General features: G+C 38.7%; 4 protein-coding genes across 4 annotated transcripts in view; 1 reads left to right on the top strand and 3 right to left on the bottom strand.

Annotated features, from left to right (window-relative positions):
* Positions 1-7,117, bottom strand: part of spin (Protein spinster) — a 30,290-nt gene extending 23,173 nt beyond the window's left edge. The window contains exon 1 of the mRNA XM_071593308.1: positions 6,562-7,117. Coding sequence (XP_071449409.1) covers positions 6,562-6,826 — 265 coding nt within the window. The 5' untranslated portion in view covers positions 6,827-7,117. The remainder of the gene's footprint in view (positions 1-6,561) is intronic.
* Positions 7,054-16,293, top strand: LOC139694786 (phytanoyl-CoA dioxygenase, peroxisomal-like). Its single transcript, XM_071593309.1, has 9 exons — positions 7,054-7,167; positions 7,317-7,388; positions 7,467-7,633; positions 7,716-7,881; positions 9,144-9,257; positions 9,543-9,692; positions 11,959-12,093; positions 14,527-14,664; positions 15,817-16,293. Exons 2-9 carry the CDS (start codon positions 7,317-7,319, stop codon positions 15,868-15,870), a joined length of 996 nt encoding a protein of 331 aa, XP_071449410.1. The 5' UTR covers positions 7,054-7,167; the 3' UTR covers positions 15,871-16,293.
* Positions 16,294-25,672: 9,379 nt separating this feature from the next.
* Positions 25,673-40,793, bottom strand: LOC139694789 (uncharacterized). Its single transcript, XM_071593312.1, has 4 exons — positions 38,506-40,793; positions 29,905-29,991; positions 29,732-29,827; positions 25,673-25,739 (listed from the first exon to the last, which is right to left on the bottom strand). Exons 1-4 carry the CDS (start codon positions 40,789-40,791, stop codon positions 25,692-25,694), a joined length of 2,517 nt encoding a protein of 838 aa, XP_071449413.1. The 5' UTR covers positions 40,792-40,793; the 3' UTR covers positions 25,673-25,691.
* A 113-nt stretch (positions 40,794-40,906) lies between these two features.
* LOC139694795 (uncharacterized) lies at positions 40,907-45,351 on the bottom strand. Its single transcript, XM_071593318.1, has 2 exons — positions 40,999-45,351; positions 40,907-40,918 (listed from the first exon to the last, which is right to left on the bottom strand). The coding sequence occupies exons 1-2, from the start codon at positions 45,349-45,351 to the stop codon at positions 40,907-40,909; spliced, it is 4,365 nt and encodes a 1,454-aa protein (XP_071449419.1).
* Positions 45,352-72,089: the final 26,738 nt, after the last annotated feature.

Here is a 72,089-nt window from a genome sequence, read left to right as displayed (position 1 = left end):
ATTACCACTTCAAGGATGTATGCATCATTCATATTTTACATTAAATAGCACAGAAGCACAAAGAAAGTTTTATGCAAAGCAAGTAATAAGTCTGCTTATGCTCTTTGTTTTTTGCCATCCATCTAGGAGACAATCAGATCAAGGAATTTTAACTCATGAATGAGCAAAAAAATAACAGTCCGCATTGGTGGATACCCATAACAGCAGACAAGAATGACAAACAATAGTTCACATTCAGCACATCTTTGAAACGAACAAGTGTACAGTAAAAGCATTAAGTAGTTTTGAGCGACAACAGGAAGATTTCCAAATAAATTTACTGAAGGGCATTTCTACGCAATTGAAAGAATGTTAATATTTAAGAAGTAGGATGGCCGGTGAAGGACTAGACAAACTTCTTTGAGCGGCTAAGCTCCCATGACTGGTCGAATGTTTACAGCGATTACTGTTTTGACGACAACTTTCTCTACTTCTATTCTACTTACCTTGAATACTTCAATTTCTGTTTTCCCATTGGGCCAATTAGGTTCAAAACCTCAGTTTTATATCATAATAAGAAACCCTGGGTTACCGATGAAATTCGTAATCTTGCAAGGTACATGAAAGATTTAGCAGCATATTTTAGAAATAAAACTGACTCCTTCAGTCAACACGAATACTCCACTATGAAAAAGGAATACAGGACTATTCTTTACAATGCCAAACGATCATATAACAATTCCCGAATTACTAATGCCTCTAACAAATCTAGGGAAGCCTGGAAAATTATTAATGAATCCAAATCTATCTCAAATGTCAACTCTGACATTGTACTTCGTAATACTTCTGGAAAGCTCAATCAAAATACTATACAGATGGCATCCTCCCTCAATGAACATTACCTATCTCAGATAACTCCTACAAATCAGTGTAACAGTGGCAAATATCCCCTTATTTCCAACTCTTGTAACTCGCTATTCTTATATCCCTGTTCGGAACATGAATTAACTAAGGCAATGTCCAAAATTAGTAATAAATACTCTGCAGGTCTTGATGGAATACCAGCCACTATTTTTAAGAAATCTTACGAGGCAATTAAGCATCCATTATTATTTTTAATTAACAAATCTCTAAAGGTAGGGAAATTCCCTGCCACCTTGAAAGTAGCGAAAGTCTTGCCCCTTTACAAGGGCAAAGGACCTAAAGATGATATGAATTCTTATCGGCCCATTTCATTGCTCAACCAATTCGGTAAAATATTCGAATTGATTTTTTACAATCGCTTAATATTATTTCTGGAATCCCATAACTTACTTTCTCCCAACCAACATGGTTTCAGGAAACTCAGGTCTACATCTACAGCTATATATCAAGCAGTTAACAAAATAACTTCTGATCTTGACAATAGATCTGAATCTCTTGCCTTATTTTTCGATTTTTCGAAGGCGTTTGATGCTGTCAATCACAACCTCTTACTTCGAAAAATTGAATGCCTGGGAATAAGAGGGACTTCCCTAGACTGGGTTAGATCCTATCTCCTGGACAGAAAACAATGTGTAGCCTTAAGTAAACAAGGAAGAGAGTTCCTTTCTCCAGTAAAAAGTGTTCTATGTGGTGTACCCCAGGGATCTGTCCTGGGCCCAATCTTGTTCCTTATGTACGTAAATGATCTACCAACATTACTGAACTCTGTACCAGGCGTGCTGCCTGTCGTCTATGCTGATGACACAAATGTCCTCGTGTCTGCCTCCTCTGTAGACACACTAATATTAACCTCTGTTTCCGTTACCCAGCTGTTACATGAGTGGTGTCTCCTCAATTCCCTCCTCCTCAATGTTAGTAAATCTTCTTTAATTTACTTTGCTAATAAGAATAAATCAGCTGCTTGCATAACTGTAAATATTGATAACAAACTTATTGTACAAAAAAGTAAATCATGTTTTCTAGGCATCTCTGTTGACAGTCGTCTGTCTTGGGATGACCATATTCTCAAACTTCGTAATAAGTTGAGTTCACTCTGTCATCTTATCAGATTCATTAGGCATACCGTCAATACTGAGGTCTTATTGTCTCTTTATTTTAGTGAATTTTACTCTCATGTTGTTTATAGTATTCTTTTATGGGGCCCTACACCTAATGCAAATATTATATTTAAAATTCAAAAACGGATCATCCGACTTATTTGCTTTGCTACTCATGCAGCATCCTGTCGTCCCCTCTTTAAAAAATTGAAAATTTTACCCATCCCCTGCGTGTATATGTATTGCGCATCTTTGTATGTCAAAAGCAACTTCTCTAGTTATCTTTCCAATGCCAACGTCCACAATTATAACACAAGGCATTCTGCTGACCTCCACCAAAACTTTGTCAGAACCTGTACCACCGCCCATGGACCTAAACATATGGGCCTCAAGATTTTTAATAAACTTCCTAAAGAACTGAAAGCACAACATAAGCTGCCTATATTTAAGCTCAACCTTCAGAAATATTTACTCTGTAAAATGTTTTATTCTATTAATGAACTTCTTGTCCCATGAGTTTCTTTGTATTTAAACATGTACTTAGTATTTATCATTCGTCGTATTATCGTCGGGGGTACCTCAGGGCGTCGGGGGTACCTCAGGGAAGTGTGATCGGGCCGTTACTTTTCTTGATTTTTGTTAACGATTTGAACCGCGAAGTGAAAAGTAACATTAGGATGTTTGCGGATGACACGGTGATCTATCGGGAGATATCTGGGGATGAGGATCGTTTTATTCTAGCGCAGGATTTAGATTGCATTACTAAATGGTGTCCTAACTGGGGATTGACTCTAAATTATAATAAATGTTCAGTGGTAAATTTCTTTAAAAGATCAACGGGATTTGCTTACAAATTAGCTGGAGGTGACCTAGCAGTAGTTGATACGGTAAAATACCTAGGTGTCACATTCACTAAAGACTTAACTTGGGGGACTCACATACGTAAAGTCTGCGGTCAAGCAAATAAAAAATTGGGATTCATTAGACGCATTGTCGGCAAAAGTGACTCAAAGGTCAAGGAACGTTGTTACCACGCTCTTGTAAGGCCTCATTTAGAATACGCATGCAGCGTGTGGGACCCGAGTGAAAAAGGTCTCATTCGGGAAATTGAGAAGGTTCAACGCCGGGCAGCCCGTTTTGTAAAAAATTCCTACGATAAAACGCAAAGCGTTACCGAAATGCTCATGGATTTGGGGTGGGAATCATTAGAAGAGAGACGATTCAATGCAAGACTGAAATTATTAAATAAATTCAGATCCGCATGTTTCAGCACCGAGGTCTCGCAGATTATTCGTACTCCTACATACATTGGTCGCTTGGATCATGCATATAAAATTCGGGAAATAGATGCCAGGACTAGCCGACTCAAGGACTCCTTCTTCCCACGGACAATACGGGATAGCAACTGTAGGATTATAGATAGTAAAAATTCCACTTGCCACCCTCAGTGTCTAAAAAATAATTAGTTCTACTTAAATGCATGCTCCTCCACTAACCTTATGTGTTTTGTTATAATAACCCATTCTTTCCGCATGACATCATTCGTGTTCTGTTCATCTGTTTTTAAGTTTCCCTTTCAGTCCCTCTTCCCTCCCGGCGGGGGGAAATTCCTGCTACCTGCAACGTTGGGTCGAATTCCCTTCCTTTTACTGTCTCTTTGGGGGGTAGAGTGTTTTGTGGTGCATTTTCATGTGGTAGTGATGTTTCACATTCTTGCTTGTTGTGTCCTGGCTTGCGTGTTTTAGGATGGCTTTGGTGCTGTATCCTGGGGTGCAGTTTTTTGTTGTTTTGCGGTGTATGTGTTTGCATGAGTATTGGATGGAGGGAGTTTTGCATGAGTGTGTGCGCTGCTGGGGTGTAATTTTCCGTGTTGTTTTTTGCATGTGGTATTTTTCGTTTTTACGGTTGGTGACCTAACACCCCCCGCCACACGCCCTTGCGGCGGCTTGCGGGGTATTATGTAGATGTAGATGTAGATTTCTTTATAACATTGACGTGTCCTATATCTGTGCTTGTTTTTTACAATTGTACAAATCTGCTGGGCAAATAAAATTACTTACTTACTTACTTACTTAATCAATAAGAGAATAATAAATATAATAACCCAGAAATAGAAAGCTGAGCAGCTTCCAACATCAAATACATTGTCTAGGCTGAGAGTCTGTTTCGTAAAATACAGTTATTTCTTCAGTTTCCGTTGCATGTGGACAATGGGAGTGCCACAGGAAATTACGTATATTACAAGTCTCAGATTTATGGAGCTAAAAAAGATTAAATGAAATGGGCACACAAAGTACCTAATCAAGTGTTTTATAGTAACCAAAAAAAGAAGTCTATGGACGGCGGTAAACGATAAGGATGTGAAAATTAAATAAACCCATTCAGAGGAATTTCAGTTGACTGAAGACCACCATAAATGAATGGAAATTCCTCATTAACAATTACGACCCCATATCCTGCGTCCTTAACTCCTACATTCTCGCACCTTCCTTCAAGATCATGCATCACGCCACTTTCAATACTCTTATCAGTTTCTTTTCGGTATAATATATGCAAAGCCTCAGCGAACAGTTCTCTCGATTTTCTCTACGCGTCATGGAGGCCGCATGTCCCGGGAAATAGCCGCGTAATCCTCAGAAGATTTGATTTACAAGGACACAGGTATTGCTTAATGTTGCCGCAGAGCTGGTAACAATATGAACAAAAAGAATATATTGCCACATCGCATTATTTGCGTCTGCCTGCCCCCACTCCCACAATCTCTTTACCACGAGATCATTCATTGCCACGAGATCTCATCAAAGCGGGTGGGGGGCTAAACCCTTCCTTCTTAATATTATTGCACGACTAAAAGACTTGTCTCCTGATGTAATTCATTCGAGCATTTGTATCTACACCATGTATTGATTACCCACTCTACGAACGGATGCCACGGCATCGTTCAATGAACTTACCAACTAGTAATCAACTTCTGCCCACGACTTAGCATGAAAACTTTGTCAGACACCGGAACAGACGCATTTATAAATAAGTTTAGGGAAAAATCGCGAGTGTTTAATGAAATCTCACGCATAACACAGTGGCAACAAATTTTCCATACATCCTAGACAGAATTCAGGGAATTTATAGGGGGCAACCAACAATACGACCTTCGTTGCCACTAGCGAATAGACACAACCTAAGTACGCACGAGAGAAACAACGGACGCAGTTCCACCGACGCCTAAGTAACCCCTTGACAATTTATACCATAATCTATCGTCTTGGAGTAAATTTATGATGGCTCCTGACACTCACTGTATCTTAAACCCCGACTAACATGACACCAAAATATCTTGAAACCCCATACAATGAATATAGTATTGCAATAGCTCACTCTGCATTATTACAATTACTCAATACTCGGCACACTTTCTAATCCAAACAAATAAGTCTCCGAGGCATACAAAGGTCCATGTTTAAGTTTTCCTTAGCATCCTTATATAAGGTTCCAGTTATTTGCCCCGCATCTTTGTAAAACTTTTCTTCTTGGCCTTCCTATTTCTCGAGTGATAAGGAGGGTAACATCCTGGAAATACTAAGCACAAAGCATTGGACAGCTCATTGGAAATAATAATTCAGTTTAAAATGAGATGAGAAAAAAACAACCATAGCCTTGAATGGATTTGAATAATTATTGATGACTGTAATTCCTAGCCACAGAAAAATAATTACGGCCATCACACAGACTAACGCGCTTACGGCTTAGAGAAGGAAATGAAAATAGAATATTATTGGTGGCAGTAATATTCCTGACAAGGTAATTTATAATCGAATCATCCCGTGAAATAACTCCTTTCACCCATTTGAAGACAACATTTAGAGGAAATTGGCCTAACTAGCCGGTGTCTTAGAATATTGGCTAGGTAAGTAATGAGCTCGAATATTAGGAAGGGAAGACAGGCACCAAAAGGTAACACATGGAAAAGAGAAATAATAAATCGTGCCACGTTCGCAAAATGTCAGAATTTTCACACCAAAGCTTTAATAACAAGGAGCATTCATTCGTATCGTGATAAAAAAGGTACCACACCGGATACTTCTAAGATTACTTCAACAACTTTGAATAATAAGATACAAAAAATTAAATCAAGAGCAGCATCCACTGTCTTCTCATTGAATTGCGAGGACATTTGGAACAATAAATAGATCATATCGCATATATTCCAAGATATGCCACGGCACGATTTGAATTCACGCGATGCAGGCAGACAGCGCTCATTGGTTGTGAGGAATCGTACGATGTAGGTCAACGTCACGGGTGTACGAATTGGGAATTTTCATTACCAAATATTCATACAATGTATACTCCAAATCGTGTACAACGATACAACAGCACATAACAAATAAATAAATACACAGATCGAAAACTCAACGTTTCAGAGTTAGGAAACTATGAATTTTCACAAGAAATAATGACCCCAGATTTCCTGCCGGCCCGGGAAGATTCACAACTTAAGCAATAGCAAATTAGAATTACAACTCCTAATATGTACTCCGCTAGAGTAAGAAAAATTATTTACCTGCAACTGTAAACCGGTCCATGTAGTTGATTAAATTAACATAGCACAAAATAATCACAGTTATCCAATGCAGCTTTGTCATTCCTGAAGTCCTGGCACGCATTGTAATAGAGTCACCCGACTCGTCTACACTGTTACAGTCACTATTTCTCACAAGTTGATGATGAGACTCATTGGGATGAATACCAACGCTTCCAACGGTCGCTGTTTCCATATTGAGGATTTTGAAGGTGTGCCTATCTGATAAAATATTTTGAGCAGGCATTGGCAAAAAACTGTGAGATCAGTGATACCAGAAATTCGAGATAACGATCACTTATTAACTGTCCTCGGTAACGCCCACTAATCCCCTGAACGCCTTTATGACGTGCATCTGGATCACTGATCCACGCACTTCTCCTACAATTCATGCATTTTCAGCAGTTGAATGAAAAGCCGTAGAGGTCTCCACTGTTCCCTTAAATAAATTGAAAGCGATCACATGACCAAAACATATGCGATTGCGGTGTTTGCAATCACTTGTGGATATCAACAAGGAAGACTTATCAGTTCACGTTGAATGCTGAAGCACCTATTATCTCGTTGCTGTGGATTGGATTCCCTAAGGTAAGTTTAGCAGTGTGAATAAACTTAAAACGCAGTAGAGTTAGTTACTCAGACCATTAAGTATGTATAATTGAGAAATGTGGAATAGCACAGTCGTATTATGTGGAATATATCTAATAATGTTTTTTTTTATCATTCTCATACAACAGATGAACATGACGTCAGAGAGATTAAAAACTTTGCATCGCCATTTAAGCTGTAGGCAACCCATCATAACTGCTGTATCCTTACTATTTAATATGCATGAAAAATAATAGTGACATTTCATACAGCTGTGCATACTCCTTGACCTATTCTAGTACCCAAATCAGGTTTCTGCTGCCACATATCCTACGTACACATCAAACGAATTTCGCTACACATTTAACAACAATAAACTGACTAGGAGCCAGAGACAGTTTTATGAAGACAACGGTTACCTGGTCATACCAGGCATAGTAGATGATGGCCTCATTGAAGAATGCAGGTTATATATTGTCCCATGAAATGATTCTTTTGTTAAAATTCCTGTTTTTATTGTTAAAATAATGCCCTTTGTTTGTGCGAAGGTTGCGATTTCTGGATTACTGTGATGGACGAGTGCCGAAAGGAAATGTCACCGTAATGAAGGACATTTCCCTTTTAAAAACTAATGCCAAAGGAGAGTATTTAATAAATAAATTGCAAAATATCGTTTGGGATGAAGTGTTCGCAAAATACTTCCTTTTAGATAAGGTAAGGATTTATCTTTTTTTTACCCGAGTTCTTGAAATCCCAGTAGAGAATATATTTTGTGCAATGTGATGGGAAAGGTCTGGAATGTAACCACTTCTCGGATTGTGAAATTTAAAGTACTGCCTCTAAAGGTTTCTCTTCAGTAATTGCGTGTGTACTTAACTAATTATGACATTCTCTCATCCTGCTCTTTCCTTTTCAATTAAACACAGCTGTGGCATTTTTCCAACTTTTTGGTACATTTCTTTTAAGCAAAATATACATGTACTAATATTTTATAGTATTCGTAATGTGTAAGTAAGATATCAAAACTATTTTTGTTTTTCGTTTGTTTTTTGGCAATTCATAACAAATTCAAAGAAATGATGTCACAATTACTTGAGCGGTCACATCCCACTAATATGCTAATATCCAAACATGGATATTCGCATATTGGTGGGGTGACTTGAGATTGTGTACATTAGGACAGATGTTACTCTTTGCTTTTCAACTCATTTTTAATGTAGTTTGTTCCTCATTATTTATTTTTCTTTGTGAAAACCATAAATAAACATTAGTTGCAAATTTGTTGTCAAATACGGTTTGATCTTTTTTTTAATGCATCCTAAAGTGTTGCCAGTTACCCTGAATTATTTCAATTCCATACGAAGATCCATTTCAGGCTGTGTAAATGAGTATGAAAAAATATTCAAGAGCCATACAATAAAGCTACTGAGGTGTCCTCTTAAACTCTGAAATTTTCGGGGCTGTCTTAAACTTTGTGAATGATTTTTACTCTTTGTTTCATTGTGATGTGCATTAGCAGATGACTCTGTTAAAAGTTACTGTAGCGGCATCTCCTTCAGTTTACTTCAATTTATCAAAAGAGTGTGACACATTAGTGTTTAAAACGTTGGCCTTAACATGATGGACCATGGTGCAATGCACACGACTGAAAATAATGACATGATAATGTATGCACAAAATTGTACAACCTTGATCCTTAAAAGCCCATACAATTTCTTAGCGTAAGAGGAAGCCTCAGGAGCTTTACTGGCCAAAGCACTTTCGCCAGTAAAGTTTGACCTGACATCAAAGGGATCCTATAAAAGGCAAATAAGTTTTACTCTCGGAAATTGTTGTGTTTCAAAGCATATCAGCAGACTACTCTATTAATTAAAGTTGCTGTCACAGCATTTCCGGCAGTTTCTTTGGATTATGAAATATGAATACTTAAATTTTTTAAATCAGTTGGTGATAATGCAACTCATTTATTTATTCAGATGCTGGATTATGTGGAATGTTTTACTGGGCCCAATATCATGGCAATGCACACCATGCTGATAAACAAGCCTCCGGACTCGGGAAAGGAGACTTCCCAGCATCCTCCTCACCAGGTAGGTCTATCTCTGTCGCCAAATTCATTCCTCTGGTTTTGATCATTTTTTTGCTCAAGAAAAGTTACTCGTACATGGTGTGATGTGCAATTATTCTTCCATTTAAGGCCTTTTTGAGAAGGTTTCATTCCTCTGAATCGTGACTATCTAACCATATGGTCACTCTAGGCCACTGTTGGAAGAGATGATTTGTCTTTGACCACACTTGAAATTATGCAAGCACTAGCAGTAGCTAAAGATCAAAAATGGGCTCTTCCATAATAGTGTTTCTTTCTCTGACATCAGGATTTACATTACTTCCCATTCCGCCCTGCGGACAGAATAGTGGCATCATGGACTGCGATGGAAAAGGTCACCAAAGATAATGGGTGTTTATTTGTTGTGCCAGGGAGCCACAAAGGGGTCTTATTGAAGCACGAATATCCAAAGTTGAAGGTATGAAATTTAATACTCTGTAATGCATAATCATGCTCAGAATTTTTGTCTCTAGGAAGTGTACGAGTGCTAAATATGCATGCTAGGCTCTAATTATACTAGTATTGTATATTATGATTATATAATATCAATTCTGTTTGTGCCATTATAATTTTTCGAACTGTAAAAGCAATTCCAAAGAAACTGCGGGAGATGCCGCAACAGTAACTTTTAACGGAGTCATCCGCTAATGTGCATTTTAATGCAACAATTTCAGAGCGTAAAAATCATTCGCCTTGACTGGGACTCGAACCCAGATCCCTCAATATCCGGTCGAGTGCTTTAGCCACTTAAGCTACCGAGGCGTCCTCTTAAACTCTGAAATTTTGGGGCTTTTAAAGGAACTAGATGTTATGACGAAATACCGTACATACAATGTCACATGCATTCGTAGTCGTGCGCGAGGCGCCACTGTCCACGAGGTTAAAAGCCAACTTTAAACACGTATGGTGTTCATAACATCTAGTTCCTTTAAAAGCCCCAAAATTTCAGAGTTTAAGAGGACGCCTCGGTAGCTTAAGTGGCTAAAGCACTCGACCGGATATTGAGGGATCTGGGTTCGAGTCCCAGTCAAGGCGAATGATTTTTACGCTCTGAAATTGTTGCATTAAAATGCACATTAGCGGATGACTCCGTTAAAAGTTACTGTTGCGGCATCTCCCGCAGTTTCTTTGGAATTTGTCAAAGGGAAAACACCATACGTGTTTAAAGTTGGCTTTTAACCTCGTGGACAGTGGCGCCTCGCGCACGACTACGAATGCATGTGACATTGTATGTACGGTATTTCGTCATAACATCTAGTTCCTTTAAAAGCCCCAAAATTTCAGAGTTTAAGAGGACGCCTCGGATATTGAGGGATCTGGGTTCGAGTCCCAGTCAAGGCGAATGATTTTTACGCTCTGAAATTGTTGCATTGTAAAAGCAATGTTTAAGAAAGAAAAGGGCATTTTTATGAGTCTCATTGCTAGCAATTTATTGGATTGTCCTTGCCTTACAGTTGCACTTCACCTGTTTGCTTGAATTGTTTTTCATTCCATATGCTTCAAAATTTTGGATTTTGTATTTGGACGACTCTATTAATGTGGTTATTATTGAGTTTCTAAGTTCAAGGCTTTAAATGGTTATTCTGGCAAATGAGGATCCATAATCGTCTTTGCAATTTTTCCAAGTTCACTATATTAATACCATATGTCTGAATGGTGATTATTTAGCAAAGTTAATTATCATGCTCACTAAATCTACTTATTAAATAAACCAAAAAAATGCATTGGCAGATGGATGTGTTGGTAGGTTGGTACCAGACTTTCAGTTGTACCACAGTGAGGCCTGGGGGTCGCCAGAAATATGTCATTGATTACGCTCCCATTCACTTGTAAGAAATTGGATGTAGTCAAGAATAGACTGTGACAATAGTATGGTTTTAAGAAAGATTCATGTTAATTTGGTTAGAAATGATACCTCAGATTTTTTTTCAATTGCTTAAAATCAACTTATTCTCTTAAGTGCACCTTGAGTTATTAAGAATTATGATGTAATTCTTTGACTGAATAAGAAATGCATTGTAGCTATTGCTTGCTGCATCCTTTCCCAGATAAGGTTTTACCAGCCACTGCATTTCGACTGCACCAGCAAGCAACCATTTGTTGGATGGCTGATTTAGACTGACAAATGATCTCGTGCCGCTCTCACTGGAGTGTGGAATCACGCCTTCCTGGAAGGCAGGGAGATCTAAGATGCCTGCTTGCATTACTGCTTCGCATATCTTAGATACTTACAAGTAGTCTTCTGTTTGGAAGTCCACCAGCCATCGCTCTGTCACCTATGGTGCATTGGACCATTGAAAAAAAGAAAATGCAGCCAAACTATTGGCATGGTGCCAATGATTAAGGCACCAGGGAAATTCAAAGTCAGGCAATGCCTTAAGATGTGCTCAGCCTGAATTGCTTCGCTGTGGTTCAGAATTAAAGCATGAATATTCTCAAGGGGGGAGATAAATAAATCCTCATGCTCTGAATGTAGAACTCACCTTCACTGCAAACCCTTTGGTTTTGGCACAGGCTGTGCCAAATTAAGGGCAGGGAAAGTTTGTGAGTCCTAATCAAGACACTCCTCATGCATAATTGAGAGAAAATATATTTTTCATTGAAATTTGAAGGAATGGTTGTGGTGGGGGAAGTATTATTTTCAGTTCTCCATCCCTTAATGTTTCCTCTCGCAAATCCTTTAGTATGGTGTGAACAAGGCGTACCACGGAATACAAGGACATGAAAATGTGAAGAGATTGGAGCTGCCAATGGAAAAGGGTGACACTGTGTTTTTTCATCCAATTCTCATCCATGGCTCTGGCATCAATAGAACAAAGGTATGATAATGGTTAAGATACCCTCTTTAGACAACTTGTGCCACTCAAATACTGTGGAACGGCTTAAGGCAGTGTCCCCATAAGCCTGCTTGATCATGTCGAGGGTCTCAGTTGCCGTCTTCCCGAGTTTCGCACAAAACTTCATACCGTTGAATAACGTTGCTCTAAATTCAGATTCATTTTGTTTTTCGATGCGGACAAAAAACTTGCTTCACTAAAAATGGTGTCCTCACTCAACGACAGCCCGCAGGCGACTGAGGTTGGTGTCGGTCTGTTGCTAAGAGCCCCCTCCACCTTAACCTGCCAGGCAGACCCCCCTCCACCGCTCCGTTCGTGGCAGAGAAAATCAGTCCTACCACTTTTGGGTGCGACCCTGTACTCTGTATCAAAGAGGCAAAATAAATGCTTTGATGAGTATTATGATCTATACATTTATCGATTAATCACGTGGGTGTGCATTTAGCTCCGTGATTGGTTTTGTGTCCTCTTTGGAGTTTGATGGGATCTAATTATCCTCAGCTTTTTTTAGTTCTAAGTTGTGCTCATGAAAGAAATAAGCAGTTTTTTATGGAAGGATAGGGTTAGGCTTGATGAGTAAAATTGGGAAAGTGATGTAGCAGTTTAGATTTAGAAAAGGATGAATGTGAGCTGGATACGGTGATGAATGAGGAAGAATTTTAAAGTGAAGTTCAATGACATGGAGAGTAAAAATTAGTGAATGGTGATGGATAATATTTGAGACTAAAGTTTGTCAAAATTCAAGAAAAGGGTGGATGAGTTATAGTCATCATCATCAATGTTTCAATTCCAAGATTGCTTTGCCGCAGCCTTCCACTCTTCTCCTTTCATTGTCAATGCCCTCACCTAGTATGAATGTATGTCAAGTGGGGAGAAGTTACCCTGGTAGCCTCTCTGTTTTACATCCTCCTCAATTTGTCCCCTAAACTCGTCTCTTGGTCTTCCTTTTTGAGGTCTTCCCTCACATTATGTTTCTAACTACCCATTGTGCCTCAAGGTCTATTTCCAATCCATCCTGTTCCTGTCTTTGCCATTGAGTTCTCCCCGTGCCGTCCTTTCCTCTTCTGCAGCAGCAGTTTACCCTCGCAAAGTGATTTGAGGCATCAATCCGTGGTGAAATGTTGCAATCCATGACTCTCCATTTTTTATATTGGCTGGTGGTTGAAAAAATACCAAGGAATTCATCGTTGTTAATGCATTTTTGTTATATGATAACATGTGTATTGTTATTAAGAGTTCGTAAACTGAAATGAAAGAGTTTTACAGTTAGTGGTTTACATCAAATTTCATGTTGATTTTAGGTATGTAGTTCAAAAGTTATGGAATTCAGTGCAATTATGCACATAAAACCCTTATCTGTTCAAAAATGGGTTAGCTGCCATGTTACTGCTACACAACATAGGAAAGTCACTATTTTAACTATGACATAAGAAGGAGCACTATTAGTATACCTCATATTTATTCAACTGTAACTCATAGGTATGGCTAATTATGGGCAATTGTGGACAGCTTGTCATCGAATTATGTGGCTCAGGGAGACATACGTAGGTATTTATAAACAGCAACAAAGTGGAGCACTCTGATTTTAAAATGTTTCATGGACTGTTATGATCTAATACAACATTTCAGATAGTGAATAACACTGTGTAAATAGTTGTTCTGGAACCATAGTGTTTCAGTTCCAGGTCTACCTGTAATGCCACGTGGTTGGCGGCCACGACATCATTGGTTGGAGCGTTGCACAGAATGAGAGAGTCATATTCGCTTTATGAGTCTTTATTTAACCCTTTTTAAACAAAGGGGTTCAGGCACTGGGGAGTAGGGATGAGCAAGCAGGGCAAGGTTGGGCATCGTTGGTGTGGTCTTAGGCTCGACCAACGGACTCAGAGGCAGGGTATCAGGGTAGGAATGGGTCACTGCTCCCGGATCATCTCACTTTATCAGTCATCGAGATAGCACGGCCATCGCTCCATTCGGGGGGAAGGCGGACGACTTCATGGTAGCAAAAAGGGGGGGGGAACTCAGTAGTGGACGTTGTCTTGTTTGCTGAGTGGTACTCCTCCTTGGGAGAGATGATCGTTAGCGGGGATTTCTGAGAAACCCATGCTACACCAATATCAAGAACCAGTGGCACTAGGGCCAAAGAAACAAATTGGCCCATCACTGCTATCAAGTAAGGGTTTGAATGTCACAGCAGGGAATAAAACGCGAGTGTGAAACATGTAAAACCCCTTTGCTTAATTCCTGTCCCATAAACAAATTGCCAATTCCCTGTTATGATAAATATGATATTTCGATGAGAGATTATGAAATGTTCCTTGGAGTTAAGCTCTTGTTACTTATTTCATTTGCTCCGATTCTGACATCAGGGCATATTTTGAGAAACCAAATAATCCTTTTAATAATTCTTCACAGGGATTTAGAAAGGCCATATCTTGTCACTATGCAGCTTCTGAATGCGAGTACATTGATGTCCATGGGACTATACAGGAAGAGGTGGCAATGGAAATTGAAGGCATGGCAAAGAAGATGGGCCTCGTCATGGATTTCCAGGTAATGAACATTTGCAGCAATTTTCGTCACTTTGTCCTTAAGCAATAGATGATTTCAATTAATTGTGAAACTGCCCCTGAAAATTGCTTTATCATCATTAATTTTAAATGTCAAAAGTGATCTTTAGTATTTTTATAAAATACATTGTTTTACTGGAAAAGAAAAATATAATCAAATGCAGCTTTTGGGATAGTGAAGAATTTTTTTTCTCATTTGTTGGGCTAATCTTTTGCCAATAGAAATGAGAGAAAATTTTTCAAAAGACCAATTTTTAATGTACACAATGTGACTTTAAATGAATTCCATATCTCGTGATAAGCTTTTGGTTACGTTGGTCAAACACATTAGGAAGTGTTGTTTTACTGGTAATTAATGTTTCTTTCGAGACGAAGCCGAGTTTAAGTTGATCAAAGAAATGGAATGAGATTGAATAGGTACATCTTTGATAGCCAATACCTGCCTACTTGATTTCACTCACTCAATGTGTTCCCATTCAGATTAATGCGATTGGCTGAATTTCATAGCTTTTCAAGGCCAGGAATGGCAGACTTTTTGACAGTTGCATGACAGTAATGTTCCTTTGCTAATGGTTGTCGACAGTTCAACTTCTCCCCTTTGAATCATCACACCATAATGACCATTGCTCTTCCGGAATGTTCAATTTCATTAACCAAGTATCCTCTTAATTTTAATCTAGCTCTGTGTTTCATATTTGTATTGCACTAGATTGGTGCGCATGCAAGTCAACAAATATTAAAGCATCAGAATCACTTCACCCATAAGGATCAAAGAATACAAATAAATAAAGCAAATATTTTTTTCTGTATTCGACATCAATGTGTCTCCATTCTCTTTAATTGGAAATTTCATTACATAGTCATTTTGAAGTCTGCATTATTTGAAAGAAAAACAATCTTGCTTATGATAGCTGATGTCTACAATGAGTGCGAATATGACCCAGCTCTTGGGAAGGAATGTGTTCTACTAACTTTAGTTTGCACCACCCTTTGGGTGTATACTATAAGCGAGTGTATTATAATGTCAAGTGTGCCATTAACATCAATCTTACAAGTATAACTTAATGCAAATTTTGTAATGAGTAAATATTCGGTGAAATAGTTGTTTATATAAAATTGTGGTATCTTTTTTCAGGATGTTTGGAAGTACAGAAGCAGATTAGTTCGAGGTCAAGCAATTAATTTGTGATCTCTTATTTTCTTGCCAAAGGTCAGAGTTTTAAGACTTTGAAAAATGACATATATGTATTGTTGACCTGGGAAATATTTTATGACTTGTTATGTGTGGTCTCAGTTGGTATGACCTACTTTGTGATATTTGCGGGACTTATCACTGATAATTGTGGCTTGCATTAGTGAGAAGGAGGTAAAACACTCCAAATGGATGGACGGTTCTCTATTCCTTATTGAAACTGTAACACATCAAGCATGCATGAGTACCTTGAAATAAAAACTTTTTATTGTATGTAATATGCATATCATCATATCGCATGGATTGATAAATTTTGTACAAATAATTAGCAGTTAAAAGTCTATTTTTCTAAAAAAACACTTGTTATATTGAGTGATTGACCACTTTAATTATTAATTGTAACGTGGAGAAAAAAATAATAAAAAAACTTCCAAAAAAATCCTAATCGTATGATTTTTCCTGCAAATTGCTGTTGTATGTGCCAGCCGCTGATATGCCGTGGGTCACATGTCAGATAAGACCTCTGTAAATGATGAGTCTGTCCAGAAGAGGTTAGTTTGGGAATAAGTAATGATCCTGAGGAGGAGGAGTCAGGTGCTGATGAGTGGGTGATGTTAGATAGGGTCTTTGACCCTCATGGGTCAAAATAAATGAGGAGATGAAGGGAGGTGGATTGTCTGGGGAAGGGGACGCTTCTGAGGGACACAGCTGGGGGCTGTGAGCCTCGGTGAACCCAAAGGTTATTTGACATAAACGAATTTCAAATAAGACTGGCATCCTCATTTATTTGGCCAACCCCTCACTTAGGAAGATGTACGTTCTTTGTCGCCAATAGCTTTTTTGAAGAAAAGCAAGATATGACAATGCTTTCTTGCCAACCTACACTAAACAAAAATAATAGAAGAAATATCAATCAGCTTTTTTCAATTGCCTTGATTCTAGGCTCTCACTTTTATTGAATACAATTTGTGAATTGGACTTAGGTTTTATATTATAATACAGTTTTGACTCGTGCATAATTTTCAGAAAACTTAGGTCATAAAATTTTGCAGTGACTTGATGATGCTGAGATTACTTGAAAGATTGACCCAACATTGTGTGGCAAGAAGTTTCAAAAACCATCAAAATTCTTCAGATATAAATTGTCAGTATTTTGGAATAACCATGTGCATAGTTAATTCAGTAAATGACCACAAATTTCATGAATGGCTTAGGACTCTTTCCTCTTGAATCTGAGGTTACAATACATTATTGCTAAACTATGGTCAGAGTGCATGTCTGCTCCCTAGAAACTGTGCAAATTAATCACCCTTCCTAAATCTGTGCCTAGCCATATGATGGACCGTAGTCCACTGTCATTGCATTCCAATACCCCATCACCAAGTTCCCCTCCAGAAACACCAGCAATTATATTATTTGACAGATTTTATACCCTATCGACTTCTTCCTCCCTATGATTTCCTGTCGGCATGTATAGGTAAACAATGACCAAGTTTATTGGTTCCATGATTAGCTCTCAACTTTTTTATCCTCTTGAATCTGACATTAATATTAATTTCTAATAAGTTATGATCAGTCTCTGCAACTGTTCCCTGGAAACTGTGACCAAGTTTAATTAAAAATTGGCAATGTTCCACAAAATAAAGATTTATTAGGTTTCAATGTAACTACATCATCATCAGATGTAACCGGACCGATCGTAATAAATCTTATTCCGTGGAAAATTTCCAATTTTTAATTAATCATGATATTCCACCATTTCGCACCTGAAACGTCTTCTTTTATTCTAAACCAAGTGTTGCTGATGGTTAACTCCTGTAGAACTCAATTGCTTTCTCCACAAAGTCATTTCTTGTTCCCAAACCTTAGCCCTCACCACAATCTCTTCCCTCACCTACTCCAACCTTGTATTCCAATCCCCCATCACTATCAAACGTTTCCCACCAGGAAAATTCACAATTGCGTCCTCTTCAACTGATCATAAACCCCGTCATCTTCCCATGATTGCTCGGTGCTATGTAGATCTGAACAATGACTAATTTGTTATTTGGTTCAGCTTTTACTTCTACTAATAATACTCTATCAATCACCTGCTCTCTCTCCATTACGCTTCTTCCTACATTTTTATTCAATATTATTGCCATCTCTCGCAGACTCTCTTCCCCTCCGCTCAATAACTATCACTCTAGTAATCCCCACTATCCTTTCATCTCAACTTGCTCAGCCCTAAAATATCTCCTTTCCCCATCTCCCACTTCATATTATCTAATTACCAATCCTCAACATTGTCCTGACATTCAAAGTTGCCAGCCCATGCACATGGCCCATTGGGCTGGGCTCTATGGTTGCCAGGACTCATTTCTATTCATGTCCAACAAATTCATGGGATAAAAAGTCAAAGTTTTTCCCCATTGCCTTCCTCAATGTTGTTTTCAATGAAATACCTCCCCTCAATTGCTGGAGTCAAATGCCTTTGCAATTGCCTCACTTAGGAATTTTGGTCTGATTGAGGTCAATTTGTTAAATTTCATGTTACAATAATATATTTATTAAAAAAAAAATTAATGGCAAATTATATAAATGGTGAAATTAAAACATGAGTGCTTTATAATATGTGTGTTAACTTTAAATGATAATCCTGCACGACAATGCTATCTCTTAAGATATCATGAGTTTATAATTATTTTAACTTTTAATGCAACGCTTAGTTTCTGTTATTATTTTGATATAATCAATATTTGTATGAAAACCATTTTCTATGCTGTAACAACACTCTCATACTATTTGTAAGTTGAATGCCTGTATACTCTTTGAGTTTATCAGGAGAGACGCAATGTATGCAGATCAGTTTTAGCAGAGGGGTGACCTCCCTGTTAGCCTAATGCATAATGTTTTGTGGCAACACCCCATGTGAGATGGCATTAAATGTGCTGCATTGTATAAATTCTAAGATTCATTTGGGAATATTTTTAGGAATTACATTCTACCACGTATTAAAACTCTAGTTGTCTACTACTGACTCAAAACAATGGTATTATCAAAATTTGTTATCAATTTTTAATACCAGATGCAATAAAAAATACTTAATAGTAAGTATTTTTCCATTGAATCAGCTGGTGCTTATCTATTGAAGTTATACAACTATTCCCTTAGCCCAAAAGATTCTCTTAGCCCGACTGATTGTAGAGCACATTTTGGAGTAAACAAGTTGCCAAGAAATATGACATTCAGTTTAAAAATACATGAATTCATTTTACTTTTTTGTTATATATATACATATATATATATATATATATATATAGTATATACTCATATATACAGAATCAGATATAAGGAAAAGGGATAGGAACACATATAAAGGACGAACACAATAAAGGTGGGGAAGGCGGAATCGAACGGATCACAAGAGTAAAAATATTTCCTTGACCGGGACTCGAACCTCGGATCTTTCCACTTGCCGGGCGGATGCTCTTTACCACTTGAGCTATCGAGGAAACGTAATTTACCCTGAGATCCGTGGGTCTAATATGTCGCCAAGCGCCCCGATTCTTTAGCCAAGAGATAGCGTCAGGGGGCTGTTTCACCCACCGTTCGATTCCACCTTCCCCACCTCTATTGTGTTCGTCCTTTATGTGTGTTCCTATCCCTTTTCCTTATATCTGATTCTGTATATATGAGTATTTATTCGCCGTTTGGCGGGATTTCGTGTTTGAATGTGTATTTGGCCTATGTGGCTCATCTCTTTCTTCTGGCTATGCGTGCCACGAAACGCACTGTTCCTTTCCTGTATGATGTTGTATGAATTCTAACCCACTGCTTTTCCTCTTGTGTGTGGTGTATTTCTCCTTTGGTGGGTGAAACAGCCCCCTGATGCCATCTCTTGGCTAAAGAATCGGGGTGCTTGGCGACATATTAGACCCACGGATCTCAGGGTAAATTACGTTTCCTCGATAGCTCAAGTGGTTAAGAGCATCCGCCCGGCAAGTGGAAAGATCCGAGGTTCGAGTCCCGGTCAAGGAAATATTTTTACTCTTGTGATCCGTTCGATTCCGCCTTCCCCACCTCTATTGTGTTCGTCCTTTATGTGTGTTCCTATCCCTTTTCCTTATATCTGATTCTGTATATATGAGTATTTATTTGCCGTTTGGCGGGATTTCGTGTTTGAATGTGTGTGTATATATATATATTTTTTAAAAGCCATTTTTGCCTTATTTCTGGTACCTTGATCAAATTACTGAAACAGACAAGGAGAAAATAACCAGCTGTAATAACACAAAGTTAGTGGCATGTAAGAGAGGGCATCATAAAATTTATTTTTTTTGAAGTATTACTAAAAAATAATCCAGATAGAAAATTAATTTTAATTTGTTATTCTTAAAACATATCCACGTAATCACCATGCAGAGTTATGCATTTCTTCCAGCATTTCTTGACCTTTCAAACGTCATTATTGTAGAACTTTGCAGATTGCATGGAAAAAATTGTTCCATCTCATCTGTGCTCTGAAATTTCCAATGCCACAATGGGTTTTTGAGTTCTGGGGATAAGAAAAAACTCATTTGGGGTGAGATCAGGAGATTTGGGTGCCTGGGCCAAAATTTCAAAACCACATTGCTTTCATTCTTCAACTGCACCTCGAGATAAGTGAGTAGGTGCATTGTCACCAAGAAGACGGATTCCTTTGGTGATCATTCTATGCAGTTTGTTTCCAATTTTTTCAGCAGTGTACAGTAATAGGCACCAGTGATGGTCTGACCCCAAGATGTTAAGATGACTCGACGACAGTACCCAAAAGGACAGCATGACCTTCCCTGCAGACTTCTGCACCTTAGCTTTCTTGGGAGGAAGTGAGTCGCTTTGATTCCACCCCTTGCTCATTTCCTTGATCTCTGGATCATATTGATAGATCCAAGATCCATTCATTATTACCAGGAAACCAAAAAAACCTCATCTTGCTCTAAAAGATTCAGCATCTCCCTCGACTGGTCGTGCTGTGTTTGCTTCTATAAAGGAGTCAGCAGTTGTGGAAACCAGCAGACTGATACCCTTGGAATGTCTAGTTCTTCGTGAATAATTTTCCACCCACAGCTGAGGCTAAGATCAGCCACATTCATGATCATTTGGGTGGTTTCTCTTTGTTCCAATGGGATAAAGACCTCCCACTTTCTACAGTTTGGCAGCATCATCTGTGAGTGATGGTCTTCCACTTCTTGGATCATCTGTGAGGAGCTTGTGGCCAGTTTGAAAGTTACTTTTCCACCACTATCAATTTTTTTAAATTCCAAACTTGTGAAGGTTGCCTCAATCCATGTTAAGTTCTTTGAAGCTTACAAACTTTTCCCTTAATGCCAAATTTTCTATTTCACGTTGATAAATGCACACAGCATCCTTCCAATCTCCACTGAGTTAAGCAGTAGCTACATTCCAATGATTAATATTCCACTTGTTCTGAACTGATGAAGTAAAGAGAATTCTTCTGGCTGAACCTTGTTTCAAATGAATTTCCAAGAAAAACATGGGAGAAATAGTTCCATAATATAGACTCCATACTTTTGAGAGATTCCCTTAGCAACTAGTCTGGCTTTATGATGTTGTAACTTAACTTTTAAGTTTAACTACTCATTCACATGCAACAATTCTAGCATCAGCAGGTCTATCAACTAATTCCCAGACATATTTTAAGTGACATGATCTCCTCTCCTCTATGAATGACTATTTCCCACCATTTCCAAACAGCTAGGTGCATAGCATCCTTAAGACAAAGAGGATCATCATCACAACTCAGTTTGACACTATGTAATCCTCCAGCCACATGAGTAGATGACCTTCTCTCCTGGGTCTCTCAGCAACAACCCTTGCCTGCAGCATTTCTTGAGATCCTTCCTGTGGCTGATATAGTATCTCTGCCTCTTGATTTGGCTTCTCTTCCTCTGGCAAGATAAGATTCTTGTTATCTGTAAATCTCAGATTCATCTTTAACTAAATAAGGAGAAAAAAAACAAGCATTTGCATTTTGCTGTTTGGATCACTGGAATTTTCTTCTAAATGACTTTTTAAGAAACACATCATGTGATCTGATAATTCTTTTCACACTCTTAGGGTCAATTAGACAAACTTTTTGATTTTTCACAATGACCTTAAACATTCTGTATTGATTTTGGATCTCACTTTTTGCATAGTTCTTCAGATATACAAAGGTGGGGCAAACATTTAGAGACCTTGAAATGGCTGATGTGAGCCCTCTGCCCCATACATCACTCTTCTGGGATCACTCAAACTGTACAATGGAGCACATCGGAAAGTCAGTGGGTATGGGGTGTGAAGAAATGTAAATGAAAGAAAATTTGTGGTTTGTAATAAAGAGAAAAACTAAGTTAAACATTAAAATAGGAGTAGTAATAGATTTAGGGGAGGCAACTGACATCTGAGGCCATTTGCATTTAAATAGGATTTCATAAGCTTGAGCAAGGAACAGTTTACTTATCTTGGAAGTTTTTTGGATCAAAATGGTCAAGGTAGAATGGACATTAGGACAACAATTGCATTAGGGAAAGAAGCTTCCCCAAAGAGGAGAGAATCGATGAAAGGGACATTGAGTAAGGATGTTAAGAAAAGTTTTTAACATAATAATTTTAGGCTTAACTTTGTGGAATTCCTTCATAATGAGGATAGAAAAAAAACTTTGCACTTCCACATAAATATTTAATACTTCACACGACCATGGTTTCGATGCTGTGCATTGTCATCAGGTGACATACATGAAAAATTTTTCAACTTATATAGCCTGGCTCCAAGAGGGGAGGGGGAGGAAGGGAGAGGGGGTAAGTTGTGTACTGGTGCAGCAACCTATTAGTTGGTTTGGGGAGGGTGGGGGTGTGTGTCTGCAATGGTTTCACCCTAATTAAAGGACGGTCGATGGTCATCACTACCTTGGTGAGGAAAGATTTAGGAGTCTTTAAAGAAATTTAGGAGGGGAGAACGGGAGAGGTATATTGTTTCATTGACCACCTCAAGTCTGTCTGACTGAAGGGATTGCCAAATTTCCAGCTTCACCAAAGCATTCAACCTACGGTCTTTCTTTCCTGGGTGAAGAATGTCCCGTGTGAAGTTACTGGTATGATTCTTTTCCAAGAGGTGTTCGGCAAATTGAGATCTGTTGTCTTTCTTTGTGAAGCTTGATCAGTGTTATTTAATCCTAATATCAGATGTAGATACTTGACTATACGATATTATTTATGCAAGAACTCAATTACCATAATTAATCGCAAAAAGTGAAAGAATCACAGACAAATTGTGTGAAATCTTAGTCGCAATAATAGACAACACATGCGATGAGGCAATGTTGGACTTGAAAGGCGTAGAACACTGTCACAAACCAATCCGGAGGTCTCCCTGTCTGTCCAATGTAGATGGCGTTGCAGTCCGTGCAATTGAGTTTATAAACCCTGCTTTGTTGCATTGTCAATTTTGTCTTTGGGCGAACCCATTATGTTTTTTGAAGTGTGTGTTGTAAAATGCTGTCTTGATTTTGTTCTTGGAGAGTATTTATTGTATCTAGAGTGAAATGTGGCCAAGAAATGGAATTCTTTGCTATTGGTGTTCGTCAAGTTTAGATGTGTGGTATATAGCTTTCTGGGCTATCTCTGCTTGTCTTCTGTTGTCAATTATTATTTCCCTGTACCCATTGTTGACAGCAATATTTTTTGTAATACGGAGTTCTCCTCATTTGTGATATGGTGACATTGGGATATTGCATACCCTGTGTAACATGGCATGAAAGGCTGCACCTTTTTGTGAATGGTGATGCATGGATGTGGCGAGGATAATTAGGTCAGAGTAACACTTTTTTCTGTACATGAGAAGTTCGAACCTCTGATTAATTATTTCCACAGTCAAATCCAGGAGATTCAAGTCACCGTTTTTCTGCTATTCTCTCAAAGAACAGTGTAAGGATAAATTGTGTTCTTCATTTAATTCACATGAACTTCTACAAAGTTGAGCCAGAAACCATCTAATACATAACCTCTCTCCCCTAGCCCACTAATAAGCTGCTGCACCAGTACTCAACTTACCCCCTCTCCCTCACTCTGCATACCTTCCTCCCCTCTTGGAGCCGGGCTATATAAGTTCATGTATGTCACCTAATGATAAAGTGCAACATCGGAACCATGGTTGTGTGAAGTATTACATATTTATGTGGAAGTGCAAAGTCTCTTTCCCTAACCCCATCAAGAAAAGTTTTGTTAAAATTTCCTTATGGAGCTTATACAGCATGGAAACATGGTCATTGAAGCAGGATGATAGGCATGAATTGGAGGCTTTTGAAATGTGGGTGTGGAGAAGGATAAATGGACAGAAAGGAAAACAAATTAGGAAATGCTTGGTATGGTAGGGCAGGAGGGGGGATTGTTGGAAGAAATCCTAAGCAGACAGGAAAAATGAATGCATAGCATTTAGATTGGCAATGGGAGACTGAATACCGTGATAGAAGGGAGAATGTTAGGCAAAAGAGGGAAGGTGCAGAAAGGAAGGAAGTACACAGAGATTAAGAGGGGCTTGTTGCTGAGGATGTTGGGTTGTGTTTTGTTAGGAGAGGCAAGTAGTTGTACCATTGTACAATTGTATAGGCTGTATGCATCGAAAACCTACCTTATACAGGTAGAATACCAATAATGATGGGAGTGATGGGCCAGTGAGAGAGTTCATGACCACCAGGCCTCAGTCCCCCAATTGCGAAACCAAAGCAATCATACCACAGGTGGGAGAGGTCAAAAATGAATTAAAACCACTTCATTATGTTTATGGATCTGGCATATGCATGATCAATTTGTTTTACTTTTTCAATGAGGAAAGTTAGTCCCACAGAGGGCTATTTACACAAACGTATGATTACAGTCATGTAAAAATTGGTCAACACATCATAACATTTACAGTAGGTAAAAATGCAATTCGCTATCACATCCAATAAAAAATATTAATACTGCCTTCATGGGAAAAATTAAAATGATACTGTACATAATACAGTAACAAAAATCGAGTGGACTAAAGGGCACGAGTTTCACATGTCCTCAGGAAAAAACTGATTTAAGTAGTAGTAGTTTTTATGGGAGGCAACCAATAGCCCAAGTCATTTGCGCCATTAGGGGTGGATGGGAGAGGAAGGGTGGAGGGAAATCTGGCATCGGCATTAACCTACTCTTGCCGCAAGGCGCCAATGGGTCTACAGTTTTAACGTCCCATTTGATGGATGTCACACTCACTCTAAGTGCTCTCCACAAAGCACCTCAAGTAGGGATCGGGATACCACTGATAAAAATTCAGGATTCAAACCCGGGCCCTCACGGAGGGAAGCCTGTATGTTAGCCACGGCACCATACCGATCCCCAACTAGACATTAGAGCATTGTATTTTTTATATTACGAACTACTATTAAATCACGATAATATAGAAATTCGGACTCTTGATAGAGAATTGCATCATTTTTATTAACAACTAAGCATGTACAAAAATATCTTAAGTTATGAGTACTCAATATAGCTTTGGTGCCCGTAAAGAGTCACAAACTTGAGAATAAATAACAAGTAGATACCAAATATGGCATCAAAAAATATTTACAATCATTCTTCTTGACTGAACAATTTCAAAGGCAAGTAATATGCCCTAAAATGAGACAAAGTTAACTTTCTGAACACTGAAACTATACAACAAACATTTCTTCAATTACTTTTGTAAATATTACAAATAGTATCACAAAGTAGAAAATAAAATACATGAAAAATTCAGGTACAAAGAAATAAATGTGCTCTTCTCAAATCTTCTTAAACTGGATCCCTGCATTCAAATTTATGCTTTCTCCAATCTTTCGTCTGTTAGGAAGAGGAAAATCATATGAAATCAAAAAAAGATTGACAAATGTGAAGGAAATACATATACATTTTCAAATAACCCAAAATGCGCAGTTTTGAAATTTTGGAACAAGGGAAGCGGGAAACAGGACATAAAACTACAATATAGAGGGTTAAGTACTGACTACGGCAAATCAAGTTAAATTTTTGGGGATAGTTGTAAAACCACGCCTTTCGTGGGGAGCACACATCAGGACAATAGGCGGATTCGGCTTCATTAAACGGGTAGTGGGGAAATGTAATGAAAAAATTAAAGAGAGGTGTTATTTTGCTCTAGTTAGACCTCATTTGGAATATGCCGCAAGTATTTGGGATCCTTGGGAGAAAATTTGGCAAAAAGAATTGATAAAGTCCAGAGAAAATTCGCTAGATTCGTTAAAAATTGTTATGATAAGAACACAAGTGTGACAGATCTCTTAGGGGATTTAGGCTGGGAACCACTTGAAGTGCGGAGAGAACAAGCGAGACTTAGACTTTTAGAAAGGTTCAGAACAAACGAGTTTAACTATGACACTGAAGGAATTATAATGGCCCCACACTACTTAGGTAGATCAGACCACAAAGATAAACTAAGGGAGATAGATACCAGTACAGATAGATACAAATACCCATTCTTTTCCCGAACAATCAGGAATCAGAAATAGTAAGAAACCGAAGTCACTTTAGAAATATTACAAACATTTAATTTACAAGTCGGAACAAAATTAGACATTGCAAAGATGTTGGGTATACTTTCTGGTGCATGTGTATGTTACTTAGTGGTTTGGGGGTTTGCATGTGTGTGTGGGGTCTAAGGGTTCTTGCATGGGTATGCCATGTTTTGTTTGCGGATGGTATAAATTTGTGGCTTTTGCATGCGGTTCTCTTTTCTTCCTTAATTACGGGTGGTGTCTTAACATCTACATCTACATAATACCCCGCAAGCCGCCGCAAGGGCGTGTGGCGGGGGACCCCCCCATCACACGCTCTTGCGGCAGCTTGCAGGGTATTAAGTAGATGCAGATGAAAACACACTTAGAATGAGCCATTGTGGGTGAAACATAACATTAGACAAGAGTGATTGCAAGGTGCAAGCTAAGCCAATCTATGCCAATGATAACAAAATAAAATCAAGTAATGTAAATGATTTGGTCAATGGGTATTTCACAAATACGAGGCTTACTAGAAAAGTGAGGGCCGTTTTCTAGTATCCAAATATTGGTGGTTCAGGACAAAGTTATACCCATGCAGTGCCATCTCATGATTTTTTCCAGAGCCAGAGAATGATATCGTTCAGATTCAGTAGTTGTTTGCCTGTTAGTAAAACCGGTAAACAATGTCCACAAAAGTCACTGCTCCTGCCAGTTGTGAAGTGTGTGTTGTGTTACGATTTTTGGGTGCAGAAGGATCATAAGCTGCCCAAATTTATAAGGTGTTGTGCCTAGTTTATGGACCAACAGTAATGAGTAAAGAAAAGGTTAGACAATGGTGTCGAGACTTCCAATTTGTCACAGAAGTTTGCATGATGAAGAGCAGAGTGGTGTGGTCAGTGTCCAGACCGATGAAATCATTCAACAAAGGGACTAAGAACTTCGATCAGATTAGCCATGAGCCGTTCATGGACCTTATGGGTGTCAAGTGATGTGAGGGAGTGAGGACGATGTCTTCTATCTTTTAATATTGGTTTAATGATTTCAATGACAAGATGATTTATCATACGGGGAGTGTAAATATTACTTCTTGACAATACACCATGCCAACATCATTAGAGCTATTGAACATGAAGTTAATTCTCCTCCCAACAAACTTGCAGCTCCTAGATAAAGGCATTATACAGTCTTCCAAATTTCAGGGTTGGAAGCAAGTTCCCTGGTCCATGGTAGCGAGAACAGTGAGCACCAAGAGGGTCATGGCATATCATGTTACATGGGTCATTCAATAATTCCCTGTGAAATCCAACTGTAGCAGCAGAAAATGTTTGCATATTTCCCAAGAGTGCTATTAAAATTTCAGTAATGCTAATCACATGCACCAATTTTCATAGTTGACTGAAACAACAAACATTTTTTTATTTAAAAAAATACGGAAAAAAAATCTGTTTTGTGTGGTGATTAACACTTAAAAAGGCTCGACACGGAAAGAGTTCAAAGCCGAGTTGGAGGAGGTTTATGGGCCATCTGCTCCAACACTTACGACTGTTTTTACGATGAGGCAAATATGTTTAATAGGTTGCCATACCTCCACAAACGATGAACACCTTTTGGGATGTCCAGTGGAAGTGACTCCCTCTGAAACAATTAACAAAGTACACCATGTGGTTTTAAGTGACCTACGAAAAAGTTTGTGATATAGTTGAGGCCACAAGCATATAGAAGGTACAGAGTTTTCAATTATGCATGAAATATTTGATGAGAAAAAATCATGGCAAGATGGGTCTCAGTGGAGAATAAATGCAATCGTGAGGTTGCTTTGGAGGCTGGTTGGGTGCTTTCCTGTCATAATCAAGATGAGTGTCTGCATCGATACATACATATCTGTATCTGTGAACAAAACATGGATACACTACCACTCTCCAGAGACAAAGGAACTGGGTTTCTAAAGGCAATCTGGCTCCGAAGAAGGTGAAGATAAAAGGTGATGACCATGGCTTTTTATAATGCATGCGAAATCATCCACGGTCATCAAATGCAAGACGGACATATGACAAATGGTGAGTATAATGCATCATTACACTAGTTTAGAGAAGAAATTAAAAGAAAAGGTCCACATTTGGTGAAGAAAAAAATTCTCTTCCATTAAGACAATGCGTAGGTGCACAAATAAGCAGCTTTGATGGCGAAAACTATTGAATTATAGTTTGAATATACACAAAATCCACAGTGTTCACCAGATTCATCACCTCCACTGACTTTTTTTGCCCAAACTTGAAAAAATAGCTCCCTCAAATGAGGTCGTCACTGACATAGATGCCTATTTTGACAACCTCACAAAATTTTACTTTTTGGACAGCTTAAAAAGTTAGAAGAACAATTGAGAAAATTGCATAGAGCAGTAGGAGATATGCAGGAAAATAAAGAAATCCACTCAAAATAATGTTTTTATATTTTTTCCAGAGGACTTATTGAATGACCTATGTATGTAACTCTCTTTGCTAAAATTTTACTGCAAAGCAAACTAGAATTGTCGATTTGCGTGTACACAATTCTCTAAAATTAACAATTTTGTCATTACTTCATGCGTCAATGATTAAAATTCTTCAATAAAACCATAAGATTTTAGACATTACCATTGCAAATTGGAGTATGATTTGCATAAAATCACCATTTGGTACAAAATTTTCATGTGCATAGAAAAAAATCTGAGAATCTGAAATGTTCATTACTTTCAGCAACGATCAATAAAATGGCTGAAGTAATTAAGAAAAATATCACAGAATGAAAAGTGATGGAGATGGTGAAAATGGTATGTTTCGCAGCCATCACAAAAGTAACAAGGCCATATCTCTACAATATATAGAGACATCCTCCACTACTCCTTTGGCAAATAGGGAAATGCTGACAAATTACTTAGCGGCAAAATACCATCCCTCCCACTGCCAGATACACTCCTCAGACCAAATAATCTGTAACACCACAATATCAACCATATCACCAACTACTTTCGCAACATTGACAAAATTTGAAAGATTCTATAGCTACCAAAATAAAAAATAATTTACCGGGGAAAAAAATTCTTTGTTGAACACATCAAATACTTCCTTTTAACTTATGATTGAGTATCATACAGAAATGAAAATATTATTAATTTCTGGGAAGTTATATCTTCAGGAAAAAAATCTTAACCCCTCTGACCATGGAAATGATATTATCACACTTTCTGTTTTTCTTAGATAATAATAGGCAACCTCCAAACCTGTTTCAGCGCTATTACCACAACAAAAATCAATTACAAAACAGTAAAATGAGGTTACACACCTGACAGATCACACCACAGTAGTGTACGCGAAGGCACCTGCTGCAAGTTAATGAAGCGCTTTGATTGCATGAGGAACACACGGCAACCAAGACATTCTAAAAAAGGGAAAAATTTATGAGTTATACTGGCAAATATAATTCATTCAACTAATATAGAATATGTAGGCACATACACAAAGCCTGCTGCTTTCATTTCCCTGAGACGGGCTCCGGTAGCCACTGTCATTGGAGATAGGCCTACCCAAGCCTTGGCCTCTGCCCTGGAAGACAACGTGGAAAAGTTAAATAAATACACAACATTGCTAAAGTTCCACATCAATGTCCATATCAGTTCCCATTATGACAATTTATATATTGGCATTAGAAAGCATAAAACATCCTCAACATTAGTAACATCAAAACATTTACTAACTAACTGACTTTGTCAACCTCATGGTCATGTTTCAAAACAAAAGAAATGGTTAATAGTGCATTTCTTAAATCCAATTTGAAACTAGCATCAATTACTTTAGTGAAAACCATTTTGGACCAACAATCTGGGAGCAGGAAAAATGAAGAGCTAATTCATCAATTCAACACTATAAGTTTGTCATATCCAGTTTATAAATCTAGACAATACTTATGCACAAACATTTTTAGCTTATCTATTTGATGCACTATTGTTTGATTAAATGGTTAATACAGTTATTTGCCTTAAGCAGGTTTGTTTTGATGTCATCATGAAGATGTACATGACATCTAGGAAGATGTACAAATAAAGAAATAAAACAGTCTTTGGATTAATCTCATAGCTAACTCCACATACAAAAATATAATGCCACACCATTAATCTACAATCTAGCCCAGATTTCTAATTTCCCTTGGTTCATAATTAGTAATGTTAGAAAAAAACTAATAACTGTTAATCATTGATTCCTACACCACAAACAAGAATACATTGTAAATATATCACATTTTAATGGCTTAAAAAGCATTATGCCATGCTTGCAGAATTCCAAATGACATGCATGAGGCCTTACTCCGCTCACCAATCATTATCATGCAATAAATAGCTCTGTAGTTGGTATTGCAGCAAGAAGAGATTGCAGAGGGAAGGTAGAAATAGGCTTTCAGAGAAAATTTTAGATTTACACCATTGTACATCCTGCCTTCAATTAATTCACCAATCATTCTTATTTTTTTGTCATTTACCTAGGAAATCAAAAATTCCTAAGTCATAGCTCATATGTTACCATAATATTATAACTTCTTGCCCACTGGGCTAATGACTGGAAGGCCCAGCATTCAAATCCAGGTGATGCAACCGGAAACCTTCAACTAAACATTCAGCAACCGCAAGTACAGCAATTTTCTGGATTCTTGAACTTCCAGGTGAGCAGTAGGTGGCAAATTGGAATGAAATGACCTCCCCTACCATGATGCATGCATGTATTATGCCATAAGGCTGAGAATGAGAAGAGCTCTGCTCTCACTAATCAAACCACACTTTGGGTTTGAGACTTGTCTCATTTTGGTACACGTTGATGAGATTATCAAATACTTTCAATGCCCTGAGCAGAAAACAGACCATTTTCTAGTGTTCAAGTAGCATTTTATAAGGATTCAGTAACTCTGCACAAGTATTTCCTGTCTCAGCTTCAATGCCATATTTAAACAAATTACATAGTCTTGGCAGAATCTCAACTTCCTTTCCAGATTATTCTGTTAATCTGAAAGTATTCAAAATCAGCCCCAGGCTTCAGTTATGAATACAAACAAGCTTAAATTTGAACTACATATTATTTTTAGTCGCCATGGTGAACTGCTTGTTTCAGAAGAGAGTGAAAAATTAAGGTAGTTTGTTAAATCAGGAAACTGCCTCTTCAACATAGGAAAATTGAACTTTATAACCCAGAAATTAACATACATTAAACAACACACTACAAATCTTATCAACTTTTTACCATGCATCCAATTCTCAACATGCTAACCAAATTTATTAGGCAAAAGTTGAAGATCTAATAACCATAGCCATCAATCTTCCAATTGTCATAACTTTCATGTGATACAACAAATGTTAATCTTTCATGTGAATCCTTTAAATTTTAATTTGAAACAATTTAAAATAATTGATTTCTTAAAATTGGTGCAGTCTTCTCAGTGTTCACCAATCAACAGAGAAAATTATGGTTTTCAGCTATGAAACTGTACAAACGCCACTAATTGTAACACAACAGATACACAATTTGTACTGCCCCTAACTGATCCATTGCATGCTTATTGCAAAATTTTCCAGTTTTTTTAAAGTTATGCTTCAGTTCTTCAGGGTTAGTTGTTTAGCTGCCATCTATACATTATAGGAGTCTTTCCCAAATTAGAACATTTTGGGAACTCTTAAATAGGGATCACAGATAGTGGTGCTGTTTTCTCCAAATTTGCCTTCTTTCCTTATGTTTTGTCCGTGTGCTGGAAAGTTGTCATCCATCCTCTGATAAGTTTTTTTATCCATTGCCATTTCTCTTATGGAAATGGTATTATTTGGCTTAAAAATAAGCCTTAATGATGCTGTGTCCATGGTCCAGGAATGCACTGATGATCACAGCAATCCAATCTACTCTTCAAAGCTGGCTCATGTTTTTTATTCCATGGGTGCAATGTATCTACTAAATATGATGGACTGCAATGCCTTGTTTATGATCCACTTAAGCATCTGTGCGAGAGATGACAATATCCTGATTGGAGCCAACTGTTGGCATTAGCGGAAAGCGATTACCCTCCATACCATACGTGTACACTAAACAGCCACGTCTCTAAGAGAGAGAAAGACCAACAAATTACTGATGATTACAGCCAACAACTAAATAATGGAAAGACATGACAGACAAAAAATTAGGAAAGCCAGAATTACCTGAGCAATTCCATTTATATAATGAAAGGAGAAACTTTGTAATTCCACATAGATCTATGTGGAATTACAAAGTTTCTCCTTTCATTATGTTAAGTCGATTCCATGAAGTCACGCCTGAGACAACGAATTCCATTTATGACTTCGGAAAATTAATTTTTCCATTCAATTCGGTCCAAACTAACAATAGTGATTCATAATCACCAGATGAACAGTTTCTCCTGATACTTTAAGAACAGTTCTTTGAACAGCCACATGTTCTAAAAGTTAATTTACAAGAAGCTATAGAGACAGATAAGATAGCTCAAGGATTTCTCAAGGTACAAATAAGAGGAGACAATGTGAACAATTTTATTTTGCCTCTATTTCTGAAAAACTTCTTCACCTAGAAACCAGAAATAGGTAAACTTTCCTCAAGTTTTCCTGGCCCAGAATTCATACTTCTCCCAGGATAGTTAGAATAAAGTATGAGGGTCAGTCAATTAATAAGTCACAAATGTCAGCAAAACAAATGCAGGAGCTGTTATGAGCATTTAATTGGGAATTCTTGGAACATCGACCGTCCACAGTCCCTCCTTGGTGATTGTCATCTGTTTGGGAGCCTAAAATATTATTTGGGTGGCCGATGCTATGAAAATGATGATGCCATAGAGGATACTCAATAGCTGTGACAGAAAAATAGGGCTTTATTTTCTGCTGGCTCATATCAAGGACTTGCAAAGAGATGGGATGAGAGTCTAAATGTACAGGGTGAACATATGAAAAAGTTTGCGAGTTATTTATGGACTTATCCTTGTTTAAGTTTACAGTAAATCTCTGGGTCATCTCAATTACCTCAGAATGAAATTTTTACTCATAGGTGGCCCTGTCTAATTTTATAGATGTGCCCTGATTCCAGAGCAAACAATGAGTAACTCATTACAAAAGCTTATAAAATATGTTCACCCTTTCAAGAATTTATAACCCATCACTTTCGTTTCTTTGTGCATTATTTTTGGTAAAATACTTAATGCTTACTTTAACTAAGGCCCAAACAGTTTTCTTGTTTGGTGTCACCAGGGAGAAATAAACCATATAAAGAGCATTGCCACACTTAGAACCAAAGTTGGTACTTAAGCTTATCATATATATCAGTGCCATATCTGTACCTTCATCTGATGTTTCTTCATGGGAGCTGCGCTGGGATTTTTCGATGGCTTGCAAAATGATGTGAATTGGCTAGCAGAATGGTTTGCTAATGTCTCTTGCATAGACCCTCCATTGGCCGTAGACCTCTTATCCTGCTACAATTGATAATTCTCTCAACATTACACACCAGTCACTGATATCTTCTTTGCAGTTGTTGATAAATGTATGCAAACAAAGCTGCACGTAAGTTCTAAATCTTCATTTTCACCTTTTGGCCACTAGCTGCCAAATGTTAACAGATTACATGCCAACACTACAAATCTACATCAGTCGGCCATTGAAATGGTTACATTTAAATGAAGTGAAATCAGATTCACAAAACACATCTGCACATTAAATATGCTCGTCACAAATTAAGTCTATAAAAGTAGAAAAAACAAATATTTTTACTTAAAATTAATCTTTATGTTTTGATCACTGAATCTCACTTCCACCCTATAAAAATTTTATAAATCAGGGAACTTCATTATCTTAACATACACACTTATGAGAATCTATTCTGGGATAACACCCAATATATCAAGCATTGTAGCATTTCATTCTTTGATAATAAGTTAACTATTAGGCTGTCAGTCCCATTCCCACACTCTGGAGGAGAAATATATCAAATGTCACCATGGAGGGGAGGTTACAATTCTTCGCCCCAAGGCCACTTTTCAGGACCTGTTGTACATCCCACTGAGTGCTTCTTCAATCTCCATTTATAGCACAGCACTCAACGCTTCAACAATAATTTCCTCCAATGAGACATTTTAGGGCGTGAAGTTCCATCCTGCAGTTAATGAACAGTGAATGCACTAATTTATTGCTCAAAGAAGACATCTCCCCACTCAGCAATAGTTTGTAAGTTTGTTCTAACTGAATGTTCAATATGACAATACCCAAGACACTAGAAATTCAACTTGCTCCTGAAGATGATTGGATCCAGATTATGAGATCAATAGTCTTCATATCCATGAGCAAAATCAAGTTTAATAATGTTATGCTGTAGATCTCTAGAAGATAGCTATTACATGTACAATTCTTTTGAATATTTGATGTTAAATAGTCTCCCATGGAATAAAAATTGTATGATTAACATAATAAGGATGAATTACACTATGCTTATTAATACTAATGGCTAAAAAAAAAAGCATTTTGCCCTTCAAATGGCACGTCCCAATGATGCCCAAATTCTTCAGGTTGTCGTAAGATGGAACATTTTTTTAGATGACATTTTCTCCAAAATTGGAATGGAATACTTTCTCCCTCCAGAAATTTAATGAGATTATTTGCCTTCCAGGCTTGCAAAGTATGAATTAGTGAGGGATGATATTGGGCACCTTGCTCGAAATAGTCTTACAGGACTCCTTTCTGAGCCATACACACCACACAATTAGGTACATTTTCCAAATAACATAGAAAGAGTCAAACAGTTTTACCACATCCCAGTTTAAACAACATAATGTCAAACTGAATCTAAGCAGTCCAATCCATTTCTAAAGTAGGTCATTTGCTTCAGTTTAGCATTGTAGCAGACATTAAAAATACTTTCAAGCTAAAAGTAGTAGTCTTTTAAATCTGATTTTGAAACATAAATGGAATTGAATGTCTCCACCAATAATAACAAAATTAAGCATGACTCTATGTTTCAAATCATTAGAAGAAGTCACCCTTTCAGGACCATGCTCATTTGAAGAACAATGCCTATTCAATTTGAAGACAGGAATTAGTCCATCACCGCTAATCAACATATACATTCTTTAGCCATTTTTTTTTTGCAAAAACATAATCTTCACCAGGAAAGGGAATTATGTGAGTCGACTGGATAGTCAACTTTCCAGACATGCTTAGGGTAGACCAAGTCCCTCAGATCAATTAAAAGAGGTTCTGGAGCATGAGGCATTAATACAACTACACTAATAACATAAATGTCCTTTTAAGTCACACCACATCCAAAATAACAAGCTTGCATGCACATATTTACAAATAAAAAAAATCTCAGAATAATAGATTGGTTCTATGAATGAGTTCTCAAAGAATAATTTACAAAAATTTTTCCTCATTTGTAAAGCTCCAATTGACTATTCAATTGTTTCTGGCTCAACCTTGTGGAAATTCATGTTAATGAAATTAAGAATAAGAACAGTGGAAAGTTACTTTGCATTCTTAACTCCAATTGACTATTAAATAGTTTTTTTTAGAATGCCATACAGGCTGAATCTAATGGTCCACAGCATGGCTTGAATAAGGCTGACGGAAAGTTACGAGAATTTTAAGTATTTATAATACATTTGTAAGTCATGAATGCTTTTTACAATGAGAGAGAAATACAAACATGAAAAACCCTGCTCTACAGAAATATCCTATGAATACTTTTCGTTAACCAATTATGTTTAGGCCTCATTCACAGCACCACCAATGAGGGTGAAGCCCAACAGAACCGCATACCTTGATTAAAATACTCTCATTATAATACATTACACCATAATAAGCACTGAACATTTATTAGTATTGATGTACGCTTCGTTTTTTGTGGGTTATTTCATGTTATTTATTAATTTTGCATTAGTCCAAAAACAGCACTTTGGCCCATACATTGAACTTTGAACAACGATAAAACAATTTGAAAATCACATACACCCAAGCCCTAGGTGGAAAAATCACCTAGGCAGGGATCGAACTCAAGACCTCTGGGTTGGCAGGCGAGGAGGTTACCCCGTCGCCACCCGAGCCAGCATTACTAAACCCTTCCTATAATCCACACATCCAAAAATGTCTCCTTAAAAATCCACATCAACTCAAATTTGAGGCTGAGATTTTGGTGCATTTGCACAATTTACATAGAGGTATCTCCATTTGTGTCAACATACAGCAAACAGCTGGTCCATTTCTGGATTTCCTCCTCAGGAAATCCCCAATGGCATGCACCATGTACAATACACCCTCACGCCTTCATTTCTTTTGAACTAAAGAGGCATGTTAGCATTTGATTTAACCTTTGTTAATATCATTTGTAAAATATTTAAAAGCAGTATCTCAAAATATTTTAAGATGATGGTTCTACTTTGAATCATAAGTGAACAAGAATAAAAAAAGAAGTTAACCATAGAGCTTGTTGATTTTAAACTGTAAAACATACAACCAATGAAAAATATGAACAAAATCTAAGATATGCATACCTCTCTCAGATCTTTAACACTTCATAAAAATTCAGATCAAATAAATAAAATAAGTCTAAAAATAAATTAAAAAAGAAACAATTTCATTTGTAAGCATTGTATTATTTATAACAAATACTGAAAATTAAATATTACCTCATCTACTGCATTTTAATACAGCTATTAAAAAAATAGAGTTTAAATTCTGAATGCATTAAACAGCATAATCACTACAGAGGCTTTCAGCCACTATTTTTTTAAACAAATAAACATAATAATTAAGAAGCGTGGATAATCACAACCTGTAATATTGAAATGACATAAAACCTGTATCGAATAATAGTTTTAGCAAAGCAGTGTAATGAGAGGAAAAACTATAAAGCCTATTTAATAGCTAAAATACCTTCTGAGTGATACTTTAAAAAGCAAGTTTTGGTGGTTTTGCAGTTGATAGGTATTTTGCATGATATTGCTATTGAATTTTGATTCGTAACAGATACAATTTTCAATGTTAAAGCAGCTTTATGCATTGAACTGAGGATGCCAACTCAAATATCAACTTAGAATTGAGGATGCCAGTCGTAGCACTGGAAATACGAGGGTCATCCGGAAAGTAGTACCCGTTCGTGCCGCATGAAGTGCTGACGACGCGAGTAGCCGCTGGACGAGGTCAGATAGCTTCAGTGGCTTGTCTGCCTTCTCTGAGCCAAGTTGCGTGACGCTAGCATTGCCTGTGTTGTTTCTGTGATTGTTTACAATGTTTAAAAAAATTGAGAACGCCGCCAGTTGTGAAGTGAGGGCAGTGATTAAATTCCTCAATGCAAGAAACGTTCGCCCATGTGATATTCATCGCCAATTAAAGGAGGTGTATGGAGACAATGTAATGGACGAGTCGTCTGTTCGGCGGTGGTGTCGCAACTTCAACATGGGGAGGGGGAACACACACGACGATGAGCGTTCGGGGAGACCGTCTGTCATTACAGACCAACTGGTGAGCTCAGTTGACGAATTCGTGAGGAACGATCGGCGCGTCACAATTGATGACATCTGTGAGCATTTTCCCAATGTTTCTCGAACAATTGTTCATGAAATTGTTAAACACCATCTGCATTATGCAAAAATTTGTGCAAGATGGGTCCCTCGCGTATCTCAATGAGCTGGCGGCGAAGGACTATGCAGCAGGAATACAGAAACTTGTCACACGTTATGACAAATGCCTTAATTTGCTTGGAGATTATGTTGAGAAGTAGTTTAAAGTATCCTCTTTCAAATAAAATTTTTTATGTTTGTTAATATTTACTTTTGTGTCTTTATTTCACGAACGGGTACTACTTTCCGGATGACCCTCGTACTATAATTTGGCACAGCTGTAACTCCCATAAAGAAATATCTTCTGAAAGACTTACCTAAGGGTGGGGTAAAAAAATATCCAATGTTAAATGAAAAATGATGAGATAATGGCTCACCTGGAATTCTTAGTCGTTCTGATACAATATTACCCCAATTGATGATATATTACAATATTTACATAAGCGCTCTTATTTTAAAACTAACTTAGGTACCTGATCGTTTTCCTCTGTCATGGAACAAGGTGAACCTGAGTGGACAGGACTCGTGACTGATGGCAGCATAGCTTGTCTGGTAACAGCCACTGCCTGCTCTGAGTAAGTATTTAAACCACCAGCATTGCACCCGTGCGCACTTATTCCTATGGCGGTGCTATTGCGTTGCTGTACGGGGTAAGTCTGGGCATGCTGGAATGAATGCCCGGGGGAATTCAACTGTGGAAGCGCAGCAGGTAACACGGTTGGAGTGTGATTCTCATGGCTCACCGAACTTCTCCTAGGCAGTGATTGTACGATTGATGCCCGGACTCCATTCGAGTGAACCTGGTTTGACTGACTATTAACTTGCTGGATTTCATTTCCTGGCCCATAATTAATCATGTAACTTGAGGTTTGTGGCATATCACTAGCATTTTGGCAGGACTGGGTTCCACCGTGGTTTGTGGAAGTCCCATTCAACATGGGATTGATGGAGATGTTCCCAAAAGAATGCGATTGGGGCAACTGATTCAATCTCAAAGCATCATCAGCAAGCATTCTACTTTGGGGCGTAACTTCAATCCTTTCCATTGGCACCGAGGCTGACTGTCCAACATTGCAAAGAAGTGACTGAGCACTCCCCCTGTTTTGAGCCTGCCCCAAAGCTGACTGTACACCAGGAATATTCCTCTTGTGCACAGCTGAATATGATGGGGGCACGTGACGATTACCATGGGCGTTGTCATCAAGGGTATTCTCTCTCCTCTGCACCTGCCCTTGAGAAATGAGAAACCCTGGCCCCTGTTGGTTACATGGTTGGTATGATGGGCAGGAGTCAACATTTGCAAAGGCTGGAGGAGACTGATAAGCAGGAGGTGGAGGTTGAAACTGAGTGGCTTGGACTGCAGGTGTTTGCACATTGGCTGGATGGGTCAATGACTCCACACCTGTCCCTTGCATTAAGTAGTGGGTTTGCAAGTTACCCTGAACTGGATGTGTATTCAATGTATTCTGACTAGGCACCATTCGAAAAGGATGAAAATTTCCCTGATGCTGAGTATGATTACTTCCTGAAATAGAGGGCTGTGCACTGATTGTACGTGTATAATTACCTCCGGAAATGGAGGACTGTGTACTGACTGTGTGTGAATAATTATTTCCTGAAATAGAGGGCTGTGCACCGGCAGTGCTACTCGGCTGATTTCCATGCAAATTAGTTTGTTGGGCAACAAATGGCACATATGCTGGTTTTTTGTGCAGTTTATTCAATAAACTTGGATGACCTTGATTGGCCAACTGAACATTTGGCATCTGATGGCTTGGGCTCTGCTGAAATTTCTTAGTACATGCCACTAAATTGTGCACAGGATTAGAGTTCTGACTGGCCAATGCACTGCTCTGGTTAACATTTAATTGTCCTCTAGCAACTCCACAGTGATTAACATTCACCTGCCTATCAACAACTCTGCTCTGGTTTACATTTAATGACTCACTTACTGCCCCATGAGGTAAATTTTGTTGATTTGCTCGAGGCATAGTCCTAGTTGAAACAAAGGGAACACTTGGTTGACAGTTGGGTTGAGCACTAACATTTGGTGCATGTGTGCTCCTGAAACTAGCGGGAAGCGGAGCTTGTGGCAGGGCATGACCATGGAAGACCTTTGGTTGAATGGAACTAACGCTAGTCTCGGAGGTTGATGAAACTTCAGTTCTTTCCCGAGTGTCCTCTTGAATTCCTCTAGGCATGGTATTCAAGCAATTCTGAGCAAGTGGGTTGCCCATATTGGAAATATTTGCAAAGAAACCCTGTGGAGGAGGAACACAATCAGGCTGTGGTTGACAGGAGGAGTTGGTGGAAGCACTTTGATTCTGTAAACCAGCATTGCTCATTGCCACTGACTGCACACTGTTCTGGGATAATGCCACATTACTGTTGTTTTCTATGGCATTTTTTCGACGCAACGCATATTGTGGTGCTTCTTTGTCAGTCAGTATTCCCATTTGCCATAAAACTCTGCTAATTAATGGAGAAACTGATGTCCCAGATTCTCTGGTGTGCTTGCTCAGAACATGGTAAAAGATAAGTTTTAACAAGGCTTTCATTTTATTTAGAGTGAAGGCAGGATCGTGAATTGCCATTGCAAATGATATCTGAAAATATAGAAAACTGGCAAAACAAGGGGGATTCTTGTAGCGAAAATTAAGGGTGAGATCAATACAATATTGACAGACCATTTGAGCATGTACCGCTACCATCTGCATTAATTCTGTCCTCCTCAAGTGGAAATTGGGAGAATTATACATTTCTGAAGACACGCGCATGTACGCTTTAGCCAAATCAGCCAACAGACATTTAAGTTTCTTGAAATCATTAACTGCATTCTCACTTAGAAAACTATCCCTAATATCTTTATCAGGATCACTCCCTGAACTAGTGGCCGCAACAAGGTTGCTTTGAGGATGTGTTTGCTGGGAGGATGGTACAGCTAACAAATCATTTAAGCCTCTTACTCTTATTCGGTCCCCTCTCGGTTCTGGTACATTATCATTACTTTCAAGACCAACATTTCTCATTTCAGAAGATACATCAGCTCTCCCCGGTCCAGAAATCATTGCCTTTGCAGCAACTGGCATACCAACAGATGACATCTGAGGCTCTTGGGAATTAAATTGGTGGATACCACTAATATCATCACAATTCCCACCAGTGGTCAACTGTACATTGTGATTCCTTTTGCAGGGCATGGAACTTTTTTCAATAGCTGAACTACTAACCACATCTAGTTCTTTACCTCCGGCTGATGCTCCAGTTATCGAACTTTCCTGAGAGCATGTTGACCCAACAGCGGAAGTGCCTGAACTACTAACTATTTCAGCATCATGGCTACCCTCTAACTCAACTTGTTGCTGTTGAATTTCGAAATCATCACTTGTTTCCAATATTTCTGTAGAAACTGAACTACCCTCATCAATCTCTTCTTTCACATCATCAATCGTGACCACCTCTGGTTCCTGAATTAGAGGACTGGGCAGATTATCTTGAGAATTTACTTCCTTCTTGACAGCCTCTTTTTCCACTAATTCAATACCACAAAACTTTTCCCAAACTCGAAACACTTTCTCTTTCATTGCTTTGACCCTATGAATTTCTTTTTCTTTTCTCTTGTAAACATCTTCCAACTGCTGCAATTTCTGCTGTATCTCAAATTCATTCCAGGGCTTACTATCTCCAATAAGCAAGTCATCCTCATCCAACCTTTCCAATGAAATGCATAGTTCTTCTGCAGAAATTTCCATGTCAGAGTATTCTGGGTTTGTTAAAGATACTGGTGAGCTTACCGATACTCTGTCTAATGTAGAGCAATCAGTCAAGACGTCTTCCTCATCCATGCAAGTTCCCATTTCTTTTTTCACAGAATGATGAGAATCTATCACAATAATATCAGGATCTTCATCAATACTATTTTCATTTTGATGAAGAGAGACTTCCTCCTTTACATTAGTGATTTTGCTCAGCAAATTTGTAGGTGAATGCTTGGTTGCCTGCAAACCATCAACTCCTGTGTTGTTTCTCATGGCCTCACCATGCCTTTCTTCACTTGACCCCTGTGATGAGGTCAAGTGAAGTGTTTCAGGGCTGTGAGAGATGCACCTTTTCAGAGCTGCACCGTTGTTCGCTTTGGACTGTTCATTTCCCAGCGGAATTTCATCACAAGTAGTACTAATCACAGAAAAATTTCTATTTGAACTATCACCTATGTTTGAATCCAGACAGTCAAAACTAGCCCTTTCTCTGACTAAGGGCCTTTTCTCAGTTTTGATATTGTGTGATGGAACATCGACTGAGTGCCTTCTTGATTTCTTCCTTCTCTTTATAATGACAGAATCCCCCAGTTTTCTCTTTTTGCCAACATCCTCAACATTATTTTTCATCTTCCTTATTACAGTTTCGACATTTAATTTTGAGGTGACAGTAGAACCAGAGTTCTCCCTTTTTTCTAGAGGACCATCACCACCTTTGGATTTGGAAAGCTCTGCACGCCCAATATCTCGAATGTTAAATACTGGAGTATTCAATATACTTTCACTATCTTCAGCTAAGTGCTCTTCACCAAAAATATTAAGTATTTTTTTCTGACTAAGTCTTTTGTCACTCTTCTTTTCCCCAATTGCTTTGGCTTTTACACGATTCATTAATATTTCATACTTGCTCATCAACTGATCAATATTATCAGCTTCAATAGCAGAGGAGCCATTATGATTTGAACTGATACATGAACCACCAGTCTTCTCAATGACACTGCTAGCTACAAGTATTATGTCCTTTTCACTAGTAGCAGCAGTTTTTTCCAATTCCTCGGAGGGTGCCAAGATCTGTTGAGACTTTGTATTAATGCCAATGAAACTCTTTTTGACATTAGACACTGCAGAAATTTCATCTGATGCCACTTCATCCTGTTTAGTCGTTGAGACTTCTTCCTCTGATGAAAGCCTTGCCATTGTCTTGGACACTCTCCTTGATCCCTTTTCAATTTTTGATGACTGTTGTGTATCCTCGCATTTAACAGGGGCGTTTTTAGATTTTTGCCTGTGTACCTTAAATGTATCCTTGCAGTCTGATTCTGAACGAGTAGTTGAAACAACGTCTTGCTGAAACTTCGCTTGAGATGATGTGACTTTGGGTACATCATGCATTTTGGTGACATGTCGCAGTTTTTCAACATTTGGTTGAATGTGTTTTGATCTATCTTTCTGTTCAATGCAACGGTCTGTAGAATCAACATCAACACCTAGCGTGGTTTCTACTGATCCGACAGAACTAACTGGTTGCTTGGACTTCTCAACACTCTTGTAGCAGTCATCTTTCATTTTTGGGTTCAAAGTAAGGCGTTTTCCCTTTAAATCACCCTCACTACTAGAAGGTGAAATCAAATTTTTTGATGCTCTCTCCACAGATCTTGCACCTTGTGATGCCTTTGAAAAACTCTCCTGATTGCTTGAAAGCATTTCCTTAGGCCCTACTGCCCTTTCAACTAATGGTATTATCTTTTCAACTACTTTAACTGGATTTACTAACTGTTTCCGCTTTTCATCACCAATGAGGGCATTTTTATTTTTTGTGGTTTTCTTTAGGTACTTTGGCTTTGAATGGCGTTCATCATTATTACATACTTCTTTGTCTGGCTTTTCCACAGGTTTCAAAGGGAGGGATTCCTTGGAACCACTGCAAAGATTGCTCGACAGCATTTCCCCAAAGCTGACTTTTTCACATGAGGGCAGAGTGTTCCCAACCACTCTGGCTGGACTGGGGAAATGCTTATATGGTCCACCAGTAATGCAAACATTTGTATACTTTTGGTTTTTGCCACTACATTTCTCCTTCAAATCTTGGTCATCACCAGTTATCAACACCTCTCCTGGTACTTTTTCGATAGATCTCCCTGGTGCTTTCACCGTAGATTTTGCAAGATACGTTTTCTCAGGAATACTGTCATGATTCCTTAACATTTCCGTTGCACATCCTTTTTCAACTGATCTAGGTCTGTTTTCCAATGCCTTCACTGAACTGTTCAACTTTTTACACTTCTCACTATCAAGGAGGGTAGCTTTACAATTAATGGTTTTTCCATCATGCTTCTTTTTCAAGTCATTTTCGTTACAAGTAGATGGCAATTTACTGGGTCTGAATTCAGATTTTATGCAGGTAGATACTTTTAAAACAATATCAGGATTACTTGCCAACATTTCTGAACTTCCATTTAAGTTCATCGTGTCTTCTGTTGGTCTAACTGCTTTGGCAGACTGTTTTGACTTCTCAGCATTAATGTGATGATCACCTTTAGACTTGACATCCTGGGGAATGGTTTTCCTCTTCAAACCAACTCCATCATTAGTCACTGAAGTTAAAACCTCTCCCTTTTTCAAAGGCCTAGTAGCATTCAATTCTTTAAAAGCAACACCATGTCTGCTTAGCAGCACTTCCTTAGGCTCTTCCTTTCCACTCACTGACGGTAACCCTTGTCCCTTTCTAGAAGGCCTAGTAGCATTCAATTCTTTTGAAGCAATATCATGTTTGCTGAACAGCACTTCCTTAGGCCCTTCTTTTTCACTTGATGGTGATTTGTTTTCAACCATCCTAAATGGACCACCCAACTGCTTGTCTTTTCTAAAATGACTTTCTCTATTTTTCAGGGTTTTCTTTAAAACTTTTGGTTTCAAATCATGTTCATCATTAGTCATGTCTTTTGCTGGTTTTCCAGCAAATTGAGTAGGCTGTGATTCCTTCAAAACGCTAGCATTGATGACTGATGCAACTAGACTGGAAGACTTTTCACATATTCCTCTAGAAATGCATTTATCACTAGACTTCACATTCTTCTCAACAGATTTTCCCTTTGAATCATATTCATCATGATTCATTGTAGACCCCTCTTCCTGAACTTCTCCCATGGATTTAGGAGGGTGGGATATCTTTGAAATACCACCCCGATTATGAGAGAGCATTTTTTCTGAACCTTCCTTTTCACTTAATGGATGAGTGATTTCAGTTTCCAAAACTACATTAGTTAAGTCATCACACTTCTCTTTAGCAATGCCGTCATCTTTTGAATTTGAATCCTGCCCAAAATGTGTCATTTTCAAATCACACAATTCATCACTACCAGAAATTAATTCTTTCTTTTGCTTTTCTAAACATTTTATAGAGTTAGGTTGTTCTGAAGTACTAACAGACAAAGGATCCTTACAGTTATTGCCAAGCTTTTGGCTGATCTTATTTGATTGATCATCCTCCTCTAATGGTATAAGTCTGGGTTTCGCATTATCCTTATCAGATGAAGTCCTTCGTTTTACCTGATTCCCCATTTTGTTGCACATACCTTTACTGTGTGTGGGTGATTTGATACCAGAAGATGAGCTGGATTGTGACACTTTTACATTAGAAGTCACTTGGGTTATATTTCCATCCGATTTTTTGGAGACCTGATCCGGCCCTTCAGATTCACTTGCAATGATTTTTAATTTATTCCCAGATGGATTTTTAATAACTGTATGCGGTATCCTAATTTTTTCATCTGACTTACATATATTCCTCTTTCCCGCTTCACCTTTAATGACTTGCTTCTTTACATGTCTCCTACCACCAGCTGCTTCCGAGACAGAACTCACTCCATGGCTATCACATAACGTACACGCTCCATGCTTGCTGACACGCTGCCTCACTTCTGTGCTCCCTTTTCTGTCAACCTGAGTCAATTCTCCCAACTTTCCACTAGAAACTGTTGGAACATCACTACCTTCCTTGGAAGCCTCTTGGCTGCAGTCTTCCTCATCTGAATTGTCACTGACAACCCAAATACGTCGAAATCTCTTTTGTAGGTGGGATACGTTGGACCCTTTTCTGCCAGAAGAAATCTTTGTGGGCTCACGTTTTCTTTTCCTTGAAGACCTGCAATGAGAAGAAATATGTGAACTTATTTTGATGCAAAATTGCAATTTTAATGTAGTACTATTCACCTAGTCAATCAACTAAGAGTGCAACTAAGGATGAGCAAATATTTTTCTAGTCTGCATTCAAGAAATACTTCTAAAATGAATTAGTTTTTCATAACATAATAATAATAATAATAAAAACTTTCCAGAGAAGAGACCCCATTTCTGTTCAGTGCTTTGTCGTTAACTTAAAGAAATAATATAGCTGGAATTATGTGATAGATAGATAGATAGTTTTATTCACCATAGAACAATACATAATTGTATGGGCTTCGTCAAAAATTCAATTACATCAATTGTATACAGGTTCTTAGGAATAATAATGTACATGACATATATGAGTATTAAGGATTTAAAAAAGTTGAATTTCCTACATTGGCTCTTTCTGTGTACTCTTGGACGCTATAAAAAACATTATTTAAAAAGAAATGTTTTAACATTTTTTTGAATTTATTTTCTTGGGGGAGTATTCGTTTTAACTCTTCAGGAAGCCGATTAAACAGTAGTCTTCCTGAAACTTCTGGGGTTTTTTTTAGTACTGCTACTCTGCAATGGCCATTATGAAGATTTTCCTTGCCCCTGGTGTCGTGCTTGTGAACGTCCCTATTTCTGATCAGTGAAGGTGTTTTCGTGCAGGCATACAATATCACATTATACATATATATACTGGGAATGGTCATGATTTTGTGACATTTGAAATACTCCCTGCAGGATTTTCTTGCATTTAGTTTAAATATAACCCTTAACGCACGTTTTTGAAGTGTGAGTATTCTGTTGATGTTTCCATGTGCTGAACTCCCCCAGCAGACTATGCCATATCGAGCTATGGACTCAAATATACCATGATATACTGGGATTAATACTTCTGTATTACAGTAGTTGGCAAGATTTTATGTATTATATATAAACATATTTATCTATATATTTGTATAGATATTCTTCAGCTGATGAAGGGGCTGCCGCTTTGTCTCAAAATATCTATGAGTTTTACTGTATTTTCATATTCCTCTTAATATCTTTCTGACAGAAATGATTTAAGGGGTGAATAACTGATCGTAGCACTTTTCCACTTGATAAAATATTTTATTTTACAACCGAGTTTTGATATATTACATCATCATCATGTAACAAAATGAAGTCTTGTGCCGTTTTATATATATTTGAGATTCCGGAAGGAGTGGAGAGGATGTGGTGGGAAACGAAGGGGAGAGGGAGAGAGAGGGGGGAGTGGAAATGGGAGGGGGAAGATAAGGGAGACGTTTACAAAGGATAGTGGAAAAGCAGTTTCCTCCTTGTTAAAAACAGTACACATAGTCTAAGGAGTGGTCCACTTGAATGAATGGTGGCAGTCACCAATAGCCCATCGGCAGCCGGGACGATGCCAGTAGGCCGGCCGAAGGTTGGAGGCCAGGCCAGTCCAGTACATTGTGTTTTATGATCTGGTTTAATCTACAAACTCAGAATAGATGAGCATTTCCATGCCATGAATTTGAAATTACCATTTGGATGGTCTGAGCAATCATCTCTCAAGAGCCATCAAACATCAACTGATGTTGCCTGATGGCTCTTGAGAGATGATTGCTCAACTCTCAACATCAAATGATGAGTGTATGATGCATAATATGTCAGCAAACCCTAACTATTGTACCTGATAAAAAGGTTCTTTTCCAAATAATTACGTATTACTCACACCAGAAAATACTCTTACACAACTCAAACTGTAAAAGACTTTCAACAGAGCATTGGGTAGAAGTCTAGCCAAACGGAAGGCAGCATATGAATGGTTGCAAGATGGAAGTGTCAACTAATTCAAATTCAACAAATGACACCCTCATTTTTTCAAAACAATTCCACCGCAAAATTTCAACATGAATGGAGCTAAGCCTGCATTGAATCTGAGTAAATTAACACTTCATTTGTATTTTTACTGATCCTTCTTTGCCCCATGTTTACTCTCTTTCCCCGATAACTACAATAGTCCAGAAGTGCTGCCTATGACGTACCAGTTCCCTTTCTTTACACTCAGGCCATGCTGTATCATGTACCATATCAATTATCAGATGTCAGATCAAAACATAATTATTTAATTTTTATTTTCATTTGATTAAGAAGCATATAATACTAAGGAAATTATCTTTGCCTAACAATCATGAATGGTATACATGTGTGATAAACCTGAAATGATTTCTACAGCAAACAAAACTTACTTCCTTGTGTGCAGCATTATTTCTTCCGGTGTCAATCTTCTTATCCTCACATAAAACTCTCGCAGCTGCACGGGAGATCCATCTATCATGTAACTGTTTTCGTGCTGAAAAAGTCAAATGAAAAATGCAAACTTAATTTTGTATCCATAAACAAGCATAAATAAATCTGTCAACACTATAAATATGCACGATCAAATAAGCGAACTCACTGGTATAGAGAATTTTGATCATTTGGCTAACGCTCAAATGCACTTTATAGATCCAATCACATTAAAGAACACAGATATGCTAATAAGGTAATAAGAATAAAACAATAAATACTTTCAAAATAAATTGCTATTTTAGAACTTAAAAAAAATATTAGTTGGCTAGTATACCCAACACTACCTGCCCAGGTGAAACGTCTTGTACTATCTAATAAATGACAGTTCAGAATTATTAATAAATTAACCGATAAAAGAATAAATGTTGCGTAAAAAAATAACCTTCGAAATAATGAATTATTAGAGGGTAAGTGAATTAATAAATTTAAAAAAATTCCATATTGATACACCATGTATTCCTTTTGAAAAAAATTTTTTCAAAGGACAATAATACATATTTTTATGCAGGGAGTTGCGGTGTACGCCGTCCGTCACATGGGACGTTAACTAGTGCGAAACCTTCCGTCATCTAATAACTCTATTGCCGGCGCCAACTTCCTCCCCACTTCTTCCCCATGCCCTCAAAATTCAACCTCCACCAAAATTACCCAGCAATTTGTGCAAATGGACCTTAGCTTTCGGTCGACTCCCCCAACATCTAATACCACTGCTATTCTTAAAAACACGTTTTTATTAAACTGAGTCACCACTTAATGAAACCGCATAGTCTTTACGCTAGGGATAATTGGAGATGAATTTTCGGCAAATAAGACAGGCAGATACCGTTCGCAGGTTGACATTAAAAACCATTTGTTGAATAATGGGTGGCCGAACAGAATTGCTTTCCGACTATAAGCCACCAGTATGCACGGCAGCCAAGCATTCAAGCGCAATGGTATGTACCTACTCACCATCACATTTGAACTTTGCTTTATTTACGAACCCTATCTAACACTGAGTTGGTCACTCAAAAGTGCCTTTCAAAATGAGCTCATTCGAAAGAAAGAGAGTGGACATGTCGAGCGGAGATTTGCAGTCTACTCCGCTAGTCGGAAACCATGGAGGACGAGGATCCAAAGGATACGGTGCAATTGAAATACATAATCAAGCAGAGAAGAGTGCAACTGACAAAAGGTTAGTTATGCTTACATCATCGATGGTATTTCTGAAAAGGCAGGCATCAACAACTTTTACACAACCGGCAGGGCTATTCCGAAACTCGTACGGCCATATGGGCAAAGCCACCTCACAATTGGCTCGGCAACGATCATTTGGCTGGACTCCAGCGATTATGAGTTGGTTGCGGGCATAATTTTGGGCATTGGTGTTTGGCCAGTAGGTTGTAAAACAAGGCGCGGAAGGTTGGCGGTCAAGTTCGGGTATTAGGAAAAACGAACATCCCGCGAGAGCTTGTGAGAATACATCGAGCCCATGTTCTTCACATTAATGACAGCGAGAGGTTCTCTTAGGAGGGAATAACATTGAGACACCCAACATCCTTATGAAGTGGGTGAACAAGTTTGAACGAGTTATTTTTGGCGTCTAAAGCCGCCTATTCGCACCTGTACGAAGCTTTGGAGGTGACGCTGAAAAGAAAACTATCACGAGACGTTAGAACTTAACAATAGACTTTCACGGAGTTAATTAAAATTAATTTTAATATTATCAGCTGCCCCTTTGAAGAAATTTAATCTTTCGCAAATTCTTCTTCAGTATGTAAATTACCACATGAATAATAACAGTTTATGGGAATCAACATAACTTAAAAGAGTCATATGTTGAAGTATTACTGAAAACGGTACACACAAATATATAAAAAAAACCATAAACACAGCAATCAACCCGAAAGGTCGGTTTAGTAGGTGATGGTTCCTAGTACTAAGCCCTATTCGGCGTGGGAAATTCACACATAAGGGTAGGGGGGCCATTTCCTTTCCCTATGCGAGTTATGATTTCCCAGGAAGACCTGGTACCCCAAAAATCACATAGCTTGGGTGGAGCTGCAGGTGCCAAGAGTGCCTCGCCCGGGAATCGAACCCAGGACCCTCCGGTCAGCAGTCCAACGCTCTACCCACTGGACTACCGCGACCCACACAAAATTATGAAGGAGGCAAAATATTACGCTCGATGTTTACCTCGAAATAAATACGTAAACTCTTAGGATGCATTAATATGGGCCATTCCCATAATACCTGAAAAATTAAAGGCCTTGGCATGACAGTTCAGGTTTCACCGTCAATGGATGAACGAATGCCTAGAATGAAACAAAAATGACAATTTGCCTATCATTTTACTCATCTTACCCCGCGATTAATTCTTGGGAAAAAAGCATTTCCCTCCAGAACGCCTAAAGCATCAGAAACGAAATGGAAAGAGAAGGCTCGATTAAATACTTGGACGTCATCCTCACTCACGACCTCTCCTGGGTGAAACATTCACGGGGAATACGTGGGCAAGCTAATAACAAATTAGGATTTATTAGAACAGTATCGGGATTTGAGAAACGTTATCTTTCAGCAGTTAGCCCTAGTTTAGAATATGCTAAGAGTATATGGACTCCTCATGAAGTTGGATAGATAGCCGAATTGGATCGCGTGCATCATAGGAGCTAGATTTGTAAAACTTCCTTATGACTAACTGAATAGCATAACTAAAGTATTAGAGGATCTAGGTTGAGAACCACTCACGAGGCGAAGGTTAAATTATAGATTAAATCTCTTGCATAAATTGGGTGTATCTTCAGCAATAATGTTGAAAATGTATCATTACCCTATCGCGCTACTGCTGGCGAGATCATGCAAGTAAAATTAGAGAGATTAAGTGTAGAACAGATAGATTTAAGATGTGATTTTTTTCCACGAACGATAAGAGATCAGAATAACGTCCGGCCGCGCTAAGAGGGAAAAGCATTTTGCGCCAGAAGTAGTCCGTTGTGTAATTGCCCCCTGCCACACACCCTAACGGTGACTAGTAAAATACTAGAGAAATTGAATAAAAATAAATCCTCAAATCGATCGGATGATCCTTCGATCTGGCAGCTCTTTCTGTGATTTCCATTTTAACATGTAAATGCACCTAAGATCGCAAACGCCACTGAGAAGTTAAAATAGGTTTTATTACCATAATAGGAAATCACATCTTGGGAATTTGTACTTAAACAAAAATATTTTGTACTCTAACATTGTAGAATGACTTCTTCACCCTTAATCCCCATTTATATTCATTTTCACTACGGATTATCTTCCTACCTCATCTGTACTCTCTGATCGTTTAGGGTGAGTAATTTCAACAGCTGCCACGAAATTCCAGTGATCCTGGCGACGAAAGTAATCTGGACTGAATTGGGAATATTTCTTATTATTACACTGCAGATAACATTTCTCAAAATCAGATTATCCACTGTGCAAGTATTACAAGGGTCACTTACATTCAAGAATAATTTATCTTGAACTGCTTAGGTTAATCTTATAATGCAACGCGTCCGTTTGCAGTCCTAACTACTAGTCATAACTAAACAACATCAAAAGGGTACTAATGTAGCTATTTTTATTTAATATATTAGTACCCTTCAAGCCACCGTTAGGGTGTGTGGTAGGGGGTGAATGCACACCATACTAAATGTGACCCGAATATGATCCTACCGCGGTCGGACAATGGTATTATGATCTCCTATCGTTCGTGGAAGAAATGATATCTTAAATCTATCTGTTCATCACTTAATACGTCTAATTTTATTTACACGATCTCTCCTACCGTAGTACGATGGGAGTTATATAATACATTTTCAACGTCACTCTCTAAGAGACGTCCTTCCAATGCAAGAGCTTCAATCGGTAATTTAACCTTCACTCCGTGAGTGATCCCCGACTTAGCTCCTACAATATTTTGGATACGCTACTAAGTTTATCATAACAATTGAAATTAAACCGTTTTATTTATCATTACAATGTTTTACAAATCTATCTCCTAGCAAAGCAGTAGGTAATTGTAGAAAAGAGACCAATTACGAGCATAAATGAAATTATTGGGATAACAGGTATATAATAATGTTTTGGCAACCATTACCTTTGTAGAGTTTGGAAGACTATTATTTTATTATTACTTATTGTTCAAGCTTATTCCAATGTCCCAACGGCGTCCCAGGTTAGTGATTTAATTTCAAATTGTTGACACTTCAGCATAATCACATTTACTAAGACTGCAAGCTGGTTTGATTCATCACAATAACATAGTCCGATCGCGGTAGGGTCATGTTCGGGTAAAAATTAGTCTGGTGTGTATTCACCCGCTGTCACATACCCTAGCGAAGGGTTACAGGGTACATAAATAAAATTAAGCACTAGAATTATGCTTAAGGAATGTTATTATGATCCCTTATCGTTCGTGGAAAAAATTACACCTTAAATCTATCTGCTCTACACTTACTCTCTCTAATTTCATTAACATTATCTCCCCTACCGTAGTACGACGGGGGCAATAATATGGTACATTTTCAACATCACTGCTACAGAGACGACCTTCCAATTAATGCAAGAGTTTAATCTGTCATTTAACCTTCGCTCCGTGAGTGATTCCCAGCCTAGCACCTCCAATATTTTGGATACGCTACTAAGTTTATCATTACAACGTTTTACAAATCCATCTCCTCTACGCAACCCGCGATCCAATTCGGGAATTAATCCAGCTTCGTGAGGATCCCATACATTTGCAGCATATTCTAAATAAGGTCTAACCACTGAATGATAACATTTCCCTTTGACCTTTTCATCACATTCACCCACTACACTTATCATAAATCCTCATTTTTTGTTAGGTAGCGCACATATTCGCAGTGTGTGTTTCACCCAGAAGAGATCGTGAGATAGGGTAACTCCTAGGTATTTAATTGAGTCTACACATTCCATTTCCATGTTTCCGATGCAGTAAGCGTTCGGGCGGGAATTGCTCTTTTTCCAAAAATTTAAGACTACGCACTTGTTCAATTTTAATTCTAATTACCAAGTGTGGCACCAATTTTGTTTAGTGTCAAGGTCATCTGATAACGCTACTCTGTTCTCAGGAACATGGATATCACGGTAAACCGGCAAAACAGCGTATGCATCATCGGCAAAACAGCGTATCTTACTATTGACTACGGAGTCAATGTAGTTAACGTAAAGTTGGAATAAAAAGGAACGATGACACTTTCATGGAGAACACTTTAAGTAACTTCTACTGCTTTTGAGCCAACTCCATCTATGACTACTTTAGTAATCCGCACATCTAACTAAATTATTGAAACTCGTGCAAAAGTGTAACAACTCAACGCAATCGTTTCATAAGATTGGTTACTTCCTGTAAATTAACTTCATGAACACTGAAAAGCACACTTTCAGCCAGGTGCGGGGTATGTATTTACATCAAGAAACTAACGACGAGCATTAACAACGAGATATGTGGAAAAAAGGAAAATAAGAAATATATCTCCTTCAATTTAGTGCAAAAGCTAAAAAAGCGAGTCTCATCATCAACCTAACACCACAAAAATAAGCATATAGCCTTGTCGAGTTTACATGGAATATCTGACATCTACATGGGGTGAAAAGGAAATAGTGTCTTTTTGAGATACGTTTCGTGCATAATCTATGAAATGCATTATCTAGAGGTAAGGTTCAATTTTCGGCTGTAACTACCTCGGCTGTGACTAAATCTTCAATGGCCTTCCGGAACAACTCTTTCAAAGGTTTGAAGCTAAGATTTACTGAGAATTTTAACAATGTTATATTTATTTTCAGCCAATCCATTAAGAAGGTAAGATAAGCGGTCTAAATAATAATTCCATTTAATTCCCAAAATAATAATTCCATTTTCAAAAGGAAAAGCATACAAGATCCCAGATTGTGAAATAATACACATAAATCTAAGTAAAGAAATATTGAAGTCTTACCGGTTTAAACGCCATCGTTCTTAAGAGTTATCCAAAGGAGTAGAACGGTTTGTTCTCAACTGATGGATAATAACAAAGATGTATGTTAACAAGCCTCGGTAGATTTAAAAATACTGGATTTCGCTTTGTGGTTCTATCACGTGATTACAAACAGACTGAACAATGGCAACAATCAGGTAGTAAAGTTTCTGATACTCTTGTGTAGATAATTAATGGATTAATAATTTAATTAAATTTGTTATTATGCTCAACAAATGCTAAAATGCTTCAATGGTCCCAATAAAATTAAGATTTTAGGTTCAAATGTTTTATGCTCATTAAGTAATGACATATTTTCGATAATATACCGTCTTCTATAGTAAATGAAATATTTTGGATCAGAACCTGAAATTTTCCGGCATTGCTTCAATCATGAATCACTTGTTTTACTTTAACGTCACATGCAAATGTAGCGTCTAACAAAATGATAGAAAGATGAACTTTTTTCAATGATACCACTTTCGTTGATATTAAGAGAAGCATTTAATGAGAAGAAAACGTGTCGCTGATTCCAAGAATCGCTCCATCATTCTCAGCCTGGTTCTGAATGGAACAACTAGGTGGCGGCTTGATTTTGACAATATTTATCGTTTGCCTTTTTGTTCGCAGTAGCTATTAATTTTATCTTAGCAGCTATTAATTTCTTAATTTCTTTTAGTAGCTATTAATTTCTTCGGAAAGTTACTCATTAATTCCAAACAATAATTACTGAATCCAAATATAGTTATTTTTTTAGATTTCGAAAAACCATCTACAAATAGTGAAAGCAATTAAGTCACTCAGTTGACTTCGCGAGACGTGCCAACTAGGACGAATCAAAATTATAACGGTACACCAAAACACATTCAACAAATGTAAACAATGATCGGACAATGTTATTCTGACCCCTTATCGTGCGTGGGAAAAATGACAAAAAATCCACCTCTTCTACACTTAACCTCGCTGATTTTATTGACTAGATCTCTCCTACCGTAACACGATGGAGGTAATAATACATTTTCAATATCACTGCTAAAGTAACGACCTTCAAATTTACGCAAGAGATTTAATCTGTAATTTAACCTTCGCTCTGTGAGTGATTCCCAGCCTAGCTGCTCTAATATTTGGATTACGCTACCAAGTTTATCATTACAAAGTTTTACAAATTTAACTCCTCTACGCTGCACGCGATCCGATTCGGCAATTAATCTGACTTCATAAGGATCCCGTATACTCTTTTATATACATTTAGAATATTCTAAATGAGGCATAACCAGCGGCAGGTAACATTTTTCTTTGACTTTTTCATCAGACTGACCCAGTGCTCTTCAAATATGTCCTAATTTTTTGTTAGCTTATCCACATATTCCCCGTATGTGTTTCACACAAGAGAGGTCGTGAGTCAGGTTAACGCCCATGTACGAATGGCTTCTCGAAATTAAAACCCGCTGTGACAGATAATGGCTATTGACATACACTTTCCCTTTCTTACAGTATCTACAAGACTCACAAGAGAGCTGTCATCTCCGCCGCGGTCATCTACTTGGTCATGGTTGCATTCGGCCTTACGCTTCCGGTGGTACTTCGTCATTGGAAGGCGGATTAACAAGGAAGGACGCCTGCGGAGAGGGTATCACGGAACAACAGCCAGCAATGGCGTTTGGAAGAGAGGAGTAAATCCTTCTAAAATAATATCACTCCTAGCCCAGGGTGATAAATGACTGCCACGATGATTTCACATCACTTGTACGGAACCTTAAAATGCCAATAAATAACGCCGTAACACAAAAAAACACAAGATACGGAAATGTTGCCTAGTCTCAGAAATATAATAATTTTTCACCTTTCACGTCATTCTCAGAGAAAAAGAGAAGACAGTCTCTGTCTTCCGTCCAGTAGAGCCCAACAAAAGCGGTGTGTGTCCCGCCAGCGTCCCATTTCCTCCGGAAACACCGAAGTCCGCCCACGAAGGCTCGGGCAAGCCCGACAAAATGATCAACGGTGTGCACTCAATCGAATGAGCTGTTACAGCGGGCGACATACGAGTAAATACATTGGTTCTCGACTCTTTCCAAATCCTTCTCGGGGTCGACAACTCTTCCACGCCGTTCGGATTGGGAGTGAACACAGGGAGACGCGACAGCGGTACGATAACGTTAATGATCGTAACAAAATTGAATACAATGTCTCCTTGTTCCTATGTCGCAGTTTAGGCAGCGTCTCACTTCCGCCAGGTGCGTGAAGTATTGGGGGCATCTAGTCGTAAAGATAACTAACAGCACGCTGTGGTCTCTCCCACATTGGCTGCTGGTGTACGAGGACGAGTCTCACGGAGCTCTGGCCGAAACCTGACCACCCGGCTGCCCTTTCCCAACGATCCAGCAGCGTAGTTGCTGTGACCAAGTACTAGGCTTTCTTAAAATCTATAACAATCGGGCCAACTGGAACATTAAAAAAGAAAGACGCACCTGTGATTTTAATTAACTGATAATTCCGACGCTGGAATGAAGACCTGGCTAATTAGCTTTTTTATTCGGATGTGAGAACTGCGTAGTCGCGGGAACTTCGAAGAGGACGCACCTGAGATTTTAATTAACTGATACTTCTGACGCTGGAATGAGGACCGAGCTATTTAGCATAGTTATTTGGATGTGGCAATAGCGTAGTTACGGGAACGTAAAAGAGGATGCACCCGAAATTTTAATTACCTCACCCTTCCGACGCTTGTATGAGAACTTAATTATAGGATGCGTTTGGGTAGTCCTCGAATGATTTATAGATAAACTAGCTGAATACCCGGCTTTGCACGGGTTAGGGAGAAATAGTAATATAAATATACTACATAAATAAAAAAAACAAATTATAAAGTACAATAATACACTACTTCATACAAATTTAAGAATCTTTTTTATTTAACACCTGTTCATAAACTACATTTTTTGTTTCATATCCAGGAGAAAGAATATATAAATTTTTAGGCGAACCTACTCTGGAGCAAGCAACATAAAGTTGCCCGTGGCTAAAACATGGCGATCTTAGATCAACATCACAAAACTTTAAAGACTGTCCCTGTGATTTATTAATGGTAATTGAAAAAGCTACCCGGACTGGAAACTGTAATCTTTTAAAGTTGAAGGGAAGATCAGTTGGGATTAGAGGTATCCGTAGAATAAAAATTATTTCACCTTTTCCTTTTCCAGTTAAAATGACTGCCTGGATTATATTTTTCATTAATTTTGTCACACACAATCGTGTCCCGTTGCAGAGTTTTGGTGGATCTAAATTTCGCAATAAAATGATTGGAGATCCTACTCTAAGTACAAGGCGATGTTGTGGCAATCCAGCTGGATCAAGTGAATTTAGGAATTTCGTTGGATAATTTACGGCTTCGTCAGCATCCACTACGGTATCAACCGATTTATATTCAATCACGTCTCCTGGCAGCATGGCTAGTATCTCCTTGTTAATTTCATTAACATCATCGTTCTTAGGAGCAAGAATGGCTCTTTCTCGCCACCATTCCAATTTTTTATAATTTTGATTAACGTTGGGATAGACTGCTTGTATCATATCGCGGACAGTTTTCACCGATACACATAAATCTGATGACAATTTTATCATACCAGATGCTTCAATAACTAATCTATCTTCTCCAATCTCCAAAAGTTTATTTGCAAAATTTTGAGCATTCCCATATCTTAAGAGGATTCGCATGTTTTGTAAGGCTAATTTCTTGGACATGATTTCATAGAACAGAATGTTTTAAACAGGCATAAATTTCATCGGCTGGAGTCGATTTTGGAATGACAGGCAGAGTTTGACGGAAGTCTCCACACAGGAGTACCAGAGCTCCTCCCATTAAACTGCAGTTTCCTCTAAGATCTTGAAGGGTTGCGTTGAGGGCCTCAAGAGATTTTTTATGAGCCATCGTACACTCATCCCATACTATCAATTTACATTCTATAAGAACTTGTGCCTGGCCGCTTGTTTTATTTATATTACATGTGGGATTTTCTTGTCGGGAAATATTAAGTGGCAACTTAAGGGCAGAGTGGGCTGTTCTTCCTCCTTCCATTAATGTCGCTGCAATACCTGAAGATGCAACGGCTAGAGCAATTTCTCCATGAACCCTGATTTCAGCGAACACTAAATTAATTAAAAATGTTTTTCCCGTGCCACCAGCAGCATCAAGAAAAATGATACCTCCTTCTTGTTTATCTACTTGATCCATTATTGTTTCGTACGCGAATTTCTGATCTACATTAAGGAGTGGCTTTTTATCCGCGATGTATGCTTCTAAGTCTAAGACATTGTAGCTAGTTTCACGTATATAATCTGGATAAAATACACCCTGTTGATCTTGTACAGGTGCAAAAAGACCGAGTTCCACTAAAGTCTTGTTAACCATGGTGATACACTTTTCCTCCAAAATAATCAAAGTTTTATTAAAAATGTCGGAGTTAAACGTAATATCCAATGTAGGATTTTCACTTCGAACTTTAGCCAGTATATCCTCACTCATTGATTCTTTATATATTTCCCATAATGTTTTTGGCTTAGATGGATTACAGGAGGTTATTATGATGGCAAACAAAATTCGGATTTGTCCTGGAAGAGAAATCAAACTGGCCTCTCGCAATGAGTCATCCCAGTGTTGATCTCCTTCTAGCAACCCTAAATTCTGGCAAGCTTTTCTGAATGTCTCACATATTTCTCCGTTTACCGTTCTTAATTCTGCAAATGAGCGAGGTCCTCTAATAGTATGTGGAAGCATTCTTAAAAAATAACATTCGGCGTTGTTAGGATGGACTGTGTAGACTCGGCCCAATGCGTCACATGAATAAATATTATTCTCAGGATCAAAGTTGCCCATTTTTCTTCTACAAAAGACTTTCCTTGATGTATTCCACGTATAATATCTCGGCAATTCTGAATACAATAGTGTTCTTGCAAAAGTATCCTGCTGGCATAGTTGGAAAAATGCTGTTTCTATGACAGCAAAAAAGTAAAGAAATTACATACATACGAGGGTCATCCGGAAAGTAGTACCCGTTCGTGAAATAAAGACACAAAAGTAAATATTAACAAACATAAAAAATTTTATTTGAAAGAGGATACTTTAAACTACTTCTCAACATAATCTCCAAGCAAATTAAGGCATTTGTCATAACGTGTGACAAGTTTCTGTATTCCTGCTGCATAGTCCTTCGCCGCCAGCTCATTGAGATACGCGAGGGACCCATCTTGCACAAATTTTTGCATAATGCAGATGGTGTTTAACAATTTCATGAACAATTGTTCGAGAAACATTGGGAAAATGCTCACAGATGTCATCAATTGTGACGCGCCGATCGTTCCTCACGAATTCGTCAACTGAGCTCACCAGTTGGTCTGTAATGACAGACGGTCTCTCCGAACGCTCATCGTCGTGTGTGTTCCCCCTCCCCATGTTGAAGTTGCGACACCACCGCCGAACAGACGACTCGTCCATTACATTGTCTCCATACACCTCCTTTAATTGGCGATGAATATCACATGGGCGAACGTTTCTTGCATTGAGGAATTTAATCACTGCCCTCACTTCACAACTGGCGGCGTTCTCAATTTTTTTAAACATTGTAAACAATCACAGAAACAACACAGGCAATGCTAGCGTCACGCAACTTGGCTCAGAGAAGGCAGACAAGCCACTGAAGCTATCTGACCTCGTCCAGCGGCTACTCGCGTCGTCAGCACTTCATGCGGCACGAACGGGTACTACTTTCCGGATGACCCTCGTACAAACAAACACTCTCCTTTATATATATAGATAGTAGCCTAAGGAAGATAAGCCATCAATAATAAACATCAGAGAGCTTAGTTAGCAATCACCCGTGTGTGTGTTCTAAGAGTCCTAAAGAAAGCAAGCATTAGCCGTCATTGATCAACAGAAGAGAGCCGAGTTTGAGCTGAGCTGCGTGCCGAAACCACCGTGTGCCGAGCAAGTGCCACCCCTTGCGCGCGTGCCTACTAGAAGTCAACCACCAAAAGAGAACCTAAAGCAGGAAAGAGTAAGTTTATTCCCCTTGAATAAATAAATATTCATTTATCATAACTTATTGAATTCGGGAACTTCTTTATTTTATAGATGGATTCAGTAAGAAATATTTTAAGCAGTCAACAGAGGAAAACCGAAAACTTGAAGAAGGATGCTTTCAGTGGAGGGGGTTGAATACCCAATTGAAAAACTAGAAACGGTGGGTACCCGATTCGGTAAAACGCTCTTAGAAACTTTAATACATGAAGGGGCCTACTGGAAAACATATCTTCCAAAATATTTCAAACACCCGCAGGAGGAGTTTAGTAATAATTAAAATAAAAATATCTAAAAATAAAATAAAAAAGATTTACTTGGATATGCTATGGACTATTTTGAAACATATGCGATTCCTTCATACGTGGGTCCATGCGTCCATTTTGTGAACTATTTTGGGAAGCCTCACGTAAATTTGGGAGTCAAAAATACTCGCGTAACCTTAAAACGCTTGCGATTGGAAAGTATTCGTAAACTCCTGCGAAAAGATTGATTCAGCCCTTGACTTGATCGCCCAATCGGGTGATTTGGTAGTCAGTCATTAGAACAAGATTATTCAAGCATTGAATGATTCGGGCATCGAGAAGGTGTGCATCACTTTCGGAGACGAGCAGTGCAACGTCTTGAGGGTTAGATTCCCAGACCCACCGTCCTAGAGTTTGCCACCATGTACAGAGCACTGATTTTAGACTTGTGTTGAAAAAAAAGATGGCGAGGCCAGCAAATTCTTTGTCAGAGAACTAGCCATTGGGGAGCTCGAACATGACCGGCGTAAGTCGTGGGTGTTTCACCTTCCTCCCGACTTGATTGACAACAGCGAAATTATGTGGGTGCAGTCCCACATCCATGGAATACCCGCTAATGCTGGAGATATTCCATGCGAAAAATTGCAGCATATCCTTGAAACTAATACCTGGGCATATCTATTTGCCAAGGGAGCCGAAAAATGTACATTCCTTTCGCAAGCATCGTGTCGTGAAGTAATTGAACTTGAAAAATTCCTCGACGTACCTGCTTTGAAGTACGTTCAACCATTGAAGTACATGCAATCATTCAGGGGAGCAGTGCACATTAAGCGTGTCATGAGACGGATAAGCTCACGTGTGCTGGCTAATGCCGACGCCGGGTTTCTCTCCTCCCTTCACCCTTTCCTGTCCATCCCCTACGGCGCAAATGACCTTAGCCGTCGGTCGCCTCCCCTAAAAACTACTACTACTACTGCGAAAAACTGTTCAAAATTGAAAAATATGGATTCTGGATGTTTTTCACATAAAATAAACATGTTAAAACCGAGAGCCGAAAAAGAAGATGGCGAAGAATAAATCCAATGTTGACAAGTGTTCATCAATTGTAATTCACAATATTACCAAGTGATTTTGAATTAATTGAATATGTATTCACGCTGAGTTTCCTTCATGAAACGAAACTTTTACCCAGCGCCAACACTTGCCCTTTCGCCTCATATCCGGTGAGGCGCGCCCCGACATACTCTTCTCCCCACCCACACCCCTCCACTATTTCATACTTCCGACGTGATTGTTTCGTCATGGGTTTTTAAAGATATTCACGCTCATTTATTATATCTTTTTACGTATCTATCGATAATCATATTTTTACTTTATCAATCGCAATTTTGTTTTATACATTATCCTTGGATTTTCAACAATAAAATTACTATTATACCTAAACCAAACGAGTTTTCTTTTTTACTGACTACATTTAAAACCTCCTGCGTATTTTTTTAAACATACCTGTGTACTTATAGATTTTACTGCTTTGCCAATTTATCAATCGCTTTTTTCATATCCTATCCATTATGGCGTGTTTCACAAACTGCTTGGGTTTCTTTGCGATTTTATATTGATTCATTAAGTTAGAATTTCATGCGCAATGAAATAATATGTGTTACAATTTTTTACTTCTGTCACCACCTACATCACGTGACTTGGGGCCAAGTTCATATCTCTCGCCTCATTTTCGCCGCGCTTTTGTTTTTAAACAATTGTTTAACGTATGCAGTTGTTAACCAAAGAATGCAATACCGATTTCCAGATACATTTGCCTTTACCCCCCCGTTTTCAAACTATACATATGTACTGTGACCAATAGATGGGACATTGAAGTCACTACGATTATAAGGTCACGGTCATCGTGTTTGGATAAGAAACATTTGATTTGCTAATCTAATTCTAGTATTAGATTGTCTCGGTCGACTGGCGGTCTATAAAATGCGCATACATAAATTCTTTTCGATTGAGGACTTTTAATTGAGCACCAAACGATTTCCAAACCATTGTCCAGTATTAACTCAGCCCTGCTGACGCAAGGCTTTTTACCTACAATAGAGACACCACCCCCGATTCTATTTGTTCTGCCATTTCTGCTGTATCCCAAAAATTATATCTGCGCCTGTGCTTTCAATAAAGTAATGATAAGAGACCACTAGGTCTCAATTTCGCCCGAATAAAGACCTCTATCAATATATCTATCTATGATATTCCGCGACTTTATTTTTTGAACTTTGGCAATCAACTACCAATACAGATGATGTTCCCTTGACATTACGGGTTTTTTTAAATATTTAACGAGGATCGTCTTCTTATTGGTATTAAATCCCATAAAAAACTTTTCCGTTCGATGCTATCTGACTGGTGTTAAATGAACTATTGCTAGCACTGAACCTCAGGGCATTTATAGCTACATAGTTTGGCAAAAAGACTTCAGAGACCCACTATTTAACTTACACGCTCGCTCCATCTTCTCTTCTCAGAAAGGTTCGCTTGCAAAAGGGAAACAAATACACGTCCTCGGGCACTGCCCTTTCCTTGGGCGTTTTAGATAAAGACTTATCTAGATAAGTTACTTACCTAGTTACTATCCATATCTATCTAGATAAGTAGCCTATCTAGATAGTTCCCTTACACATAGATATATAGATACATACATATATATATATATATATATATATATATATATATATATATATATATATATATATATATATATATGCTTTCATAGACGTAACACGGAAGTGCCGAATAGTACAATACACAGTAACACATAATATAGAAACAAAAAAAAAGAGAACACTCACACGTATTTTCTTGATATTTCGACGGAAACAATCCGTCTTCCTCTGAAGATATAGAAGTAATGACCAAATTACTTTCATTACTTTTCATTACTTCTATATCTTCAGAGGAAGACGGATTGTTTCCGTCGAAATATCAAGAAAATACGTGTGAGTGTTCTCTTTTTTTTGTGTTTCAATATAATATATATATATATCATTTATCCTAAAATTTCAAATGGATAATTTCAATGCTTTATCTTTCTCGTTATCTATAAGATTTCAAAAAAGCGGAAATTGTGACCTCTTCTCTGATCAGTTAGGATTTAAACAAGTTTCCTTCTAGCACTACTCCTGCAATTTTAGTTTATCACACACTGAACATGTCCACCTTAACGGCATTAACTTTCAGGCAGCGTGCTGAATTTACACACATTCCCCCTTCTGAAATGTGAAATATCTTAACTTCGCCAATAATTTTACTTTCCACTTAATTTGGTCGGAATTAATCGCAGCACTTAGTGATCAAGTTACATGGGATGGGATTCGTGGGGTGCTGGAGACTATGGTGAAAGAGAGAATACTGGTTGGGCGGAAAGAATCCGGAAGACTCATATGACAGTATGAAACCTTGAAGGATACGTATATGAAGAAATGACGAATTAAAGGACGTAAGACGGGAATATCGGCTGCAACAAGGCGAAGCAGTATGAAAATGATGTTGGGAACCGCCCGAAACCACTCATAATTACCGACCTCCCTGTAGTGACGATGAAGATGAAAGATAAAGTAAATTTTACATATCAATACATAAAAATTTAATTTCACTCAAATAGAAAGCTTTATTTTGTTAGATACTGCTACATTTTTTACTGTCATTTTACTGCTAAGATACATTTAAGAAGTCATTTTCTCCACGAACAATAGAGGATCATGTAAACATTGTTCGATTGCGGTAGGGTCATGTTCGGGTAAAATTATTCTGATGTGTATTCACCCCCTGCCACACACCCTAGCGGTGGCTTGCAGGGTATATAAATAAATAAAGCTGCTGCGTCCTCGGCGAGTAGTTTACTATGAGGTACTTTCTCAAAGAATTTCATAACATCTAAAAAAATCACGTCCACTGGAACATTGCTCTCTCTCGAAATAAGAATATAATTAACCAAAAGCACAAGTTGTATCTCGCAGGATATCCACCTTTTCGGAGACGGTGCTGATTTTTCATTTATATCACTCCTGATTATCGAAGTGTCTCACGATCGTATCAGCGACTATATGTTCCATAAACTTGCACGAACTGAATGCGTGGGTCTGGAAACAATGGAAATAGGGCTGTAATTGCTCGGTTCCTCCCTGTCTCCATTTTTAAATATCGATGCTACGTCAGTATTGTGGGGGAGGAGTGAGGATTTTTGGGAGAAATCCTAAGGGAGGCAGGGATGTAGGAAGCAGAGAGTTCATTTGCAATGCCATGTTGAAGGGTGTGAGGATATATATTCTACGAAAGCATCACTGATGTGAATAATAAATGAATCGAGGGGACGAGATGGCGCGAACCAACACAAATATAGATAGGCACATTAAAGAAGACCCTCGCTCCTTCCGAAATTTTCGGTGGCACAACCACCTTCTGCGAAGAGAAGGAACTAACAAACCAGCATGGCTTCCGAAAGGGTAAATCCTTCGAAGCACAATTTGTATTTTTGTTGATGATATATTCGGTTTGGAGAGAGAAATATTTTAGAGGACGCAGTTTTTCTAGATTAAAAAAAATCATTCAGCTAAGTACCTAAGAGTAAACTATTCACAAATCTAGAAGCCTATGGCGTAGATAAAAATATCCTGGGCTAGATTAACGACTTTTCGAAAAGTCGCGCACAAAGCGTAGTCAGAGATAGTGTTAGCTCTAATGCAGTAGACATCACTTCAGGTGTTCCCCAGGGAAGTGTTATCGGACCTCTTTTATTCCTTCTTTACGTTAAGGAAATTAAGCTCGTGATTTGACAAAGAGATAGATTTAAGAGTTCAGTTTTCCCACGAACAATAGGTTCTCAGTCAGGTCCGACCACGCTGGGGGGGGGGGGAATTTTATTTTTTTCATTCTTAGTAGCCGAGTGAGTTTTCTTAATCTCATCCAGTTTTAGTCCATCTCATCTTAGCTTTTTTCCTGCCGGTTACCTACAGCTCCACTCGTAGTTGCAGAAGTATGAGATCATGTCACTTAAATAGCGCAGTATGTAGCCACATGTACCTGTAGTCATCATGATCTTCCTCATTTGAATTACTTTACTTTACACAAATGTGTTTTAATAAACCCTGCAATGGACCTTGACGTGGTGAGAGGACTCTATTAATTTTAGTTTTTTTAATTACCCTGTGATCCACCGCCAGGGTGCATGACAGAGGATGATTACACACAAGGCTACCCTTGACCTAAAACAACTTTCCCTCATAGCGCGATCGAAAAAACACTAATTGATTCCGATCCCTAGCTTGTGCATTCTGGTGAACCCTTGAGCTCTGCTGGAGGAGGCAGAGATAATCCCTCCTCGTAGGGTTACCCATGCATGATAGGTAGACGGGTAGGAGCCAGATGAATAGTGGTCCACGGAGCCTCTGTTCCTCGGTGTGGCGGCTAAAAAAGGCGTCTGACCCCAGTGAGGCGGTAAGTGAGTGACGGTGCCACGTTAAAAACACTATAGAGGAAGGCAACGGGAAACCACATTAATTATTCATCCAAAGATTTATATGACGGACAGTATAGAGAATGTGAGTCCTGGCCACAACGGGACTCGGCCAAATCGGCCGCGTGTCGTGCCTGGCGAGGGAGAAGCAATGCTTCCGCGGCCGTCATCACAAGAAATCCTTGAAAAGCAAAAGTGACGGCAGCAACAGCAGAGAAGACGCAGCAATGGTCCAAATTAGTTGGAATAGGGACTTGGAATGCCAGGACAATGAGGAGCAAAGGAAAATTATAGAATTTATAGGTAGAGATGAATAGATTAAATATAGATATTTTAGGGCTGTACGAGGTGAGATGGAGGGACCGCTGGGTTAACTGGAGTGATTGTCATAGAGTCAATATACAGCAGAGAGGAAGGGAGTCGGCAGTGGTGGCTATAACACTGAATAAAAAGTTAAGTCACTGTGCGGTTAACATGGGACAGGCCTTCAAAGATCCATATCTAAGTTTTCACCACACCAGGATTCGATATTTCTTCCTTCATCGCACGTTCTTATACGGCACCATCTTCGCTCATCCTCTTCCTTTTGTTTTTCTTTGTGGTCTACAAGCATGTGTGCATTACTTTTCAGCCTACTCTCGTAGCATAAGTAACACCACAACATCCTGTAGCCGTAATGGGATCGAGAGTTTAAGCAATTAATCACGCGAGATTGGCCCGTCGCTATCTAATTTTTTTTACTTTGTTTTCGAAATAAACCCTTATCAGTAAAACCCTCCCGTTTATCATCCCCTTCATCCTCCTCGTAATAACACCTACGCCCATCTCTATCCTTCAGGCTAAGCGACTGATTTAGTCTCGGCTCATCTTTCCAACAAGTCCCCGCGAAAAAAAGGCGAGTGCCATCCGAGGATCTCATGGTGGGCGTCACTAAACCGATGCACCTAAGTCCACTTAGCGCACTGGTTTATCGAGCACACGACTTCCGTGGCCATTTCAACGATGTATCTAATAGTCGAAGCCATGCGAGGTGTCAAACTTGAACTGACGAAGATTAAGCAGTCACGGACACCAGCGATAATGAATCAAAAGAACCATATCCGAATCACGACTTGGGTGACTCATGGCGTGCCAGGATGGGCCATAATCCAGAGACCAGGGGCTTTCCACCCCCTTCCGACGCGCGTGCAGACAAACATTTTCCTCCGGTAAAAGGAAGGCCTCGGAAGGTGCTGGGCCCCGGCCGCTTCCGAAACCATTGAAAGCTCCAAATCCTCTTTCTCGCATGGAATCCTCTGTTAGTTCGTGATCGGCTTACCAGTCGTTGGCGAAATACGCGAGGCACGGCCCAAGTGAGCCCGACGGTCCTCTCTGGACATGGACTGCCATTGAGGTTGTTTCTTGAGACAATTTTTCCTCTACAGCCACGAAAAACCGCCACCGGCATCTTTGGCTCGGGTAGGTGTTATGAGAGCGAAGCCACCGTTAATACTAAAAAATCGATCCTGGCGACGGGAAGGTTTACTGATAAGGTTTTCTTTCGAAAACACAGAAAAAGATTAGATAGCGACGGGCCAATCCCGCCTGCTTCACTGCGTTTTAACCCTCGATTCCATCACGGCTACAGAATGTTGTGGTGTTACTTACGCTACGAGGTTTGGCTGAAAGGTAATGCACACATGCTTGTAGACCACAAACAAAATGACCTTCAGAAGCACTCCTGGTGGAATGTGGAAGTAACGTTCCCCCTCAACATGCATGCGCAAGTTTGAGGTGGTTAAATTCATCCAGTGTATTTATTTATTCAGTATTAGTCCGAAAACAGCACATTTTGGCCTTTACATCGAACTATTAACAACGATAACAATGGTCACATTTACAAACACCCAAGCCCTGGATAGAGGGAAACTCACCCAGGCGGGAATCGAACCCGCGACCCTTGGAATGGCAGACGAGGACGTTACCCCGCCGCCACCGGGGTCGGCATTGTGTTTTGTGTATTTTGAGAAGCGGAAGTATGGACACGTGTTCTAGAGCTACAGCTATCGCGTATATCAACGCGAGTTAAACAGCGTGCTGTTATCGAATTTTTAACCGCTGAAAAAGTGACGCCTACTGAAATTCATCGTCGTTCAAAGACCGTTTATGGTAACGATAATGTTAATAGGTCTACTGTAAATCGATGGGTGGTAAAATTTCGTGGTTGCGAGCCCGAAAAAGCCATAATTGTTGATGAAATACGCAGCGGACGTCCGATCACTGCCACAGACAATAAACATCGCAAACTCGTCGAAGATTTAATTCAAAATGACCGGCGAATATCTCAAAAGCGTATCGCAAACCATATTGGAATATCCAATGAACGTGTCGGTTTAATTATTAAGGAATTGGGATACCGTAAAATCTGTGCACGATGGTTACCACGCCGTCTTACATATTGGAACAAACAAAACCCTCCTTATTCCCTTGATCTTACGCCTTGCAATTTTTATTCTTTTCCTCAACTCAAGAGATACCTCGAGGGTAACCATCCGACCTTCGACGATGAGGTGAAGGCAAAAATTCGATAACAGCACGCTCGCGTTGACATAACACTAGAACACGTCTCCACACTTCCGCTTCTCAAAATACACTGGATGAATGTAACACGACCTCAAACCTGCGCATGCGTGTTGAGGGGAAATGTTACTTCCACATGCCACCAGGTATACTTCTGAAGGTAATTTTGTTTGTGGTCTACAAGCATGTGTGCATTATTTTTCAGCTCACTCTCTTAATCACTTCAAATTTCCGTGAGTAAGTATCACAAGAATGCATTTAATTCCTTTGTATCTTTGATCTATCCTCGCGCAGTCAATACTGGATGCGGTAAAATCTTTCTCCAGAAAGCTTAGCATTATGATGAAAGTATATTTGTGGATATAAACTTATTCATGTACTTTCGTCATTGGGATCCGTCTGCAAATCTTAGCGGTACGCACAGATCCATCCTGCATTTTTATTTTATAATTTTCCATAAACCGACTTAATTTAGTAAATCTAATCAGTAAATACGGTACGGTGACTTGCAAGCCAACTGGAAATCCGCAGCGTACATACAGTACTCGGTAATGGGTGACTGAAGGGATTAATATGCAAATTTACCACCGATCGTATGATTTGAGGTAATTTGTGCATCCCGTTAAAATTGCTCGTTGCCGTATCAGTGTGGACGTGCGCCAGATGGGAAAAATCAAATGGACACACGTGAATGAAGATACCCGACTAGTGATCAGTTATAAATATAATTAGACGTTATTGCCACACGAGGAAATTTCAAAAATGAGACCAGATAAACTATATAGTGATATATAATTTTGGATGATTATTTGGACAATTGGGCATGTTAACGTAACGTCACGTATGCGTATGTAACAGTTAACTTCTTGAAGGAAACGATTCAGTTCGTTTGTCGTATTGTTAAATTTGAGTACAACAAAAACAAACCTCCTTATACCAAAAACGCAAAATTAATACTAAAAAACACGAAAGAGGACAGAAACTAGACAGCGACAATAGCATACTTCAGTTAAAACATTTCTTTATTGTCCATAACGGCTGTTTCGAAACCCTTTCGGCCATGTTTCCAAGCATAAAAATAGCTTAATTTGCACAAACGTATAACATCGCCGTGAATTGACACACAGAAGCTTCGGCCGCCATTTTTATGAAGTGTGTAATCATACAGCACAGCATATGTAGGGTCCGAGAGCATCTACACCAATCACTGCAGAGTATGCCTAGCGTATGGTCCACCGTCATTGGGTGACGTATGTAGTGGTTGGTAATAGCCCATGTAGTGTAGTCTGAATGCGGCCCTATTCCGTCTCAATAAACAAGCAGACTAGTTTCCAGTCCACTTGAATACCCTCCTCTATCACAGAACTTCAGGCACAGCACCGTAAATTGAATGAATTTCCCTCACAAACATTCAAATTCCGGGTCCAAATTTAACAATTCATAATTTAAGAAATGGGGAAGAAATATCAGAGTGGGATTTCGGAATTGGGTGATGAACGAGCATTAGGAAAATAGCACAGTAACATGTTAGAGAACTGTTAACTGGACTACATGATACATTAGACGCAGCTTCCCTCGTGGCTCGTCATCAATCAAAAACTAACTCTATACAGTCAAAACATTAATTACGTATTTCGGGGAGACCTTTGGACACAAGGCTTCTAAGTATTTCAATCGGCTTAACCAACTTGAATGCCTCGGCGCGCATCCCACCTTCAACCCAATATGCAGTGACACTTAGTTAAATAATGTTGGAATGATAACATTTGGACCAAGGTTGTTGGGAGATATGCCCAACCAACTCCGTCAAAACGTCCAATACGTATAGGAATATACCCTTCTCTTGAGCCACATAAGGTCATAATTTCCTGCCTATGGTATTTTGGGAAAAATAAACCCTAAAGTGAATTACTACTACTGGTGTTTCATCCTCCTAAATGTGTCACACACTTGACCAATCGGAAAACATATTTATTTCGGTTACGAATAATCAACTGAACTACATTAAATGACATTTCCGAAATTTAATCCTTAGGCTTCCGCGCCGTCTCATCTGATGAATCCATGCTGGTTTCCGGGAATTACCTTCGCGTAGTTTAGTAACTAAACTACGCGACGGTAATTCCCGGAAATCAGCATGGATTCATTTCCGTTATTTTTTCAACTTATTTTTTTCTCTAGACATCAGATTTATTTCTGCCAACACTATGCAGGTGACAATTTCCTAGGCATAAATTTCTCCGAATATGGCTGACCTGGATTGTTGAACCCCAGGTCAGCCAGATGGACATACAGCGAATGAAATTATAGTGCGACGCCAACTTGCATTGGATTTTACATCACTGTTATCGAGATTAACAAATATAATAGAATAATTATTTCCTTTCCAAACGTTTCATTAAGTGTAGTTTCATTTGCATTATGTTGGGACAAATCCAAATGAGCACACGCAAAAACTTCGTACGCAGAGAATTTCAACTTGGCTGGCCGACGCATTAATCGATGAAAACCATTCGGCCATTCTAGATTTTTGAAACCACTGCCAAAACTGAGTTTAAAGAGGAGATTACAATACAATACTCATCAATGAGGACCATCATATATCTCCTACTGCCACAACATTTCCACCCATGACCTCACACCGGCAGCGAAAGCGTCGCACGGCCCTGTCCCACGTCGCATGGGGCCAATGGCAGATCATCGCCGTCTTCTGTTTCAGGATGTCGCTGCCGCGGACATAAAAACGGGATTTGATCGCGACGGAAAAAAACCATACTGAAATAGATACATTAAAACGAAGCTTGCCCCGCCCACCCAGCAGCTGCGCCCCGGAACGGAGCCTTGACGGGTGACAAGAAAGAGAGAGACACACACGTGACTGGACACGGGCGTGGGTTGCCACTCAACTGCCAAGCATTTCAATGCAACGATTTCAGAGTCTAAAAATCATTCGCCATGACCGGAATTCGAACCCGGACCCCTCAATGTCCCATCGAGTGCTTTAGTCAGTTAAGCTACCGAGGCGTACGATGTCTTAACTGGCTATTGACGCATATATATATATATATATATATATATATATATATATATATATATATATATATATATATATACAGAAACAGATATAAGGAAAAGGGATAGGAACACATATAAAGGACGAACACAATAGAGGTGGGGAAGGCGGAATCGAACGGATCACAAGATTACACTACCAAAACCTCCACCACCCTGGAAACCCAACTTTTTTCAATTTGCACCACATACTTCCCGGGCCTCGAGTCTCTGGGATTGATCCTAAAGGGCCTCTACACTAACATCAATAACCATAATTCCACCGCCACCTTTTTCCCAAATGTCCCTCCGTTACTTTCAAACGCCCCGCCAATTTATCACATCTTCTGAAATCAACCAATCCACACCTTAAATCC

Source organism: Hetaerina americana, unplaced genomic scaffold, assembly GCF_022747635.1.
Source record: "Hetaerina americana unplaced genomic scaffold, ioHetAmer1.1.p SCAF_55, whole genome shotgun sequence".
NCBI lineage: Eukaryota > Metazoa > Arthropoda > Insecta > Odonata > Calopterygidae > Hetaerina > Hetaerina americana.
This window is presented reverse-complemented; position numbering and strand designations above follow the sequence as displayed.

Excerpts from the sequence above, each read along its gene's own strand:
- LOC139694795 (XM_071593318.1), bottom strand. The coding sequence starts at position 45,351 with ATGGGGAATCAGGTAAAACGAAGGACTTCATCTGATAAGGATAATGCG.
- LOC139694789 (XM_071593312.1), bottom strand. The coding sequence starts at position 40,791 with ATGTATAATTCTCCCAATTTCCACTTGAGGAGGACAGAATTAATGCAG. Across the intron at positions 29,992-38,505 it reads TGACAGAGGAAAACGATCAG|GGCAGAGGCCAAGGCTTGGG; the intron begins GTACCTAAGTTA and ends GTTGTCTTCCAG. Across the intron at positions 29,828-29,904 it reads ATGAAAGCAGCAGGCTTTGT|AATGTCTTGGTTGCCGTGTG; the intron begins GTATGTGCCTAC and ends TCCCTTTTTTAG.
- LOC139694786 (XM_071593309.1), top strand. The coding sequence starts at position 7,317 with ATGAACATGACGTCAGAGAGATTAAAAACTTTGCATCGCCATTTAAGC. Across the intron at positions 9,693-11,958 it reads ACGAATATCCAAAGTTGAAG|TATGGTGTGAACAAGGCGTA; the intron begins GTATGAAATTTA and ends CAAATCCTTTAG. Across the intron at positions 14,665-15,816 it reads GCCTCGTCATGGATTTCCAG|GATGTTTGGAAGTACAGAAG; the intron begins GTAATGAACATT and ends ATCTTTTTTCAG.